The sequence below is a fragment of the Lycium ferocissimum genome, chromosome 11, assembly GCF_029784015.1.
Source record: "Lycium ferocissimum isolate CSIRO_LF1 chromosome 11, AGI_CSIRO_Lferr_CH_V1, whole genome shotgun sequence".
Taxonomy (NCBI): domain Eukaryota; kingdom Viridiplantae; phylum Streptophyta; class Magnoliopsida; order Solanales; family Solanaceae; genus Lycium; species Lycium ferocissimum.
The window spans coordinates 16,811,334-16,883,422 of NC_081352.1; the positions used below are offsets into that span (position 1 = coordinate 16,811,334).

A 72,089-nucleotide genomic window follows, 5' to 3' on the forward strand; every position below is an offset into this window, starting at 1 on the left:
CAAGCAACAGAAAAGTATAAATACGCAAGTCTCACGATAATATATATAGTAAAATAGTGCGGAATAATTATAATACCTTCAGGGTCTAGTCTAAGGCATATAAGAACATCTAAAAGGAAATAATACAACTACGAATAATAATACATAAAAATGTCTATGTCTCTGAATAGGAATAGGACATAAATAATAGAAAAGTCTTCAAGGCAGCGAACGACCATGCTCACCCAGAAGACTCAGTGCTAATGCTGAAGACGACAATCAGCCACGGGAGATGGAAGCACAACCAACCTAATACTCTGCATTCATAAAGGAATGCAGCAAGTGCAGGTCAATACAAAACAACAGTACTGGTAGGCATCATTGGCCGACTAAGCATAACTAACACAATTCGGATAATAAAGTAGATAGGCAGATAAACCAACAAGTATAAATCAAACATAATCGAATCCAAGTACACGTCATCACCTAAGTAGAGCATCTAATCCCAAATGTGTCAAGTCTCAATGTATCAAGTCTGAATCCAACATCACAAGTACAACACTAAAACATCTCAACGAAGCCATGATGCAATGTAATGCAATAAATGTATGGATGCAATGCAATGCCATGTAAATGCTGTGTACACATGTACTCCGGACGGAAATATCGACATCTCGGTAGCACAATCTAGTGTGATTTGCGAAGTCTAAGTGCCACCCGTCCCGGATCTTTGCCCAACAGACAAACACAACCTCGGATCTTTGCCTACGAGGGGTTCTCAGCGGAACCACTCTGGGGGAGCCACGGAGTCCATGTACTTACTCAATCCACGATTCCGGAACTAACATCGGATATCGAACTTTCACGTCACTCTCATTTAAAAATCGAGCCAAGCTCATCACAGTGTTTCATCAAGTACCAATAGTGTCTCAACAGTATAACATGAAGAATGAGAGTGCGTGCAATGCATGTATCAATATCAATAATCATGCTCAATATCACAAGTACCGACAAAGGGGTACACCAACAATATGTATAAGTCACAAGTACTAACAGTGGGTGCGCCAACAATATCACAATCAAGATGAACAACAAGTTCCAATAACTACTAACATCACGTGGCATCAAGCCAACTCAATAAACAATCAATCATACACAACGGGGTGGCTAGCCCTAATCACGCAACAGGACCCAACCTAAGACAATATCCAACCCGACTTCATACCCGAAGGTTTACATGCTTTCTCCAACGATATAATCTAAATATATGCTTCGCTATACGAAGTCTCACTAAGGGTAATCCATAACCTACCTGGATGGCCGAACAGCAAGTACCAACAAATCACTTTTTCGCCTTCCCCTTCCCCTTCCCCTTCCGCTGAGCCTCAAGATCAATAAGGTCTAGGCATAATCGAAATCTAGATTAGAAATCATGAAGAACGATACCAATATTTCCATCATTCAATTTAGGTCAAATTTAACCCCTAAATTTGGGAAAACGGGCCCACAAGGTCAAAACGAGAAAATTCGGAAACAACATATCAAATTAAGCACTAGGTGATCACAACCCAACCACTCATTGCTAATTTAACTCATGGATTAGCTTAGTTTCGAAATTGAAACAAAACTCCCAAATTTGGGTATAAACCCTAACTCTTTGATTCAAGAATTCAATACTAGAGATGGAATATAAATGATTAACAACCTTAGATTCATCAAATTCTACCATAAACACCATCAATTTCATCATTAGTAAGCCTAGATAGAACAAACATCAAAACCCACTTTCATTTTCCATTACTAAGGAAAAGGGGGGAATCTATGATGACTAGGATTAATGGAATAGTAAAAGGATTAGGGGAACTTACCACCAAGAATCTCCACTAAAAGTCTTCAAGAACAGATCCCAAGAGTCTATTTTTGTAATGGTATTGAATGAGGGACTAAAGGCTTTTAACACTTCATTAATAATACTCACTGCCCGTCACCCGCTTTGGCAACGCTGGGACCGTCCCAACTGAGCCGCTCCCGGCGGTCCCTTGGCCAAGCCCAAATGGCTTGGACCACTCCGGCGGACAGGAGTGACCGCTCCCGGCGGTACCCGTCGTCGCGGTCTTTGGTGCGGCCAAAGCAAGCACCAGACACCAGAAACTCCACCCAATTTCACCATTCAATCCGATTTTTTGACTAATTCCTGAGACCATCTGCTCATATACCATAGACATAGACATACATAAAAATATGCTACGAACGCGCTCGTGGCCTCAGAATTCCTAACGGAGGTCTCGTTGACCGAGTCAACCCCCGATACCTTAATTCCAATTTCCCAACCCAAGTCCTAAAATGCATCCGAGTGCATTGAGAACCGAACCAGATATACACACAAGTTCTAAATGACCATCCGGACCTCTCGGAATCGACGGATTTCCGAAAAAGGTCCGTTTACCCAAAAGTCAACTTTGAGTCAACTCTTTTTCACTTTAAGCCTATATTTCACAAAAGTTGCCCGAATCCGGTCTAGACACCTCGAAAAGCGTGTCAACGATCCCCTCGAGTCAAAAGTGGGCTAATCAAAGTTCGGGAAAGGGAGAAAATGTCGGAAAGACTATAACGACCAAACGGGTCGTTACACTTAAATTACAAAAAGTGATTTATTCATCATTAATTATTAAATTTATAGGCAACCAACCTCTTAGGTAATTGTCCGATGGGAAGAGCAGACTCTTTATTAATCTTTCCTCCTTTAGTTTTAACATTACTAGCAGTGATCTTCTGAGATTGCATTGGTGAAAAATCTGCTTCTTTAGACACCTGATTGATATTATCATAGATGTATTCCTCCTCATTGTTTTTACTAGCTGGTTCCACACTATGCACTTTAACATGTGGTATATATATGCCCTGGTTGGTTTGTTGGATTGATTGTGATTGAATTCTTCCTGCATTGTGCTGTTGTTGTCCATCATATAATATGGTTGTTCTCCTTTTGTTCAGCCTTTATACCTGGTTCTTTGGCTATATCAGGATTCTGTTCCGTGTTAGTATGATCATCTACTGAGCTATCTCCTTCCTATTTGATAACCTATACAGCTAAAGCTTTGTATAAATTCCCATCAGATATATTCTGAGTATCCTTGCTAATTTCCACCACTTCATCCGTTTTTGGTGATTGATCTTGTGCCTGAAATTGCCTCTCCTTTTGATTTTTGTTCTCTCCATCCTCAACTATTAGAACCTTTCCAAAAGATGCTTCAATCCACTCTTTAGCTAATTCCTTCCTTAATTTTCTAACAGTGAATTCTTTTCTTCAATAGCAGAAACCTGTGCGTTCAAATATAAATTCTCTTCCTTGTTCTCTTCATTTAATATAACAAAGGAATTATGAGTCTTCACTTGATTCCCTTTCATTCCAATCTTGTACTGTCTTAACATATTGGGTAGCTTGATTACCATTTGTATGATCTTGATTATTCCTTTTTATGTTGTTCCACTTTTGTAACATTAGTTGTTGATGATTCTTCTCTATTTCTCTGTCTCTCTTGTCGTTTTTGTATTTATTCCTTCTATGCATCCATTTCTGCCTTTGTTTGTACATTACGTACAACTTTTCCACTGCTCAAAACTCTCCTGGAATTTGCAGATGTCCCAACTTTGTCTTTTAGAATTGTTCTTGCCTGCTATTTTTATTGTCCGTATTGATCTAACTCAGGATACAACACCCACATTCATAGTCTGAGTGTCCTGAAGGAAGCATTCCTTACAACATTTTGGTAGATAGTCATATTGTATTTTGATCCACTTTGATTTCAGCTCACCTGTAACATTATGTTCTTCACTAATCTTTATTCTTTGTGGTAAATCAGCCAATAAATTAGCTTCCACTTTAACTTTTGCACAACTAGATCTAGTTTGATTCCTGATTGCCATGTCCGGGATTAGAGGTCGACCTACTGCTGAAGCAATAGAGAATACCGCCTCATTAAAAAAAAATGGAAATAAGATCCGAGAAACTATCTAAGCAACTGTTATCGAAATTTCCTTCTCAAGGGTAAACCATGGATTCCCAAATCGATGGTCGCATTTGCTAATAACGATCTTAAAGCTGATTTGGAAAGCATATGAACATAATCCTCGAGCAAAGTTAGACGAATCAAGACATGGGCGTTCTCAATCAATTTAATATTGCATTCACCTTTAATTTCACAATTAAAACTTTTTACTTAATTATAATAATAAAAAATAAAAATATAAAAAGGAGATAGATAGTGTAGTAAATAGGTATCCCACCTAGGTGAATAATAATATTCGTGAGCATTTGCACTCCAAGTATCGGAAATTCGGACCCAATTCAATTAATTTGGGCTCCAACTCCAACTTCAAATTTGGTCTTCTCTTGGCAAATTCCATCTCTTTCTTTCTCTCCGGTGAAATCAAAGTTGTAAGTTATCTCTTCTCTCTCTCTTTGTTCCTCGTGTGGCAAAAACCCTAATCCCTTTTTCATTTTCCAAATCGTTGTATTTACTTTCTGATTTGGAGTAAATCATTTGCAGCGATTTTAATATTTAGCAATCTGAACTCTAAGGTTTTTCATATACTTGACTTTAACAGCCCTGTCGTTTGAGTTAAAGTTAGAAAACTCGATTTATGTCTGATTATATTGTTTTATCGAAGCATATCTAATTTTATGAGTAAAAAGATCACTTTGTGGGATTACACTGGGTATGTTGTTGGCTGTAAAAAGAAGAAAGAAAGAAAGACAAAGTAAAATAGTTCTGATTTGAGGTATTTGGAGCTCTACTTTGGCAATGCTGCATGTTTTTTGAATCTTTATTACTTCTCTCCATTAGTTGTTCGCCTTTGGCTTGACATACCATTCCTTTTTATATGCAAAGAATTGCATTTACTCTAACAAGGTTTAGCAATCTGAACCCTTAAGCTAATTGACTTTTACAGCTCCATATCCTACTCATTTTCTTGTGTTTAGTTCGCCAGTTGGAAAATGTCATTTTAAGAGCATTTGTATATACAAAGAGAAACATTGTGAGGTGGGGCAGGGAGGCTGGGTAGGTGGAAAGGTCGGCAGGGTGGATAGTGCGAGTAAATAATTGCATTTACTCAATCAAGCGATTTTATTATTTGACAATCTGAACTCTAAGCTTTTGATAAGCCCCATATCAGACTAGTGTAGTAGTTTAATCATAAATACTAGTTTAGGAGACTTACAAGTTTCTCCATAGTGGAAGCGGATCTGCAGCAACCATGACTCGTGGCACCGGTTGTCGTGAATCCTCACAAAGCGGATGAACTCCCTTTGTCCACAACCTAGATACCCGTTAGGGGATGCAGAGCGTTTTTCTCTATTGTGAACCCTACCCGTCAATTAATGTGGAAAATCATCTTGTTTCCTACAGGCTACACGCATAATAGTGTATTTTTAGATTAGGTTTAGGAGGAGGACAAGTTAATCAGGGGAAAATTTATAGGCTGAAATTGTGGCACGTGAACTCATGGTCTCTTTGTAAAACTAGGTATTATATGTATACATTTTCTAAAATTGGTATGATATTATCTGCTGGCACCGATGCTACAAGAAGGCTAAATGGTGCACTTGGTTGAATGTTGAGTTATTTACCTAGAGGACTAGGAATCAATTCCCACTTAATACTTTTTGTCCTTTTTTTTTAGTGGAGCACCCATGTTCTAGAAATCCTAGATTCGCCTCTGAAGATAAGTGGCTAACGGGCTAATTAGCACCCCTTATGGATGGACCCGACCCAATAGCTATTTCCAACAATTAGTATACCCACTCAAGTGTTGGAGTTAATAGTATGTTAGAAAACTCTATTTATGCCTGACTATATTGGTTTCCGAGGCATATCTAATTTCTGGTTATTATGAAATCTTAGCTATTAAAAGGAAAGAAAAAGAGAAAAAGAAAGAAAAAGCAAAATGGTTTTGTTAGTGTTGGATTTAGGTTGTTGGAGCTCTAATTCGCCAATGCTGCATGTTTCCGTGCTTTTTTGTCTTTATTTCTTCGTTCCATTAGTCAGTTGTTTTGCCCTTGGCTTTACAAACCATTCCCTTTTGTATGCAAAGAAATGGCAATTTGTGCTCTTTTAAGTTATAAGTTGCGCGGACTCTTCACTTTCGCTGCCGCACCCGTGTCGAACGACATGGGTGTGGGATCCGTACCAGATATGGTCAATCGATTTTGGATACTTTGACCAAAATCGATAGAGAAATTCGAGACATATACAATAATTTCTGAAATCAAAATATAAGTTAGGGTAAAATCATAATTTACGCATATGTCTTTTTTATTGTTAAAGGATATTTATATTAAAAATTCCGCAACCAGAAGGTGCTTTAAAGATATTTACAGGTCAACATCACTATTGAATGTGCAATGAACTCAAGAAGTTTATCATGGCATCTAATATCATTTGCATTAGCCATGTTACACAAAAAAAAAACAGTAAGGAGATGCATTTGTAGTAAATAATAATTACAGATTTAAACTTGCTCTAAAAGATTCGTGCATTCTTTTCCTTCCAAATAGTCCACCATAATTTAGGCATATTTTTATAATCTATTTTAGATATTTGAATTATTTTTACCCGAATCCCCGCACCCGTATCCATATCTAGATTGCACCCCCGAATCTTAAAATATAGGTCATGAAGGATCAACCCCTAGATCCGCACCTGTATCATACACCTGCACCCGTGTCCGAGCAACTTAGCTTTTAAGTCTGATTTGCTGCCATAGTTGTTTCCAATTAAGTTGTATGATGTATTTGGAAACCAAAAGTCGCCAGGGAACTCACCTGGCACTCAAGTAACTATATTCAATTCATTTAGTCGCTGTTGTATGAAACCATTTTTTTTAATGAATAAGTTTTATAAATGGCACCAAGAGATGCAAAATAAAAGAACAAAAGGATGCTGAATTACAAAAGATAAGTGTTAGCTTCAAAACATTCTAGCTGTAGTTCCAGGGAGTTGTATCGAATCATTGAAGAGCTGGAGAAGAATTTTGTTGAGAAATATTAGAGTGCCTTATGTTTATGTAGAAGCAGATGCATTTTTACTGCAGCGGGTGCTAGCGGATGTAATCAATATATATTGCAGAAATATGCACTGCATACATAATAATAATTCGTGGATTCATACAAAATCCACGCAAATTATCACAAAGGAGTAGTGGTTGGAGTGATATGCTGCACCTGTTAATTCAAATTCTAGGATTGACCTGAGTTTATGTACGAGCTTCGGACACTTTTCTCCTCCATCCTCCTTAAATACCGAAGTTGATAAAAGGAGTATATCCCAGAAAAACTGGCCTTCTACGATTAGTGTGACTTCTTCATTCAACTGGATGAAATGAAGATACTAATGCCTCAAATTACATAAACTTCATTTGAGTTTCATTTTCCTATTCTTTGTCACAATAGAAAGGGGGTGAGATATTCCTACGAGTTATATATCTGACTTTTGTCATGTGACACTATGTTAGAGTGTTTGTATTTGATCCTTTTTACCTAAATAATGAGCTAAGATTTCAGCTGAGTATTTTTTATGTTACCTTGGCATTGGACTCACTTCTCTTCTGTTCTACAAACCTTGTATTACACTCAGTAGCGTAATTTCCAAATTGTATGTGATTCATTTTCTTGCATTTTATATGAGCCTTTAAAGATGCATATAATTATGACCTATCTACTTAGTTACGAAGCAGATCCTGTCCTACGATTCATGTATACACACTAGAATTCTTTTATGATACCTATTATTTGTGTGATTTGGCAATTTTATCAGGCCGCTTGAAAACATTGAGTCACTTAAAGACACAACAACAATTGCGCCTCAGCGCCTAACAAGTTTGGGTCGACTATATGAATCTTCACTGTCCATATTCCTCATTTAAGCTCAATTTAAGTCATCGTCATACCAAAATATAAGTAGTATCAATAATAATAATAACAATATTAATATTAAAAGCTCTCTATGTTTGTATTGGCATAGAATGTAAAATAAGGTCAAAATACTCCTAAAAATATTGTAGGTTTAAAATCAACTTATTAATAAGACTAAAACCTATTCTCAACTAGTAGATATCACCTATATAGATCTTTTTCTTCCATTGTGTCCTATTGTTAGTCTTTCGAGACAACTTCTTTCCATGTGATTTTAGGTCTACCTCGTCCCCCTTTAACACCTTCACTTACCATGGTTTCATGCCTATGAACCGGTGCATCTGTAGGTCGATGCAGGACATGAGTACATGACCATACCATCTCAAGTGGCCTCTCTCATTTATCCTCACGTGTGCTACTTGCACCATTTCCTTAGTCTAATCATATTCACCGGAACATGCAAGTAGCACTTATTGAAGTGAGAGAAGGAAGCTTGTGTCACTTTGGATCTTGATCATATAAAGCTATTCCCCCCTTCCACTTATTTTAATCTACAACTTGGATAAGGGCTTAAAGAAGGCAGATGATGGCTTACAACAGAAGACCCGTTGATTTACTAGGGTGAAATATTGTTTAGGTGCTACATCAGCCTTGGCACGAAGAAGAGTTTTAAAAGTTCTTGATGATAGTTGTGATCTTGATCTTTGGTTATCAAAACGATAGTTATGATCCTGATCTTAAAGATCTTTATGAATGTATTGGAAAGGCTTTTTTATTATATTTTCTGTTAGCGCTTGTTTCATTGTTGTGCTACCTTCGCTCGGCTATAGTAATTTTATTTTGTTAAAACAAGATTTCCAGCTTAGTTAAAAAAAAGTTGGTTAGGTCATGAACGTGTAATATTTTTCTGAGAAAGGATATAATATCTCAGAGGAAGAACTTGTAAACAAGTTATTTTTTATTGATGCAGTTATAATTCAGTTATATCTTATGCTTTACCAAAAAACAAAAAAATCAGTTCTATCTTATGCAATAGTATAGATGACCACAAAGTGGGCACTCAGTACATAATAATATCCTGATTTGACGACTATGCGTTGTAGATTTTTAATCAATTTTAGTGAGGAATGCCAATTTTATTATTGTTCTTTTCAATTTATTTGAAGAGATTTTTTGAGCAAAAGACTAGTAAACCATGGCGTTTATCTACTGTTTTGCAGCCTATAGTAATTTCACTTTCATGGGAACTGAGGATTCAAATGACCTTCCTGCATCTTATAATCTTGAAAGAGGAACTGAAAATAATGAAGATGGTGCAAATGGAGAGATTTCCAAAACCAATAATGACGTTGTCAGTGAAAGTAAGGAACCTTTACAGCAAAGTGACAGTGACATGGATTTGGAGAGTGACCCTGGCTCACAAGTTGGTGCTGAGTTGACTGGAACACTGTCACAAGTTGGCGTTGAGTTGACTGAAACAGTTGAGATAATAGAAGAAGTAACTCCCTTCAAGTCTGTAGCACATGCCGAGGATGGACTTCTAAGTTTGCAAGACGGAACCAATAGTAGCAATCATAAAGAGGATCAAGATAATGTCAGCACTCAGGAGATTGTTGGTGTCAAACGTATGTTCTTTATTTGGTATTCTCTGCTCTAATTGCCTAATGTGTACTATATTTAATTTTTTGTAATTGCCCAATGTGTACCTATTATTGTTGTTGTCTTGGCACCTTCTCTTGAGCGGTCTATCGGAAACAGCCTCCCTACCTCTCAAGGTAGGGGTAAGGTCTGCGTACACTCTACCCTCCCCAGACCCCACCTTGTGGGACTATACTGGGTATGTTGTTGTCGTTGTTGTTGTTGCCTTATAAGGGCTGCTGACTTGTAAGCAATGGATCTTTATTCCTATAGTTCACATTTTATTTTAGTGTCAAGTTTGCATCTTCTGATTAGTATGTTTTCACTTAGTCCCTATTGGTTGAAATAAATTTCTCTAAAAATTGACCTTTATTAGCAGGCTTATCTGGAGTTAAGAGACCTCGAGCAACTCTTGATGTTGAGCAACCGTCAGTGCATGTCGTTTATAATTCTTTAACAAGGTTTGATGAAAGTTCTTATGTTCTATTACATTCTTCCATAGCCACATTAATATTAAGTTTATTTGGAGTGACAACTGTAAGTACATGAGGAGGGGTAAGGATCATTTCTCTTATTTGGTTCGAACTCAACGAGGATTGGAAGGGATCATGTGACCCTAGATGTCAACCTGTTTAAAATGGAATAAGAGGAAGTAGTCCTCATATAATTATCTTCCTGTTATGAGGGGTGCTTAAATACTTCACGTAGGGAAGTAAATCTCAATCACCTTTGTCTGCACTTTTCTGTTCTTTTGTTGAACCAAGATGTAGAAGTCATGATCCATTTCTATCATTAAACATATATTGGTAGAAAAAATGTCATTGTTGTACTTCTTGGCCCTGACGGGCTCACCTGCGTTTCCAGAGAGAGCAAAAAGATGCTTGAGGGGCTGCTACAACAATGGTCAGAGTGGCATGCCAAACATTGCTCTTCAGCACATGTAAGCCTTTCATGTTTTTATTACTATTATGATTATTTTCTTGATAACGGTGGTGTCCGGGCCAGCTAGTGCGTACCTCGACTATTCCACCAGGTACGTGCTGTTTTCCACTATTACATCTTGTGCCCACCCCGACTGTTCCCTTTCTCTGCTGAGATTTGAATCCTTGGAGAAGAACCTGGTCTTAAAGGTTTGCGCCCACTTCATTGACTACTAGGCCATACCCCTTGGGTGCTCATGTAAGCCTTTCATGTTTGATCGCTAATTGTAGAGCTGAAAGGGAATGATAGTTTGAAAATGAAAAATTGTTCGAAGATAAACTAGGCATTTCACTTGCATTAAGAATTTGTCTTTTGACCTGATTGCAACTCATGTGCCATTTCTTTTGCTGTCAGTGGAAATCGTTTTAGAAGCTTTTTGAACTCAAATGCTGAGAGTAAGGGTTCAATATAGATAAGAGCTTTATCTATCTGTTTTCAAGTGTAAGCCATAACGATAACGATACATTAACCTTGTTGGATTAAGCGGATATCTGGCTGGATGTCTTTGATTCTTTTCCATTGAATAATAAGTGATTACCCAAAACAAAAAAAAAGAATAATAAGTGATTACTTGGGGATAGCCAAAGTTAAGAGAACGAATCCACTGTCCAGATATTGCACGGGGGTGGAAGTTAGTTGGCATGTTTAACGCGTAAGTTAAAAATGGTCGGACATACTTACTTCTCTGGCATCGCCTTATGTTATTATTTTAACTATTTGCAAGGAGAGGAACCAGAGGTGTTTTGAAGATAAGAGCATCTTAGAAGTTGAAAATGAATTGTCTAGTGCTTTTCTATTTTTGGTGTATTCATGAATTTCGTCTAGAGGCAGGGGACATAACTAGTGTTTTAAACAGTTTATGAGGGGTCTAGGTAGTAGGTTTTGCTCTTTTGACTACTTGTAATTATCACTGAAGTACACCTTTGGTGTAGTTCTTTGTTTATAATAGTTATGTTTAACTGTTCAAAAAAAACTAATCCTAATACTGTTACTATATTATGTTACTGGACATCTGTCGATGTGTTTTGTGTTATGATTAATGAGGTTTTTTCTAGTAATCTTCAGTGTCTCTGTAGGTTTCATCTTGATTGCGCTGAGCCTTGTTTCTTTGATATCAGGATTCAAGAGAAGTGTTAGAATCTGGCGAGGAGACGTACTTCCCTGCTCTTCATGTTGGTTTGGAGAAACCTTCTGCAGTGGTATATTTCTATTTCTGCCCCATGTACAAATTTAAATTTTCTGTTGAGCTATTGTTACCGTTGCATTTGAGGATCTTTTTTCGAAGACATTTGCCTCCACTATTTTTTGCTTAACGCGTAAAAGTTGACATTTATTCTCGTCAGCCACCATGGATTCCTAAAGGAATAAACAAATCAGACTGATTTGATTTTGGAAATTGCATTTGCATCTTCATTTTTCGTGAGTGGATTGATGAAGATAATTTGGGAAAGAACAAGTTTATAAACCTTTCCCCCACACCGCACCCAAAAAAAAAAAAAAAAAAAAAAGAAAGAAAGAAAGAAACAAAATATTGGAAACCTTTCAAATCTAGAATTGTCTTGATGAAGATCAATTAATCTCCGAGTTAAATTGGGATCATTCAGTATATTGGTTGACATCTGCATTTAGAATTTTAAAAACATTGCAGTATTATCTGAAATACGCAAGTCTATAATCATAATTGTCTGTGATATAACAAATTATAACTTTTGTAGATTACCATGTAAAAATAACCTTTTATTTTGTATCACGTAGTTCACTTTTTTTTCTTACAAATAACTCCACTGTTGTCAAAGGCTTGCTTGGGCACGCTTTAAGCGCTGAAGCTTAAGGGAAAAACGGGCTGAGCATTTCACATTGCTTAAGCGGGTATTATCAACACTGGGTTTGTCTTAAGTAGGCGTTTGGACATGCGATTTAAATCATGAGATGAAATTAGCGTTTGGACATGCGATTTCATCTCATGAGATGAAATCCCAAATCATCCAATTTGGGATTTGAAATCATGATTTCAAAAAATATAAATGTAAAATTTGACCCATACGTTTATATTTTGTAAAAAAAGACTCATAATTTGGTAAAATATGAGTCTTTTTACCAATCATGTTTACCAACTATTTGTATTAAATATTAATCTGCAAGTTGGTAAAATATATTTACCAATCATGTTTACAATGTGGGAGGATTATATTAAAGAGTAGTTACATTACTATTCATGTTAAATTTTCCTTTTTATTGAACTAAAGTTTGATCAATTGATGTTGTATTTTTTAAAAAGGCCTTGGAGTAACGTATTAATTTTATTATGAACTATGATTTACTCATTTGGTAAGAATTGGGAAAATTTTGATGGTTTTCACAACTTGTGGGGTTTTTATGTTTATAAAAAAACTGCAGTTTTAAATTACCAGTTTCAAAAAAAAAAAAAAAAAACTGCAATTTAAGAAATCCAAATTGCATGTCCAAACATGATTTCATCTCACGATTTCATTTCATAATTTCATCTCATGAGATGAAATCTTGTCCAAACGGCTCCTAAGATTCTATACGTTTTAGCTGTACAGATCATACTATACGTTTCAGGTGTACAGATCATGTACGGGGTTTATCTCCATCCATTAGTGAGATTTATCTTCATAAAAATGTGGGGCATGTTCAAACATTTAATCCTAAAATTAATGCGCTTGATGGGCTGCTTTCAAATTATGGTGTAAATTTATGGATGTTTGTAAGTGAAATAAATTTTGTTTGCAAAAGCTTTTTGTTGATTATGCAATACTATTTAGAATTGAAGTATATTTTAAGGAATTGTTCTTGCTAATGTTCTTTTCAATATCATTAGATAATGTGCCTTTTATTTCACGTCTATTTTACATTTTCTTTTGTCAGAATGAGTCAAGGCACAGTAAAGATTATGTGGTTAGTCAGTTATATTTCACTCTCCTGTCCAGAAAGTCTGAATATTTAACTTGCCGTCGAAGTCTTTCATATTTTTAGATTCTTATCCGGAATATGTGCGCATCTTGCACACACCAATCCTCTCATGGTGGCAGGTGAGAATTCTGTTGTTGAATCCAGTGGTATATCTACCCATACAGCTCAAATCAAGAAGAGTAGTATTGTAATTTGACTATCTTGGCTGCCTAGCATTAACTTTTTGTTAAGAGGCTAATAGTACTATTTTCTGTTAAGACATATTGGGTGGACAAACAAGCAAGGAACGACAAAAGCGAGTTTATTCCATTGGATGGAAACTCTATCCCTCTTTATGATCGTGGATACTCATTTGCTTTGACTGCAACAGATAGTTCAAGCAACGTGGAAAAGTAAGTTACAGTTTCAGTCTTCTTAGGGAGTAAGTTCATTCCTAGAACATGTGTCCTTTAATCTTTCAATTGTTAGTTTGGAGTACTGTCTGGGTGAGTGACACTGCAGGGCAGGTGCGCGTGTTATTTCAAAAATCATGGGTATTTTAGGCACACATACCCACTACCCAGTGTAATCCCACTAGCGGGGTCTGGGGAGGGTGGTGTATACACAGCCTTACCCCTCCCTTGTGAAGGTAGAATATGTCGAGTGTTAACTGGTAAAATTCAAATATTTTCCTACGCTGATGTGATAACCTATTGTTGATGTGGTTATGCTTAAAGAATCCTTATGCAGTTGGTCTGTACCCATACAACCTTATGATTGCCCTTCATCTTTTTCTTAGCCTTCCATCTCTTAATTGCCTCTTCCTCTTTTTCTTTTCCTTCCATCTCTTAATTGCCTCTTCCTCTTTTCTTTTCCTTCCATCTCTCTTTCTTCCTGTCATAATAGTCTTGGATTGTACCTTTCATGAGTTAGACGTACCTTCCTCATCCTGTCATCTTGTCAAACTCCTACATGATGACATCTACTGGGTGCTGTTTGATTACTCTTCCATTTCAGATGAGTGGCATGTGTTTCAGGATCCTGCATAAGATTCATAAAAGTCAATATCTATAGTGGCCTGTGTCAACGTTGGAATGCTTCCCAGTTTAGTGTCATGTTATTCTTTTCATGTTGAGATAATTATATGATATTATGTAATGTCAGTCTTCCCACTTTAAAACGGTCATCTGACTAGCGGTTGCATTGAATCACTTCATTTAGATTGTGTTCATGGTAGTAGTTTTCCTCAAAAATAGTGAGATTATGCCTTCAAATATCCTTTTTCGTAATTTCGATCGCACAGTTGTGTCCTTTAATGATCTGTGCTCTCTGCTTATACTCGTAGTTGTCAAGGAAAAGCAGTACGAATGAAGGAATCATGTGGGGTACTATGAGCAGATTCTTGAAGCTGATATTTGATGTTTACTTGGTGACAAGAATTTTTTTGTTTGATTTTCTAGGCATAATATCTTATGATGTCTTTTGTATTGCAGAGGAATGGAAATGGTTGATAGTTCCCGATGTTTCAATTGTGGTTCCTATGGCCACGCATTGAAAGACTGCCCTAAGCCTCGTGATAATGCAGCTGTTAATAATGCCCGTAAACAACATAAGTCCAGAAGGAATCAAAGTGCCAGTTCCCGCAATCCAACTCGATATTATCAAGATTCTCCGAGGGGAAAGTATGACGGTTTAAGACCAGGTGCCCTGGATCCTGAAACACGAAAGCTTTTGGGCCTTGGGGTGAGATTTATGTTCTGACTTTGCTTTCTCCTGTGATCAATGATTTTACCTGTTCTTAACTGCTTAAAGTTTTCGATCCAGTGCAATTCATTTTAGTTATGGAAGTGGTAAGACACTGGTAGCATGATATCTTAATTTTCATCAACAATATTTTCCTTTTCCATTTTTCAGGAGCTTGATCCGCCTCCCTGGATTAATAGAATGAGGGAAATGGGATATCCACCAGGATATTTGGGTAAATAAATCATATCCCCCTCATTAATTAAGTCCATATCAGTTTATATTTTGTTGGTATTACAAATTATATCTATAGTTTTTTGTCAAGGTAGTACCTGACCTGGTTAAACATTTGCCTTTTTAACCTATCTAGTAGGTAGGCCCAAACTAGTCCATACCTACATCCCTCTTCCGTGCTTGCATTCATCTTTTTCCACTAGATTTTTGGACATAATAATTTCTTTGGTTTTGCTACCGGAGTATTGCGTGCTGTTCTCAATTTTCTTAACAGCTATTGGTTGTATCTACTCATGGTTCTGCAATTTACTTGACCCTCTTAGAAGAAGACGAGGATCAACCCTCTGGAATCACAATATTTGCTGATGAGGAAAAGAAGGAAGAAACAGAGGAAGGGGAAATACTTGATAAAAGCTTCCCAAATCCACCTAAAAGCTTTCCGAATCCGCCTAGGAAGATGAGTGTTGATTTTCCAGGTGTAAATGCCCCAATACCTGAACATGCTGATGAAAGACGTTGGGAAGCTGTGCCTTCGAGTTCGAGTTATTCGAGAAGTCATTCACACAACCGTTATAACCATGCAAAAGACAATGTCAACAGAGGGCATTATCATGAACGGCGTTGGTCTTCTAGGGATTATGAAGATGATGGACCTCCTGGTGTTGATCCTGGAACTAGCCCCTCGTTGTCAGGCTATTCTTATAGATACGGGGCTTATGACTCCCATTATTCATCTCATAGCCCAAGGGACGGTGCTTCAATGCCAAGAAGCCCTAGTTTCGGAAGATCCTTATCAGATAGAGATAGGAGAAGTCCACTTGTCAATGATGGTAACACCCACCACAGTTTCCACCACAGTTACTATGGTTCCCCTAGATAAACTCTAGACAATCTGATTGAGTGGAGGATCCAAAACTCTGATTCAGCATTCTCTTTGCCATCATTCCATAAAGTTTAATGGCATGTTTTGAAAGGGTACCTATTATCTCCGTATTCCTCAGCAAGTTATTGAAATGTTGTACATAAGCTAGATCTGGTATGAGATTTAGTGGATATGTGAAGTGTTGGTTCTTTTAGGAGTTACGAAACTGGAACTCCCGATGTGTTGATGTGTACTGTAAAATAGCAGGAGCTTGATTTTCTTTTAAGTCAGACAAATCCTGCATCTCCTGTTGATCCAGTTGTACGCCTTTTGGTATGCAACGTGCTTGGTCAAGTACTATGTAGCTGTAATTGACTTTTTTTAGGCTTACAATTTTCTGCTGCAGAAATAGCTGATGATAATTACTCCATGGCAATATAGAAGTGTACATACAACTGCAATCTTGTGTATATCACGGGCAGCAACTACAGTGGTGGTGGTAGCACTGTAGCTTCCAAGAGTTTTTTTTAGTTTTAGATGATGTGTCATTAATTTATCGTGCGCCAGATTTGTTGCGTTATCCATGTCACTGCAAGCGAAACACGCGAAGTTATAGACGTCTGAAATACCTGTTTTGACCAAGTTAAACTTTATTTTAGAACACATGGAGTGAGAAAGCTATCATTAGAACACCCTGCCCAGTCTAAGAGTTATCAGGAAAATGCTCCATTCATGAGAAATTTTCATCTTTTTTTATCAGATTCAGTTCTTTTTGGTATAAGCACGAATCATCAAATAAAATATAGCGGTACACTACCCAATACCTAGAGCTAACACTAACAATTACAACATATCCAGTGTAATCCCACAAAGTAGGGTTTGGGAGGGTATAGTGTACGCAGACTTTACCTCTACCTTGAGAAGGCAGAGATGATGTTTCCAAGAGACCTTTGGCTCAAAGAAAGAAGAAAAAGAAGCAGTAGCAACAAGCAACAACACTAGCAAGATAATAAGGTAACTAAGGCTAAGATACAATAAATAGTAATAAACATATAAGAATAAGAGAATACAAGAATAATGCTAAAAATCTGGGAATGGAAAAAAAAAAAATGCGCCCGGTCACCCACTACCCTTCTATCCTAATTCTCAACCCTCCACACCCTCCTATGAAGGATCATGTCCCTAGCGAGCTGAAGTTGAGTCATGTCCTGCCTAATCACCTCACCCCAATACTTCTTTGGCCTACCTCTATCCCTTCTTAAGCTCGCAACAGCTAATCTCACACCTCTTTATCGGGGCATCTGCACCTCTCCTCTTCACATGACCGAATCATCTCAGCCTCACGGCTTCTTATCCTCCACGGGGCTACTCCTACCTTTTCGCAGATATCTACGTTCCTAATCTTATCTCTCCTGGTGTGCTTACACGGTTATCTCAGCATCCTCATCTCTGTTACTATCATCTTCTAAACATGGGAGTTCTTGAATGGCCAGTACTCCACCCCATATAGCATAGTCGGTCTAACTACTGCTTAGTAGAACTTACCTTTTAAGTCATGGCGGCACATTCTTATCACACAGAACACCGGACGCGAGCCTTCATTTCATCCGCCCTGCTCTAATACGACGAGTGACTTCCTCGTCAATCTCCGTATTACCTTGGATAACTGACCCTAGGTACTTGAAACTTCCTCTCTTGGGGATACCTGTAAGTCAAGTATCACGTCCACGTCCGCTTCAAGAGTCACATCACTAAACTTACACTCCCAGTATTCAATTTTAGTCTGGCTCAACTTGAAACCTTTCGACTCCTGGGCCTCTCTTCAAACCTCCAACCTCGTATTAACTTTGTCTCGCATCTCGTCAATCAATACTATGTTATCCACCAATAACAGGCACCACAACACCTCCCCTTGAATGTGTCGCATCAGCACGTACATACCAAAGCAAATAAGAACGGTCTAAGAGCGGATCCCTAGTGCAACTTCATCATTACTGGAAAGTGTTCCGAGTCACCTCCCACAATCCTGACTCGGATCTTGGCACCATTATGCATGTTCTTAATCACCCTAATATAAGCTATAGAAACACCTCTATCCTCCAAACATCTCCATATAACCTCTCTTGGGATTTTGTCGTATGTTTTTTCCAGGTCAATAAACACCATATGCAAGTCCCTCTTCTTCTCCCTATACTGTACTGCTCCACCAGCCAATCAAGACATTTTGGAATAAACTAAAACTTTTTTAATGCTTTTTTGAGCAAGAGTAGCCCCTAATGATATTGTCATCTTATAACCGAGATCAAATACAATAACTTTGAAAAAAGAAGAAGGCGAGCTGCAAGAGTATAACTTTGAAAAAGAAGAAGTCGAGCTGCAAGGGAAATTCCCACCGCTATAGTAGCATGTATAAGAGCCAAAATAGGAGCCTCCATGGAATCAAGTAACCATACATGACCATTTAACTGCACCGGTAAATAAGTGAACACCACCTAATGTAACAAATAAGGATTGACCTCATTATTATAAATTAAGTTAATTTTAAGTGCCAAATAAAATAGAACACCAAACGATTAAGTTATTGTAACATTGGTTTCAATGACATTTCAGTAAAGGGAAATCTAGTGTTACAAATCGTGCCTACCAACATTATGGACACTAAGATTGTTAAACAATATGCAAGCACCTGACACCCTAATCACAAACATTAAAAAAGTTACTACCTGAACTAACTTCTGTTTCACTTCATCTCATTTCAAGTAAGATCACACACCACTACACAAACTCTAAAAGCATCGAACTGCTCTAAAAGTAGCAAAATAAATGGAATACTCGTCAACATGCCTAGAAAAACTACCCTCAGACATGCAACCGATGCGCACCGGGCTTTCACTATGTGCTGATGAAATTCCAAATCTTCTTCCCTATTGAGACTTCACCAGGATGTGGGACCTCTTCCTCCTCCTCGCCCTCGTCCTCTTCATCATCCTCATCCCGTTCTCCATCTTCTCGCACAGTGGGGTCCTCGTCGTAGACACTGTAAGCTGAGGGTCCTTCTGGTGTTCCGTTCACTTCTTCACTTAACCCCGTATCATCTACTAATTCATTAGCTATATCAGCACTGCATCCCTGATTGTCTGCCGCATCCTTCGACTGCCAGAGAAATAATAGCAAAGTTTAGAGATCATTTCATTTAGAGACGACTTATGCAGAAATTAGTAATGTTGCAATTGCAATGCAAAGATTAGTCATAAAAAGATTTATAATGCAGGGTTTATATCTTGTTGGATGTATGGTTTGATATAACTTCTAACACGTGTTTACTTTTTACATAAAATAAAAATCTGTTTCTATTATCACTTACCATTTTAGTGTTTCTTATCCATATATTACTAATACAATGTTATTCCAGATTACCGCATACAGTACTACATATATTTTTGCATAATTTATGTAGGTATTATTTATGAGGTAAAACAAAAGTAGCAAGCAAACGTTGTATAAAATAATGCTAGATTTTATGTGGAAATCAAATCTCCTCACCACACCATCCAAACGACCCCTTAACGGAAAAAGTTGTTGCCAGAAAAATGTATTTGAATATTTCTTTTGAGTAAAAGATTTAATCCAGTTTAAAATTTTCATGCACCAGTGCTGTTGTAGATTAATATCCAAGGGGAAGGTGGTGTTAGAGAACAAAAGAAAGTATAACATACGTACATAGCATACGTGCAGATGCAATGCAGTAATTAACAACAGAAATATCAAAGTACATCATACTAGGTGTGAGAATAATGCACATTTGCAGGAGCGAAGAAAGTATACTCACAGGGCTATTGGCTACAGTGGGAAGAGCAGCGTCAGAATGTCTGAGTTCTCCACCACTGACCGCTGCGGGAGTTGCTGGCATGGCTTTGAAGTCCCCATTTTCTTCCTGAGATTTTGAGACCAGCTCTGGCAAGGATCCATTAGCGGTTGCTACAGCAGCACTGATGGTAAACATGTAAAGTCAAAACACCATTAGCTGTCAAAATAACACCTGCTCCCAGAGACGATAAATCTACCATGAAAAAAAAAAAAAAGACGACTAGAAAGTTGGTCATCTCCATCCAAAGTTAAAGAGTTTCATGATACCTAAACTTTTTATCCGAAACAGTTGATCGACAGACCACCCCAATTGCCTCCCAAGCATGAGAATTTTAGTGATAAATCTGGTTCCTTGTCCCTTTGGGTAGACAATTAAAACAAAACTTTGTAACAAGATTGCAACAAGGAGGAAAGTACCTCTAACATCCAGGTGATTAAAGGACTAACCACTGCCAAGTACCCTTACAAAATTTTGAAATCTGTTTGGTAATGGTCTGCGTGTTTTACTTAATTTAATCAAATTGAGCTTATTATAGAAATAAAATAGGTCATAAAAGGAGAGCATTCGAATTGAACAACTCTTCCTTCCAGTAAAACAAACATCTTTAGACATGATTAGCCATATTTTTTGGATAGGGTAGTACATGATTAGCTACATTCTTGATTCAAAACCCAGAACTTGTACTGAAGAGAAGATAATGTTCAGGGAAAGAGAATTCTTAGGGTAATATAGCGTCACACTAACATAATTCCAACGGTCATCACATGGAGGTCGTCCATCTTGAAGGACAAGGTCGAGGACGGAACTGTGATATGAGTAACTCCAAATTCGCACAACTCCGTTTGGAAAAATTCATCCGAATTTGAACATTCAACTACCATTCACAATCCTTACATTCTAAATGTCCACAAGTGACCTTATCCAAGAGACTTGATGACGTCAGAAGTCACCGAAGTGAATCAGTTTGACATCCATTAGCCATGGAAGTACCACCCACAGGGACAAGCTTAAACCTTTTAGTTTTCCCCATTCATTCTCTGCTTTTAACTATTGATTGCGGCAGTGAAGGAGGGGAGCGCTGGGGAAGGGAAGGTGAGGTTCATTTATCCCTACCAAGTTGATCAAGAGGCTAAACAAACTGAGAAGAGAGTTCTTGTGGCACAGTAACAAAGAAGGAAAAGGCTATAATCTGGTTAAATGGAAGGTAGTCCAAAAAAGCAAGAAACAGGGGGGGATGGGCATTAGAAACTTGAGGCTACACGACAATTGTCTTACGATGAAGTGGTTAAGGAGGTTTATTGAGGAAGAACATTCACTATGGAGAGAGGTTGTTCAAAGTAATATGAACAACACAATCATTGGTGTACAGATGAAGTCAACAACACTTATGGTGTGGAAGTTTGGAAAACTATCAGAGCTTTGTGGAACATGCTGAAAGAAGATACATGTCTTAGAGTGGGCAATGGCTCTAAGATACTGTTCTGGAATGATGTTTGGATAAATGGAACTTCACTTAAGGATGCTTTCCCTGATCTGTTCTTCATTTGTTCAAATCCGAATGCTACAATTGGTGACTGCTGGACACCTCAAGGTTGGAACCTGCTTTTCAGGAGACATCTGAATGATTGGGAGGTGGAAAGAGTGGCAGAACTTTTGAAAGATATTGGTTTGTTCACTGGTACAACCAATATACCTGATGCTATTAGATGGAGACACAACTCTGATGAAGCCTTTTATGTTAAGAGGTTGTACAGGAAAAGAAACATGGTTGCTAGTGAAGGGAGCCCAGGTTTATGGAAGAATGTTTGGGAAAGTATAGCACCCACAAAGGTGAGATGCTTCACTTGGTTGGTTGCAAGAAGGGCATGCCTAACAAGAGGTGCTTCAGAGAAAAGGCCGAACTGTTGTGCCCAGATGTTTTCTATGCTGTAATCTCTTTCTTCATTGTAGATTTACAGCACAATTATGGTCAATGTTCTTAGGTCTCGCAGAAGTCAAATGGACAATGCCTGAACATACTGCTGATTTACTGACCTGCTGGATCAGAAGAGGGAGAAGCAAGAGCCAGAAAAAATGGTGGAGGGTAATCCCCACATGCATTTGGTGGACAGTATGGAAAGAAAGAAATGGGAGATGTTTTGAAGATACATCAAATTCTATTCAGAAAGTGAAGGAGAATTGTATTGTATCTTTCTATTTTTGGTGTAAAGAACAATGTATAGAGAATGTAGATGACCTTGTAGATTTACTGGGAGTACTGTAAGCTTATCTTTAAAATCTTTTTCTTTACTGTCTGTTTTTGGAGGTCGCCAGCATACCCTTAATGCTGAGGAATACAACAGTACCAGTTTCTCAAAAAAAAAAAAAAAAAAAAAAGCCCTTCTAAATGTCTGCACAAATTTAATTTTGCATTACAGGTTTACGCAATTCAGAAACCAAAGAGCAGGGATGTACCTTCTGGGACGGCGGAGATTGTATCTTTTTTCACCAGGAGTCTGCAAAGAAGGGGCAGCCTTTTGTCTCCTCTTCCTCCTACTGGTGGCTGTCACACTATCCGACTGTCCATCACTATGACTTCCATCAAATTCACTTGCGGTTGCATGTGATGCATGCATGCGAGTACGCTTTCTGGTCTTACTTCGCGCTCCACCCAAGAGACTAGATTCTTCTTTCTGGCTCTCCTCATTCACATTCATTGAGGTCTCCAAACCTCCATTGATGTGCGCACTCTCAGACTCCTTAAGATTTTTTGCACCTGCAGCTTTTGAATTAGCCGGACCTGTCTTGCTATTTTTACCACGCCCTTTCCTGACGGGTCTGCGCTGGCCAGATTTCATGTTGGAATGCTGAGAGTCTTCAGGAATATCTTGGCTAGCTTCCACCTCTCTAACGCTGTTATCCGTTTGAAGTTTTTGGTCATTACACGTGTCACTGATACAGACAGCCAGATCTAGTTGATCTTTGTTCGACATATCATCAGGTGATTCGCCAACAAATTTCTCTTCCAGAGAAGATCCACCGATGAGATTTTGAGATGCAGGATCCTCATTTTTCTTACCTGGTGAGAATTTCAGAAGCTTTGTTGTACATTTTCGAAGCCAAGACATGGTTCCGGCAGGAGACAACTCGTTGTTAGCTCTTCCAGGTGTAATGTCCCGCAGACCGTCAGTAAAATATTCACTTCGCAGGGGAGGGGCATTGAAATCCTCCACATCATTTAGAGCTTGAAGGTCGGAAAGCTCAAATATACGAATTCCCTCTCCACATGAGCTGCAACTCTCCTGCTTCTTGACAAAAGCAATGAACCTCTCCCTTTCCTTTACAAAAGCTTCCCTTTGATCCTTCAACTTCTTGCTTAAACCATCGAGCACATCGATATCTTTTTTCATCTCTAGCTGTTGTTCTGCAAGATGCATCTTATTTGCAGAAATTTCCTGTTTATCCTTCTCCAGCTTAACTCTTTCTGACTTCATCTCTTCCATTTCCTTACGGGCAACTTCCCTTAAGTAGTTAGCATTACCGAGTTCCCTCTGCCTCTCTTCCTCAAAGAGTTTCTGCTGCTCATGCAGCGTAAACTCCATTTCCTCCCGCTTCCGCTGAATTTCACTCTCAAGTTCTCGTCTTTTTCTTTCAAAATCATGAAGCATTTGGATTTTCTCACTTTGAGTTTTCTCAGCTAATACTGACCTCTCATGATCCATTGTAGCTGCAAATGTCTCTTGTGCCACTTTAAGGGCTTCCAACTCTCTCTGAACATAATTTTCGGTTTCCAGCTTCTCCTTGTTTAACCTTTCCTCCTCAGTGTGCCGCAGTTTTTCAAATTTCTTTTTTAATTCATTGAATTCCTGCAACTCCTTCTTGATCTCAGATCTTTTGTCATCCAGCTCTTCCCATTCTTTCTCGAACCTCTCTTTTTCCTGTTTTAAATCCTCAGCTTCCTTCAGAAGAGTGTCTCGTAAATCTCTGCACTTGTCTCTCTCCTGCTTCAGTTCTGATTGAAGGCGAGCATGTTCCATTTTCTCAGCTTCGGTTATTTTAAGCTGCTCAATTTCCTCATTAATCTTGAGCTGTTGTTTTTCAAGTTGAGCTCTTTCATTTTCAAGTTCAACCCTTAAAGCCAGTAAACTATCCTTCTCAGTAAATATCTGCTTCTTCTCAGTTTCCAATTCTTTCGCATCAGTTTTCAGAGACTTCTCCCTTTCCTTCAATGCTTTCAGCTTCAATTCAATATCCTTCTCCTTCTCTTTCATTTTGTCATTTTTCTTTTCAAGTGCCTGTTCTCGTTTTTTGAGCTTTTCATCAATGTGATTAACTTCAGCTTCCTTCTTCTCTAGTTCAATCACCTTGCTTTTCAGTTCCTCATCTAGTGACGAATGCCTCTGCTTCATTTCCAATTCAAACTCCTCTTCCTTAGATTGCAGGATAGCTCTGTGTTCATCCATTAGCTTTTGAATCTCCTCCTGTTCATTTTTTATCACAAGGACAATTACACAGTAAGTAAATACTCAAATACTTGACAACTCTTTTTCAAGTTTCTTTCTTCCTCTGACACAAAAGACTTTAAGGGTGTGTTTGGTATGAAGGAAAATGTTTCCCTGAAAAATCAAGTGGTTCTACGTAAGGGGGTTTAAGAGAGTGTGTGTGTGTTGTGTGTGTGTGTGTGTGTGTGTGTGTGGGGGGGGGGGGGGGGGGGGAAGGAGGAAGAATAGGGGCTACGAGGGTGGGGTAGGGTGAGATGTGTTGGAGGGTGGGGAAGGGACGCTTCATACGACTATTAGAACCTGTTTGGCCAAGCGGCTAAAAACCGCTTATCTTGAGAAGTGCTTTTCAAAAAAGGTACCTTTGATGAGAAGCAGTTTGTGTTTGGCTAAGTCATTTGAAAGGTGCAATTGAGTGCTTTTGATAAGCAGATTGTATTTGGCTAATCTTTTTTAAAAAGTGCTTTTGAGTGTCAAAATACGAAAAAGGACAAGTACCAATGAACGATTACTATTAGGATATTATAGAGAGAAATTATTTTGAATATCTTTATGAAAGACATTAATTGATCATGTAAAGCAGAGAAGTTTTAAAAGAGTACTCCATTGGAAGGGGTGCACAATAAGAATTTTTTAAATAAAAGCAAGAGGAGATAAATGTGTCATAATTCTGTGGAAAAAATTACTGTAGAGAAATTGAATAAAAAAAGAATGGGCTGTCTCCGTAATATCAATCATGTATACAGAATAACAAACCAGTAATAAAATGGAGGTACTCACTCTTTCTTTTGCATTTAGTTTTTCCTGTAGTTCATCTAGTTCTTTCTCTTTTATCTCCAGGGTCTTCCTCACGTCCTCAAGTTCCTGTATCAAATGGAAAATTAATAAACATAAAGATCAAAATACACATTAGCTAGTCCTTTGGAGAACTCAAAAGACACTTGCCTTCTCATTAGAAGCAAGGCTAGCTAGTCGGCTGCTCATATCAACTTCTTTCTTCCTCAAAACTGAATTAGCTATGTCAATTTTCCTCTGCTCGTCTTCAAGGTCACTCTGCTTCTGCCTCAAAATGCTGTCATTCTCATTTGCTCGCTGCTCTCGTTGGTTAAGCAGTGTTCGGGCATCAGCCAGCCTCTCCTCTCCTTCCTTCAGTTTTCTTTCCCATTCTCGCAACTCTTCCCTTTGTTTAGATAGAGCACTCTCATGAGCTTCGCGCCTGACATAACACGGGAAAAAAACTATTACTGTCAGTGACTGCGAACCTAAAAAGAATGTTGGCATAGAGAAATGAGAAAAATAATAACATTCAAGGAACATACTCGGTATTGAAAGAGGACCGTTCTCTTCTAAGTGCATTTTCTTGAGCCTCAACATCACGTAGTTTCCTCTCAACATCTGAACTTTTTCTACTCACCTCAGCAATCTTGGCATCAGCTGCACGCAATTTCAATTCTACTTGTAGTGAATTCTCTTCAACACTAGTAGCCAATGCCTTTGCCTCGTCTAATTTCGAATCAGCTACATATTTATTAGTAGCATACTGAGAGCGCATCTCGCGCAGTTCCTTCTCTAACTGCATCAACCAACAATCTTGAAGTTATTCAAAGGCAAGCTGGTAGAATAGATGCTTTTTCTATAGAGGACAAAGCCTTCGCTCTAAGAAGCACATACAAAACCTCATTAGATACTTTGTTAAAAAGTGAAAATTTACCGGACACATCCATAGAGGGGATCAAGGATGTTCAATATTCATTTAGGAGACTCAAGCAAGTTCACCATATTAAAAATATGGAGATCAACAAAATTACCTCCAAGTGCCTTCTCTAACTCGAAGTCAAGGTAAATTTTCGTATAACAAGTTTGCGCTACATGTAAATACTCCAGCTAAACATACGTAGCTCTACCACAAATGCAGAATTTGTCTACTCGTTAGTTACATGGTTTACCATACTGTATGGTCATAACTTGACACATATCATTACTACTAATTCTTGGCAACAAATACTGGTGATGTTCTAAAGCACATAGGATGGAATGTATAGGAGATATGGTCATAATTGACACATATCACACTGTGTTTCTTTGATTTGTTTTGTGTGATAGTAATAAACTAATAATCATGTTAGCCTAATAAAGTAGAAGAAATGTACCTCATGCACACATTGGTTCTCAACACCCAATGCTTTTCTCAAATTCTCCTCCCGTTTCTCCACTTCAGATAGAGCAATTAAGTGAGCTGTTTGTTCTCTTCTATAGGCCTCATTTGCTTCACTTAATGCTTGCTTAATTTCTTCAAGCTTAGCAGACCACTCCTTTTTCTCAATCAAGAGAAGACCCATATTGTATTGATAGTCAACAAGCTACAGAAAAAACACAGCAGTTATACAAGATCCTAGTTAACTTAGTTCAAACTCAAGAGAAGTAACACCAACGGCACAGCATATAAATACCGAGAAACACTAACATATAGATTGATGATCTCATAAACATGATGACATGTCAAAACATTACAATCAGGTCCACTTGCAAGAAAGGAGTTAGAAATTGTCATCAATTTAAGCAACATTCTTGAATGTTAAAATTTAAAAAGGACTTTTTTATATTGAAGAAATCCCTTGTGGGCTTCTCTAGCCCAACTCGAGTTGCCACACATGTTTGAAACTCAGGGGAATACACGCACACCTTAAATACCAGATTTTGTTCACGGTGCTTAGGACATGGCGCAGTTTCAGCTTACCGACGACATGATCTTAGATAGTAGGTTGTGGAGGACTCAAATTAGGATAGAAGGCTAGGAGGTAGTCTCGCTTATTCTTTTGTCCTAGTAGTTGTAGTTTTGCTCATTCGTTTATTGCCATTTGATTTCTGCTTATATTTGTTGGGTCTTGTACTTCGATTATCTTATTTATCTATGGTAGCTACTGCTCCTTTCTTTCATCGTTGTTTTATCATGACTTTCTCGCTTTTTGTTATTTCTCGTTTTCATATGTTTTGATATGCTTATCCTTATCGACCTTTTTGTCTTGTTTTCTCTTGAGCCGAGGTCTTTAAGTGAAAACATCTCCCTACCTTTCAAGGTGAGGGTAAGCGTCTACGTGCACTCTACCTCCCGGACCCCACATTGTGGGATTCTACTGGGTATGTTGTTGTTCACGGCAGAGTTCAAACCCATTACGTGCGCCCAAATATCATGTGTTTTTGTCCTTACAGGTGAACCAAAGACCCCAAGCATAAAAAGGATAAAGGATTGGCTCTAAAAAGGGAAAAGTTGAGTCCACAACTCCGCTCTGTCACCAATAAACAGTATTAGCATAAATCATTCTATTTTGATTGGGCTCAACTTGGGAGCATGGAGAAGTAGTAACTATGACATTCAAGAGTTCACCAAAATTTAGCAAGCTGTTTTGGTAACTCAGGAACTAGTAGAAAACTACAAATGTACCATATATCAAAACAATAATATTCTATAAAAAAGAAACTAAAAACATAAGTGGGGTTAGTAAAGTTAACCTCATCTTCAAGCTTTGAAACTTTCTCAAATAGCACTACTTTGTCTATAGTATCACAATCTTGAATTGAAAGACCCTTTTGTGCAAAACCCATGAAGGCCAAATCTTTTCTTCCTACATGGTCTAAACCCAAGAAAACTAAAACCACCATAGAGCAAAAAACAATCACACTCTATTAAAAAAAGAAACTAAAACAAGTGGGACTAGTAAAGTTAACCTCATTTGCAAGCTATGACACTTTCTCAAGTAGCACTACTTTGTCCACAGTATCACACTAACAAACCCTTTTGTGCAGAACCCACAAAAGACAAATATTTTCTCCCAACATGGTCTAAACAAATAACAACCGCTTCTTCCTACGTAGTCTAAAGACTCTAAACCCAAGAAAAGTAAAACGTACCAAACAGCAAAACAATCAATATTCCATAACAAAATAAACTAAAAACACAAGTGGGGTTAGCAAAGTGAATCTCATTTTCGAGATTTGATACTTCTCAAGAAGCCATACTTTGTCCATAGTATCACAATCTTGAATTGACAACAAACCCTTTTGTGCAGAACCCATAAAAGCCAAATCTTAGAAAACAAAAACTACCAAAGAGCAAAAACTTCATATTCTATAAAACAACAACAACAACATACCCAATGTAATCCAATCATATTCTATTAAAAAAAGAAACTAAAAAACACAAGTGGGGTTAGTATCATGTTCAACCTTCGACCCTTTCGTGTAAAACCCATAAAAGGCCAAATCTTTCCTTCTTACATGGTTTAAACAAATACTAACAACCCCTTTCTTCCTACATAGTCTAAACCCAAGAAAACTAAAACCGCCATAGAGCCAAACGATCATATTATTCTATTTAAAAAAAGAACAAAAAAAAAAAAAAAAACTAAAAACACCATAGAGCAAAACAATAATATAATATTCTATAAAAAAAGAAACTAAAAACACGAGTGTGGTTAGTAAAGTTAACCTCATTTTCAAGCTTTGACACCTTGTCAAGTAGCATTTACTTTTTCCACCGTATCACAACCTTGAATTGATGACAAACCCTTTTGTGTAGAACCCATAAAGCCCAAATCTTTTCTTCCTACATGGTCTAAACCCAAGAAAACTAAAAAGTAGCAAACCGCAAAACAATCACTATTCTACAAGAGAAACTTAAAAACACAAGTGGGTTAGTAAAAGTTAACCTCATCCTCAAGCTTTGAAACTCTCTCAAGTAGCACTACTTTGTCACAATCTTGAATTGACAAACCCTTTCGTGCAAAACCCATAAACGCCAAATCTTTTCTTCCTACATGGTCTAAACCCAACATACCCAGTGTAGTCCCACAAGTGAGGGTTGGAGAGGCTGTTTCCGATAGACCCTCGGCCAACACAATAGCAAGATAAAAAGCAAATGAAACACAGATAATAATACACATTGAAGAAAACAACGAGACTAAAGAGCAAGAAAACTAGGCGATTACTAACTAATACTGCTAATAAGGCGAACACAGCACATAGTCTAAACCCAAGAAAAACAAAAAACTACCAAAGAGCAAAAACAATCACATTCTATAAAAACAACAACATACCCAGTGCAATCCATAAAATGAAACTAAAAATACAAGTGGGGTTAGTGAAATTAACCTCATCTTCAAGCTTTGAAACTTTCTGACGTAGCACTACTTTATCCATATTATCACAATCTTGGACTGACAAAGCCATATCTTTTCCCTTGGAAAGTGTCTTGTTTGCCGGATCGGTTCTTGGTGTCATCGTCCACCCGGAAAACACTTTTCTCGGTGGTGTAGACATTACAAAAATGCCCCTAATTTCAAGAATTACAGATCAAAGATTTCAACTTTCATGAAATAAAAGGAGGACACTTTAGTGGGTTTCACGTATTGGTAATAAAGAAAGTTGGGAAAAATTTGTATAGTATTGATTAAGGAAGGAATTTGAAAACCCTCACCGTAGTTCTTGAACCACCCACCCTACCTACGCTCTTTTTATGCAACCCACTTACTCAGGTTTTGTTTTCTTTAATTTGGGATAATTTCACTTTTAGTCCTTTTATTATTGATAGTTTTTATTTTGGTACTTGTAAGATTTGATTAAACAAATTAACTGAAATGTGGGTTTTTGGCCCCTTATTCTACATTTTTATTTTTCGATTTTATTATTATTACGTTTTGTTTTCTTTATTTCACTTATCATATTATTTATTATTGTTACTGTTCTTTTCTCCATTATTCTTTCCTTGTGTTTTTTTTTATATGCTTTACAAGAGCCGAGGGTCTATCAGAAACATTCTTTCTACCTTCACAAGGTAAGGGTCACACACTGTATACACTCCACCCTCTCTTGATTTCACTCATGAAATTTCACTGGATATATTGTTAATGTTGTTATTGTGTGTTTTTGGTCCCTCTATATAATAAACATGTGATTTTTTAGACTATTTCTGGAACTATATTACTCTCAAATATGATATAACATTATAAATTTAATACAATAAATTAACAGTTGAACGGTTTAACACTTAATAATTCATTAAAATCTTGGAGATTTGCACTTAAAGGATCAAAACTGCACATATTAATTAATTGAAGATTGAATGTGTTTAATTATAAACCACAAGGACCAAAATCAATTTTTTTCAATATTTAAGGGACTAAAAGTGCTAATTTCCCTTTTAATTTTGATTATTTACTGTTTGAAGTCCAGCAGCCATTCTTATTTATGAGGTTACATTTTTGACCTTGTTGTTTGGGTAATTATATCCGTTAGGTTAGGGTGTTTTGGGAATTTGGGGAGCCGCCTTAAGATGAAAAGTGACTTTTGTTTTAGCCAATTGTCGAAAATGCCCTTAAAAGGTAGTTAAAGGAGATGGGTGAAAGTGCAAATAGTGAAGGATCTAGGGGCGTTTTTGGTGGTTAATATGCCTGCATTGTAATGCCACGGTGTCAACAGGTTGGTTCTAGGGAGCTATGGGAAGAGGGGAGTGGTGGGGTTCTTCTAAGCCATGTATTTTGCCTGTCTGCATACACTTCACATTATCCAGTTCTGACTCACAATTTTTTTGTCACATATGGGCTTTAATTTTGTAATTTTATCAATGGAACTTTTACCTAGAGATACATAATATGGGTAAGTTCATCTGATTTAACGGAATAACTTAGTTTTTCAAAATGTAATACCTCCTCTGTACCAATTTAAGTATCGTAGTTTGACTGGTACCAAGTTTAAAAAATGGCAAAATACCTAGATAGCCCCTTAAACTTGACACGTTTTGTAAGTTAGACACTTTAACTTTGCAAGTGACCAGATAGACACTTAAACTTACTAAAATTGTATCTTTTAAGCACTTGTATACATAAAGCCAAATGCGTGAAATACACTTGCTTATGACGTGTTAAGTAAACGAATAATTGTATGACACGTGTAAATTTTAAAAAAATTAACAAATATAACTAAAAAGTATTTATATTCAAAACTAAAATTATATTTATATTCAAAACTAAAATTATGTAGAAGAAATATAAAAAATGGAAAAGGAAATAACCCCCCCCCCCCCCGCCGCCGGGTCCCCAAACCACCCACACACACTTTTCGTCTTTTCCATCTTCTTCCCAATAAAACCTGGCCATCCTCAATTTGGTCATATGAATTAAAAATAAATTGCTTAAGATAAGACTTCACCCTCAGACCCTCTTCCAATCTTCCCAATTTTAACCAGAGGCGCGACGCAAAATTTGAGCATAACGGGGAACCTTTTCCTTTAAACATGCTAACTATTAGTGTCAAAGTTCGGTGTACAACTCTTTAAAAACTTAATGATTAAAATAACTTAATCAGCAAAACGTTAATATTATTGAATATCATTAACTTGATATTAATATAAAAATTTATGCCACCCATCGTACTTAAACTTGACTTGTTTTTATATTCGAACAATAAAAAAAAGTTTTTAAAGAAAGAGAAAGCAGGTAAATTTCTTTGAGAAATGGGTGCTAAGGGAAGGCGTTTGTTTTATGCATATTTCAAACTTCAAAATTCCTAGTTTTTCTCAAACAAAAAATAAGTCACTGGTCATTTTGTAAACATAAATTCAGTGCAGGTAATAAAAAATTATTATTATAAATAGATGTAATTTTATAATAATTTTGCAAAAAATTATCTATTTATAGTTCAAATTTTGATTTTAAGAATATCTTACTAATTACAATTAAAACTGAAAAACTTATATACATGATGGATATAGACAAACAAAAACACACATAGAGAGACACATAAGTAAAATTATACGTGAAACACCTAGAAAACTAATATTAATATATAAAGGTATTACATGGATGGAAATAAAAAATTCGAAAGAAATAATCATTGCATAGAATAAAAGGAGAAAATATCTTAATCAAAATCGAAGGGAGTGCTTGATTTTAAGATAAAATTGAGGAGGTACAAATAATTTTGGCTCAATTTTTTGAACCCCTTAGCGAAGACTAGAAACTAATGCAGTAGGGATTCGAACCAAAACAAACACAAAGGTTGAACCAGCGCGCCCAGTTGGACATTTTGTCTTGTAGGGGCACTAAATATATTTAAAGGTTCTCTATGTATATGCAGATATATAGAGAAGAGTTTTTCCAATGTAGCTATTTCTTTAATACAATATTTGATGTTTAAAAATATTCATTTATTAAGTATAATGCTTGATTTTTGCAATATCACATTGAAAATATCAAAATTATTGTTTGTAAAATTATTTTATATTGGGTTTTCTTCTATAAAATTATAATTTTAGTGACATAATAATCTAATTATGAAAAAAAAAAGTCCGTGTAATTATGGAGAATCGGAAGCTAATGAGGAAAGAAAATAATCTGAAAATATAAGTACAGAAGGAGTAAGCTGAAATTACAAGACCCACATGGAGTAATTTTTTTATTACAAAAAATAGCTGCACACGTGTTAAAAAAAAAAAAAAACACACACACACACACATAATTTAAGTTATTCAAGCGCAGCATCAGTGCGTGCAAAACATGCACTTGCCATGTCATGGTGAGGTGTCTATGAGAGACACTTTTGCCAAGATTAAGTGTCAATCTATCACTTGCTAAGTTAAAATGTCTTACAAAATGTGTCAAGTTTAAGGGGCTATCTAGGTATTTAGCCTTAAAAAATAAAAGGTGATTTTTGAATCTTGTGGTCTCAAATTAAAGATGTATGTAATCCTTTAAATCTTATGATCTTAAACATGCCATGTAAAATATTGAAATTTGAAAACTTACTAAATATAGAAAGAGACACTCTATCTGGGATATATCAGAAAGAAAAGTAAGACACTTAAATTGAGACAGAGGGAACAGTAGTTTTTCTTATAAAATATATATACACTGCAAAAATAAACAATCAGGTAAAAACATATAATGTATGTCGTTTGTATGTATCTCGTATATTGTGTGCATGTCACTGTATATCCTCTGATACATTAGACATACTAATAACATACACCCGACAAACAAAATACATATAACTATTGTTCTTCCTCTTCGAATTTCAATGCAAATCCCAACCAAACCCAACTCTAATCTTCACCAAACTACCTTAATCAACACATAAACTCCACAAGATATTCTCAATTGTTTACAACATGCAACATTCCATCCAAGCAAATATCAATTTCGCACCCGATCTTCTAATTCAAAGCTTCAAATTTTTTGTTGTCAATGGAACTTTTCATGGAGTATACAGCTTTGAGTGTGGTTCATGAGAAAGAGAGAGGGCAGAAGAGAAAGTGGGAAAGATTAGAGCCTAAAATGAAGAATATTGACGTCTAATCCCTTACTTTTTCTATTATTTTGCTATAATTGAATAAAGTGTTGTTATATTTTGTAATTAAATTTAATACCCTAAATAGTTGTAATTAGGACTTAAAAATAGCTTATCCATGTAAAGTTCTCATTATTTATCAATTTTACTACCTGTTTTAGTAAACAATTCGTTAACATAAATTTCATTTTGGTATTTCTACTTAATAGAAGAGTGGGTTAAAAGCAAGGATCGACATGCTTGCTTCCTTATATTTTTAAGGCAATTATGACAATTCACATGTCTCTTTATAAATCTGTCAGTAAACTTACGTGTCAATTAAAAGCAGTAGGTACAAATTCTTTTATATTCTTACTTTGGGACACGTGTTTCTGTGAGTTCATTATCACTTTTACTTCTCATCTTCTACATTCTTCAATCACACTCTCACGCACTTCCATCCTCCGTCTTCTCTACTATGATTCTTAGGTACTTTTTTCCCTGTTGCTCTGCAAGATTCACTCCTCTCTTCTTCTGAATTTACATCAGTGTCTATTTGGGCATTTGATGGATTTAGTTCTGTGGTTTCATAAAGTTTTGATTTTTACCAAGATATGAGTCAAAAAGGGATTGCAAGAACGTGGTTTTTGATATCATTCTCTGGATGTGTAGTGGGTTTTGATCTTTACAAAGAGGCCACATACATATACGGACCCTTGAACTTGGTCAAAATTTTCATTTTGGCACTTTAACTCACGGTTGTTCCATTTAGACCCTCCAACATCATCTCAATCGTGTCTTTTAAACATAAAAAATTGAATAAGGAACCAAATGAAGAGCGTGAGATTCACTCGCGTGACATGGCAAAACCAACCAATAAAAAAAGTCCATGTGAACTTGAGTCTAATTTATCAGGAAAAAGAAAAAAGAAAAAAGAAGAAAATATGGCGTGTCTTCCCGTATCCTCCTCCCTTTAGTCTTCTTCCAAGTTTTCAGCCATGAATCTATTTTGCCATTCTTGGCCAAAACCAGTAGTGCTCCTCCCCATCACCAAAAATCTTCTTCCATAAATTTGAAATTCAAAATAGTGACCATCGCCTTTAGGTCCATGAGTCCGTCATCTTCCACTCCTTTGTAAAAGAAATCAGCAAAATCTTGAAATATCAAAAGATCTGAAAATCGATATTTTCAACAACAAACAGTGGAGAATATTAACCAGAAAAAATACTAAGGAATTGTTTTAATCACTCAAAATTGCATTTTTATTCGCTTTCGATGTTTTTCCCTTAATTTTCTGAACACCCAATGTTATACCTCGCATTTTGTACATTAGGATATTCCGAGTTAATGGCGGGAAGTTAAGGACAAGGTTACAATTTTTTTTTAGAATGTATAAGTTGCGTATTCATCCTTTTATTGGAATGGAGCATTAAGGGTAAATTTGGGAAAAGGAGAAATTGGAGGCTAAAAGTTGGAAAAGAATTTTCATGAAATGGCCAAAAGGCCTAGGTGGCCGTGGGTCCCACCCATGGTTGGCCAATTAATTCTAGCCATTAAAGGGGATATGTGTTCATCTTACGCAAAAAATATATAAATATGTGGGCAAAAGATGACCAAGTCAAGGGATTAGTCATCCTTTTCATTTAAAGAAAATTCTAGAAAATTAGAGAAAAAGGGAGAAAGAAAAAGAAGGGGAAAAACGGCCAAGAGTGCACATGACTAGTCATGTGCCCATAGCTATATATATATGTGTGTGATGGTCAAGTAAAGACCACACTTCATCATTTTTTTTGCTCTAGAAATTTCAAGAGAGAGGAGAGAAAAACATGGGGTTCGACGAGGAGGGGTCAAGCCCAAAACTTTCCCCTCCAATTGGATCATGGAAAATTATTCTCCTTCTAGTTTTCTACTAATTGGAGGGTCCTCGTCGACGTGGAGTAGTTGTTGGGACAAGAAGACCATCCGTTCTTACAAATGGAACCTTGGCCGAGAAGGAGGATCAAGGAAAAGGTAAGGTTCTATCCTTTCTTGCATGTGTTATGGGCGTTTGAGTGTGTTGTGATGTGTTGAAATGGATGAAATTCATAAAGTTGTGTGTGTGTGGATGTTGGGGAAGGTATGGGTTGTTTGTGTAGAAAAGATGAACTAATGCTATTTAGTGTTCTAGCGATGTTGTGGTGGATATTATGATGAAAGAATGAATGTTTGATGACTCGTGTCAAGTTGTAGTGTTGCGAAATATTTTGGAAAATTAATATGATTTTGATATAGTTTCTTGTATTGATGGAAATAATGTTGAAGACGTATGGAATTGTTGATATAGTTTATGAATTTGGAAGAAGAAAATGTGTTATGAATGTTCCTAATTGGGTTGGAAGGTTTGGCCGTGGCATTGTGTATAGGTGTGGGCTGATTTGAATGATTTTGTGGAATTGTCCGAGATGTTTTCGAATCTTGTTTGAATGGTTGCGGACTAGTGATCGAATATGTGAGCATTGGTATTGAATTGGTCGTATATAGTTTATTTGAATATAAATGAAATGTTGTCGAATTGTGTAGAAAGGAATTATTAATGGTTGAATGCGTTTTGAATCACTTATGGACATTGCTCGGATGGTTGTTGGTTTGGTTATTGTTGATTTGGCCGAGTGGAAATCTCGGGGTTGTTGGATTTGTAGGGGAGATGCTGCCGAAATTTTTGTAGATAAAGTGATGGCTTGGAATTGGGTTCTTCAATGTCTATGGCTAAAGTCGGATGTCTAATGACATTATCGTGGATCGTGAGAAGCCGAGGCGTAAGTTTGGATTAGCTTAGGGGGCGGCCAAGGTATGTAAAGCTCACCTTTCTTTCTTTGGCATGTCTTAGTTAACTAAGCTATGATATGATCCCCGAGGTAATTCTACTCCTACGATCCGAGCATGCCTATGATTCTTACTTGCTTCTTGATATCCGTATTCATAATGTAGTCAAATTATGATTCTTACGCCCTTTGTATGATCAAATGTGAATGTGCATAAAAGATTATGTTCGAAAAAGGGTCGGTAACTACAAACGTCCGTAACTTCCATAGGAAGGCTCGGATCGCTTCGATATGTACGTAGGAGGTTCGGTAGCGTATGATGATCTTAACTTCCACGGGCAGGCCCGGACCGGTTGAGTACTTGTCCGTGGGCCCGCAAGACGTTCCTTTGTATAGTTACAGCAACTTGTTAAAAGAACTTAACATGGTTAACAACCTAACTTCCGAATATGATTACTCACTTATCTGTTAAGTCTGAAATGAGAAATCGTATGTATATGATTCCGATACGTAACTATGATGGCTAAAATTCTATTTGACAAGTCCCGAGTAACATTCGAAAGAAACTGGATTTGACTATGACTATTGGCTTGGTTTTTAAATGATAGTCTGTTTTGATTGTTTTATGGAATTTGTGTAAATGTACGAAATGAGAATTCGTAGGCGTATGATATCCGGATACGTAACTATGATTGATAAGAGTTTTATTTGATATGTTTCCGAGTAATATCCGGAAGAGATTTGAATTGACTAATGCCGTCATTGGCTTGTAAATGATAATTTGTTTGATTATTCGTTAAGTCCGTATAAATGTTCGAGTTGCATATAGATCCCACGATTCGCTCGTGCATATTATTGTTACTTCCTTCGCCGAGTCCCGGCCGGTTACTATTATCGTGCGCATAATTCGAAGTATGATGAGCTTAAGTATGATGAGCGTCGATATATGATATGATACGAAGTATGATGAGTTACCGAAATATGATGTGATTGATTTATGATGTGTGACCCGAGATACGGAGATCGAAAACTTCCGAAGTATGATGAGTTGTGGCGCCCTAAGCGGGAGGGCGACCACGTTCCGTCCGCCGGTCCTATTACGGACCGCATGGTATATGATATGATAATCTGATGATCTGATGACATGATGATTTGATAATGTGATGATCTGATAATATAATGAATCTGTTCTGATGATATGATAATATGACGATTCTGTTTAATCTGATGATATGATAATATGACGATTCTGTTTAATCTGATGATATGATAATATGATGATTCTGTTTAAGGTGATGATATGTTATATATATACGTATTCAGAAATATGATCTGTTGGTTTCAGAGCCGGTGGTGGGGCAAACCCAGTGGTGAGGCAAATTCCACACTGGTCTAGGCGAATCCCACATTGGTATAGGCGAATCCACATTGGTTTAGGCAAATCCCACATTGGTTTAGGCGAATCCCACATCGGTTAATGTCAGCTACTATGATATGATCTATTTTCCATATATGAGACGAATGTTTTTAAAAGAAAGCTAAGCGTTTCGGATTCCGATCGCATATTGGTCTTCGCACCTCGTATGTATGATTTGTCTTTCGTATACAAGCACCTTGACATTACGGTTATTATGTTCACCGTCCGTGCTCCTTATTACGGTTATGATCTCGTTTTCGTATTCCATGCTTTACATACTCGCACATATTTAAATGCATCGACCCCTTTCTTCGGGGGGCTGCGTTTCATGCCGCGCAGGTACACCCAAACGAGTAGAAGACATTAGTGGAAGACATTTCAGCTGGATTGGCGAGCTCCACTTCCTCCGGAGTGCTGCCGAGTCAGAGTTTGTTCGTGCTATGATATCTGAGTCATGTTAGAGACTTTTTAGACAGAGTCGTATGTATAAGATGTCAGCTGTGAGCGGCTCTATAGGCCGTTGTATTGTTATACATGATATTACAAATTTTGTACGGTTGCAAGTTTTGTTTGATTTGAAAAAGATATAAAGTATGTTCGTTTTTCGAAAATTTTCATTATGCATTTATGATCTGGTTAAGGGCCCAATATGACTACGAGTATTATGATAGTCAGAGGGTTGGCTCGGCCCTAAGTAAGGGTCGGGTGCCCATCACACCCTATCGGATTAAGGGTGTGACACCCAATTCCAAAGTCTTGCTTGTGATGGTATATACAACACATTTAGTCTAAACCCATCTTACACAAGTTCAAATTTGTAAGGTTGAATAAGTATTAGAACCAGATTTTTTTTTTTTTTTTTTTTTTTTTTTGAATACCCATTGCGAAATTCTATCAATTTCGTAAGCTTTCTTACATTAGTTTGCCGGAATACTAATCCTGCCGGCTTTAATTTTGTGGTTCTTCGTTCCTTTTTATGAGGGTGGAGTGGGTGGTCGTGCCAGAAGGAGGAAGCAAGAGAAAGGTAGTGGCGGAAGGGTGGTGGTGACAATGAAGATCGCAATGTGAGTTTTAAGAAGAAAAAGAACAAATAATATTATAATCTGAGAGCAACTCGCTCGTAAGGAAAGACATTTTTGCCACGTGAGCATTTTGTGTTTAACAGATATGGTTGAGATAATGTAGAAGGGCCTAAATAGAACAAGGATGAGTTAAAGTGTCAAAATGGAAAATTGGATCAAGTTTAAGGGTCTGTATATGCATTTGGCCTTACAAATATTACAAAGATCTAGATGTGTAATGGGTTTTGATAAGACTCTTTATCTATAAGGTAGAAGTAGCTTAATTTTATAACAATTACGACTTTGAATTTTCCAAAAAAAAAATCCCAATTGAGATTTTGAAAGAAATGGGGTTTTGCTTAAAGATTAAGTTAATAAGAATCGTCTAGCCAATTCATGATATATCGATTTTCATGCTTTTATATCCTAGCATCTATTTCAATCTCGAAATTCTTAGTAATAAATATGGGTTCTCATGCTTTATTCCATTAATGAGGAGTTCAAAGAATGATAACTTATGCTATTACTTGAATTAATATGGAGTTCAAGGAATAATAATTGTGTTAAAGAAAACATAAAGATACTGGTGATGAGGGAAGCTACACAATGTTGGATTGGAAAAAATGAATAATGAAGAAGAGGGTGTTTTGGAGATTTTGGCAAACAAACATCCTTAAAGTATGCCTTCAACTTAAATTACATCCTCAATAACGGAGTTTCATCCTTAATGTTTTCTCTTTTGATTTCAATTTCAGAATATCATTTGCAATAACTTAGATGATAGAATCTTTCTGGGGTAAGTCTAAAGATTGAATCTTTATGATTTATTTTACTCAAAAGTTCATTAAAAAAATTTCGTCCTGTTTGAGTTTGAATGTTAAAGTTGTTGTATGTTTGTCTCAATTCGGTTCCCCCTACAATTGCAATTTTCTCTGCTTTCTGTTTACTCTTGCTGAGTGTTGGCCAACTGATCATTTACTTTTTAAGTGGCATTAACATCTGTCTTTATAGTTCGCATTTGTTGTAATCTTGAGGCTGGATTTTGCTGTGTTTTTGTTTGCACTCATATATGGGGTTTCTAATTTTTTTTTATGTGCACAACTAAAAATAAATATCCATATGCATGTAGGTGTATGGAGCAGACACAACACGACGATACTCCTAGATCTTACATATCCATAAGCTACCACATTAGCTGCATGGTAATACACATATATTTCACTTCTGTCGATACAACTTTTGTAACATTTGCTTCCAATAACATAAATACATATCTATGCAAAACACAATTAGAGAAGCCATCTGTTTCGTAGGGCCAAAACAATTTAACAATTGCTGATTGAGTACACAGCAAAGAGCACATCCCCAGAAGGCACTCTTCTTTTTGTTCCCTTTGAAAAAGAATCAATACTCATATCCGATATCCAAACGCAGCCGCAGGTACAAAGAACAAAGAGTGACATTTAACCTTCCAGTCCTTTGCAACTATTTTTCAATCAACAAATACTAAATTAATTTCTAAATTTTACTGGGGTAAATATTCTACATCGATGGTGAACTCTCACTGATAATGAGGACCAACATTTCTGCTCAATGGCGCGCTCAAATTGTAAGATGTCATTTTTAAGAACTACTTCACCAAGGCCAATCTATTGTATACACTGCGACCGATCCACCCAACTTATCCCCAATTATTACTAATGAACATAGCATCGAAAAATACTCTTCCTTTGAAAAAGTACTGAAAGTTGTTTGGATTTTTTGCTTCATTTATAAGAAATACACTTTTGCCATCCTTCACTATTTTACATTAAAATGATCATTCAAAGTTTTAAGTTAAATTGTTCAACCCAACCACTAGAACTTAAACTTCCTATTCTCTGTTACTATATATCTATGATACTATTGTATTTTTAAATATAGGTAAATTTGAAATTAAGTCAAAGACTAGAATCCAATTTTATTCTTAATTCTATTGCTCTGAGGTAATGGAACATACATATCAGTGTTTACTTTTTCTGATTTCAACAACTTTCCTCGCATCTTAATTATCTTCTAGGTAGCTCATTTATGTTGACACCATGCTTTTCCTATTAAACTTCAAAATGTCTTTTTACTATTTTACAACAGAATCCAATTCGACGTTATGGTCACCGATCACACTGGTTCCACAATAGCCTCCATTTCAGATCAATCAGAAGAGAAGATGTTGAACCTTACAAAGACAAGAGATTTATGACGTCTGCCGCGCAAAGGTATTTTACATGATCGAATTTATAAACTTAAGCCAATCATCATAACTAACTAACTTTCTTAATGCAGAGAAAAGCGCAACTTCTTGACAATGCGCATAGACAATTAAGAGCAAAGACTTTCAGAATCCAAATGAAAAGATTATTTTTCAAAAATTTGGACAAGCTAGCTGTTCTGAATTATGAGGAAAAAGAATCTGCCAACCAGCCATTACCAACTACACCAATGATGGGCATCGCTGAAGCAAGCAAGCACAAGGTTATGGAGATCATCTCAGAACCAAGGAACCAACAAAACCTGCCCGCCAAAGACAGACCTTCCAGCAGTAAACAGAAAATCAAAATTAGGGCCCCTATCAAAAGGGACTGAAAGGTGCTCGAAATGTAAGTCTCACAACTTCAATCATAACTGCATTTTCTACTACCTCTGTAACTCTACTTGAGCAAACTTAGAATGAGATGGTACGTCAATACCAAAAAAAAAAAACTCACATAAGCTCCCTTACTTGAATATGAGTAAAAATTAATTATTATATAATGCATAAAAAATAGAAACATGATGTACTATGAAAATATAAAGAGTTATCAAGAATCGGACTGGAACGGTCTCTCCACAGTCAATAGAGCTTTGTTCTTTGAAAGGACCATTTCATGAGTTTTATTAGCCTAAAAATAATTTACCAAACAAATATTTATTGTGTCCACTTACTGAGAGTTGCATTTAAGCTTGTAAATATGAAAAATGTCCTTTAAAATTTCCATTTCCATTTTTCAGTGAGCCAGCTTCTATTGTGTAAAAATCTAACACACTTTTCTTTAATTATCTTTTTATATTTGAACTGAAGCACTTTATGTTTGGCAATTTTAATACATATGAATTTCTCGCCTCTACATAGTATTTTAACTCAATGGACGTAAGTCATCGGTTCAATCCGACAAAGGGCTTTGAAATCTATTTATGAGTGGTGGTAAATAAGAGTGCAACAACGGCTTTGTTCGTAAGGTTCATGATCTCTCACTAGATCATAATTCATAAGTGCAAATTATTGTAGGACAAAGTAGTGTTTAATAGTCCCTGCACCAACATCATTCCTTCTTGGTCTGCAAAGATGGGATTATGCCTGGTAGATTTGAATGAATGCATTTGCTTTAATCCTCTATTTATAGCATTGCTAAGTAGTCATTAAGTTAAGAAAATTATCCAGTTTCTCTTCCTTTGTGCATACTTCAAATTTATTGTTGTCATTCTAACACAGAGCTGAGTAACTCAACATGAAAAAGTGTTTTTGCCCAATTTTATAGTTGTGATGCTTGGTCTTTGTTTCATTGCCCTCATAGCTTTTAATCTCACCTCCTTTATTTTATTCTTAGAAATATCAATGTTAATTTAACTTGCAGGAATGTATGTTTAGCTACTATGTTTTGCATACGTACTAATCATTTGATGAATGTGTACATATATTGCATGATAATTTATTTTGTGATCACTTGATAAGGTTAGCATAATCATTTGGTGAGCATGTACATTGCTAAACAATGCTGACATCATTTTGTTATCTGGGTTTATCATTTTTTGTTATATCATCTCCTTGCAAGATTCTTATCCTCACCTTTGGCCTTTGACTTTGGCAGCAAGTTTTTGAAGCACAGTAAAGTACAAACAACTATCTTTTTGTCACAGCACTGTCTTTTTGAAAAGTTGGATTAAAGAAAGACGAACATATGCAACGCCCCATGCTTTGTAAAGGTACATGACACAACCAACTCAATTGCACTACTACTACACTCTCTACATCCATCACTTAAACACTTCTTCTGATTTGAACAACAAATTTCTACAGGTATTTTGTCAGCCATGGCGTCGCACAACTAAAACATGACTGCTACTAACAAAATAGCCGACTGCATTACTTTTTAACTTTTTGCCAGTACTAGCTTCTGTAAATATATAATATAAATGATATGATATATATATGCATAGACTGTGCAATCATTAATGTAATAGACAAACAACATTTGTGTATATGTATTAACAGTTTACGATATACGTGCTCGTCTATATATATACTATCACTATCCAATGCATATCTTTGCAATTGTACACAACTACATACAGATTGATACAATATAATCCAAAGTGTTGGACCCGTGCTATAATGGCATCTAGTTTATGTATATGTAGAGGCATTCTTATCGATCGTACTTAACTCATTGTTAAGGGAATAAAATCCTTCAATTGGTTCCAAAATTTTCTTGTTACCTCTAAGGATTGAGAAATAGGTCTTTTAAGGTACATAGTTTTTCTCACCTAAAATTAATATCATTGGTTATGTATAAAAAGTAAATTTTAAATTTAAAGTCGTGTAACTTATGAAAGATTTTAAATTTGTCAAGCATTTTTAATTTACCAAAGAAAATGCAACACCTTTAGTTATTATGGACGAAAAATGCGTAGTTTTATATTTTTAATAAGAAATAAACGCAGGACTCCAAAAAATTATATGAAAAAAATTATAAATTACTTCCTAGAAGAAAAACAGTAGTCATCCTCTACTTGACCACCTATCATCATCACCCATTTACTTCTTCACAAATAAAAAGATACATCATAAAAGTTCACCTCGATCATAAATAGAAGGCCGAACCCATCGACAAACACCTACGGTCGTCCACTTCTTTCACTTGAGCACCTAAAGTGGCCCTTGTTCCATTTAGACACTTCACAGTGGGCTAGCCCTATTCCACTTAGACACTTTTTTTGCACCGTTATCGGAGCAAAACCAACACTAGTCGTCTCCATGTGGGATTAAGTGGCCAATTAAATTGTGACAAATTTCATTTAAATTGTGTCAACTCAATTAAATTGTGCCAACTCATTTTAATTGTAAATTCACTAATTTGTAAATTCGTGGAGTTTTGATCATTAAAAATTGGGGCTTTTGGACCGATTGGATGTGCGAATGAGGTGGCGCCCTTTGGTGTTGGTTTCTCCGATAACGGTGCAAAAGTGTCTAAGTGGAATAAGAATGACCCACCCTGTGTTTAAATGGAATAAGGGTCGGTTTAAGGTCTTTCGAAGTGAAAGAAGTGGGCGAACACGTGTACGTCGATGGGTTTGGCCTAAATAGAAATATGTCTATGCATGGACCTACACGGAATACTTTATTTTCATGTGTCAAATCTCACATGTGTTTGTTCTGAATGCTTGAGAAAAAAACTAAATTAGTGAATAATCCTTAACACTTGGCCAGGCTGAATAAGATATGTATACTTGTTTGTCGGTTCATTCCCCATAGATAAGATACTCAACTTAGTACCCACTCAATTGGTACGAATCAAAGTTTACTTTTAAAAAGATTATATCTCAAACGGTAATTCTTACGAGCATAAGCCATGAGTTAGGAATTCTAATTGACTTTTGATTTTTTTTTTTATTATTTTGACGTAAAAATAACTGTTTAAAACTCTTTTTACCTAATTCAAATTCACTACAAAACTACTTAAAAGTTATTTTGATTTAAAAACACCTAAAATACGCCAATCCAAACAGGCTCCCAGTCAAAGCACTCACTTTTATTCATGTCCCGTAGTAAAAGCTATATGTACTCAGAAGCTTCACTAACGAAGAAGGCTACAATATGGAATTGACCAGATCAACAAACGAGATTAAGATATCGTTGGAGTCAATAATGAAAAGATCAGAATTAAAACAAAAATAATTAGCTTGGTAGGCACTCAATTAGCATTTTTTAGTTCTTGCGTTAATAGGAAACATCTCGACTTAGTTTACGTATCTAGTCTTTTACTTACTGAGTTGTTACGAATTAGATTATTTATACATGTTAAATAAATTTTTTTTACATACAAATACATGACTTGAGTTAAAGTTACTGAGTTCTACTGAACCCGTAACTCAATGATGGCACTGCCCCTACTTAAAACTTGTGATCTTAAATAAGATAAGGGTATATTTGAAAACTTAATGACAGGAGGGGTATTTTTGACCCAAATTTGTAACGGTAGATATTATAGTCCTTTTCTCAAAGCAGAGGGGTATTTTTGACCCTTTCCCTAAAAAAACACCGACTCCTATGAAATTAAACGTAAAAGATGAAAGCTACTCTTTAGAAGAAAAAAGGGGAGTCAGTCCTCTACTTGACCCATCCTTAATCATCAAGTTACCGTTTTTTTTTTGACATAAATATAAAAAATATGTGAATTTTTTAAATCTCATCCATTAAGTTTGGAGGACTAAATTATGAACAATCCAAAAAGGAGCCAAATAAGCGCTCCCTAAAGAAAAGAAAAGAAAAAAGAAAGGATTTAGGCCCTACATGGAACACTTTCTTATCATATGTCCAGTCTAACATATGCTTGTGCTTAATGCTTGAGATGAACTAAACGTGTAATAACACATACTCTCCCCTTTTCATTTCATGTGTATTTAGTGAACACAAAATGTAAAAATATATAAACAAAATAAAAACTTGTAGTTTTAAACTAAATATGTGTTATTCAACTTGGGTGATACTCTCAAATCTCAATTGGTACGGTTCAATTTTACTCTTTTTTTTTTTTTTTTTTTAAAAAAAAAGTAAACCTCAAATGGTAATTCTATTATTCCCCTGTCAGAGAGCAACTCAATAGTGAAAAGATCACAACAAAAATAAAAATACTCAACTTGGTAGAAATTAGCATTTTTAGTCATTGCATTAATAGGGAAGAAGTCAACCTATTTTTTAGTCCTTGGACCACATTTTTTTGTTTCACGTATTTATTATCTCAATTCTTGGTATGGATAGCCACAGCTGTGTTGGCATAAAAGTAAGTGTCAGGAACAAAGAGCTTCAACATATTAGTTCACATCTTCTAGATTTCCTGGCTTTCTGTGTGGGTGTAATCTGTGATTGGGCTCCTCTAAAGTGTCATAATGAAAAAAGAATCAACTTTTACTGCCTTCACTTGTGGGTTGGGCGTAGCTTTGCCCTTTTCTGGTTGGCATCCAGGAGCTTTTCTCAAATGTCCCAATGCTCAAGCACTGCCTAAGGGATCGTTTGGCGGGACATATTAGAGAAAATAATACGTGTATTATATTAGCTATGACATTATTTAATTCCTTGTTCAGTAATGTTTTCAACCTATGTATAACTAATAATTATTACATGTACTCCTTCCGTTCCAATTTATGTAACATAACTGGACACGGAGTTTAAAAAAGAAAGAGTTTTGAAATTTGTGATTTAAAAGAAACCTTAGATACTCGTGTGGCTGTAAATCATTTCATAAAATTAAATTATTTTTTAAATATAGAAATGTGACATTCTTTTTAAGACAGTCTAGAAAGAAAAGTGTGTCACATAAATTGAGCCAGAGGGAGTATTAGTTATGAGTAACTTACATAAATAACCATTGTTTGTAGGCGCCTAACATCATGTAGCTATAGTTTAGTTATAAACATTTCGTAACTACTAATTACCAGCTATAGTGTGTATTTCGTTGTATTCAAATACGTAACTCAATTGTATTCAATTCACCATATTCAAACAAACAAAATTCAAAAAATATAGGGATACGATCGTATTCAAGTAACAAAAATTCAAAAATACAAGCCACTACTTGCTGGAAGAGCAAAAGAACATACTTACTCTATTATATGCATGTATTTAATTGGATAAAGAAATGAGATTGATAAAAAAAAATGTATTAAACCTACCGGAAATAGGAGGAACACATGTGATGGAGAGGATTAATGAAAAGTAAGAGGAAGACGGGGAAATAATTAACAGGATTAAGAAATTGGGGCTCGATAGAGGATGAGGTTTAGATACAAGTACACCTAGTGAGTAATTAAAATACATACTATAGCTACGATAGGTAATTAATTTAAAGTGTAACTACGATAGGTAAATACCTCTTAGATGTTACCTACGCTATGTAAATTTTTCATTAGTTATATACCCTATTCAATTCTATTTTTATAGATAGCAAACAATGACATTAGCAATACAAGAACTATTGATATTCTAGTACCCCTGTTCGCTACTATTCCTATTCTAATAACACCCTATTCATATAATACAACAAACCAAACAGTCGATAAAATATAATTCCAGCATTACTAATCTCAACATTACTAACACACTCTATTCAACACTATTCATATCCAACCTACCAAACGACCCCTTAGTGACATAAATGAAGTTTTCACCACATTCATAACAATCTCAAGAACTTCCTGCTTCAAACTAGACCGAGGAGAAATCAACAGAAAACAAGTTCATTATAGGTACTTTTATCTAACACAATTATATTGGAATAACCAAGACACAAGCTTCAAGAAACAAGTACACTTCTGCCTTACAAGACATGACTTGAAAAGTTTCTCAGTGAACTGCTAAATGATCAGATAAAACTGGGACACACCGGTCCTCTGGAAAGCCCAAGACGCACTTCCATGCCATGATGCATGTCAACTGGACGGAAACTTTCAGAATCCTTCGGATCTGCAAGAAGCATCAAGAAACAGATGTTGAATTCTCCAAAATCAATGAAGTGCACCACGAAGAAAACTTCTAACAACAAACACATTTAGCAAAAAGTTACAGAAAAAATGGAGCGAGGGAAAAGGAGCTCCAACCGGACAATATACATGTATTTCAGAAGTTAAAAGATCAACCCAAACTCAAAGTAAACAATAGTTAGAGCGTTTAATTACAGAAAATGGTATTTTCCAGCATTGATGACCAAGCACAATTGTTACATGTTAGCTCATGTGTAAGTTAACAATTTGAGTAGCCCACAAGTTACGACAAAATAAGAAGACCCAAATAAGTTTCAACTGATCTAATGTCACGTTCTCACTCTTGAGCAGTTCATACGAGTCTGATCAAGCTGAAGGAATTGTATGACTTCCACTGTGTAAAAAATTATTGAGGTCAAAATCATGTTACAATGAAAGCTTCCCAGGAAGGAACTCTCTGGCCTTTTAGTAGTTCAAAGTTTGTCAGAAGGATCATGTTACAATGAAAGCTTCCCAGGAAGGAACTCTCTGGCCTTTTAGTAGTTCAAAGTTTGTCAAAAGGATGTCTGAGAATGTTGGCAAAAGAGACTATCATTCGTCAAGTAATGCAGTTACTTCAAACCCATTGCCCAAACCAACTGAGAACAGTCTTAACTTCCGGAAAAACAAATATTTTAGGTCAAATTGAATGAAAATTAGGCCGTAACGAGAATCTATTAGTCACCGGAGTTGGGTCAATAACACAGTTTGCTTCAGTATCTAATTAACTACTGCCAACCAAATGAAAAGTCAAATCAATCTAAGGCGCTTCCCAAGAAAAAACATAGTTAAGACTTAGCATAGTCAGATAACTGTAAACAATAGTAGGCAGCATATCATTAAGTTTGTTTACCATTTAGATAATCCTCGAAACCAAAGCCCTCCAAAGTTCCTGTAATGGCCTCTAAGCCGACCATTGAAGAGGGTATTGCTCCAGGTGGTCTCTGGAATCTGCAAATTTTATAAGGGAAAGAATTTCAAGAAAAGAGATACCAATAGGCAATAGCTTCTTGGGTCAAACAGCTTCCTTGTTGTATGTACAGAAACTAACTCTGCATCTTACAAATACAATAAATTTCAAACACTTCCATAAACATTTTCTTTATTTCCAAACAGTGTCCTAAACATATTGGCCGGTAAGAAGGTTAACATAATTGAACCTGGCAAAGATTTTTCTGTTACTAATCTAAAAGGAATATTTTAATTCATTTTGACAAGTACTAACCTAAAAGAAATCTCATACTTAGAAATGCTTGATGGTGTTTGTCCTAGACTCTTCTCTCTGTAGACGAAAGAGCTACAAAACAAAAAAGTACATTGACACTCGAATTTGCTATCTTTTTTAATTGAGGTCACCACTTTCATTCTAATAGATTTCTTGTTGAGAAATTCTAAACCAATAATTAAAGATGTCACTTTCAGTCTTTGCAAAGGAAAGAATCCTCCAACAATAAAAACCTCCAACCTCAATACAGCTTTGTGGATGAAGGATGTGCAATATAAAAAGGGCAGCCCAGTGCACTAAGCTCCCGCTATGCACGGGGTCCGGGGAAGGGCGGTACGCAAAATGGAAATAATTGCAGCGCTACCAGTAATGGCTACTCTTTTTTTATATGGATAATGGCTACATGGACGGATTGTCAGGTAACCTCAAAGATGTAGCAAAAATAGTATACTGTAACAAAAGTTTCTTCTTGGAGCCATGAGTGTACAATGCCTCTTGAAATGCAAAATAATTCAAGCATACCCATCTGCATGCTAGTTGGAAACTGAACGAAGGATTTTCGAACTTCTACGATATGACACAGTATAAAGACATATGGTGGTAGGTAGTTTTGTTAATTCAGAATGACAGCTACAATTTATCAGGTGGTTTTAATGATCGGGAATTGAATGAAATAACTCAATCATTAAACTTTTTGCAGCCTTTCTCTCCTGATGTTAACAGATGGATTCTCAAGTTTGGTTAACAGCAAAAGTGGATCTACTCAGTAAAAAGCTACTACTCTGCTGCAAAACCAATCAAAGAATTGGGCGACTAACTGCCTCGGAAGATGCCATGGAGAATAAAGGCCGTGCCAAAAGCAGCTTGCTTTGAATGGGAAGCAGCAACAGAGGCTTGTCTGACTCAAGTAGCATTTGTGAGAAGAAGTTACTTACTTTACAGTAGGCATATTTTGTGTGAGGATTCATTGTAAACCAGCAATCATCTCCCTCCTTAATTGCAAATTCACTTGGCAGATTTGGCCTTTTCCTTGAATATTTTTGGAGTTTTTGGGCAACTCCTCAAGATGGAAGACTCGCCGGCAGGGACAAAGGATTGAGAAGAGAAGGAAGCGAACCTGGAAGACTATCTGATTATGCATCATGTGGACCCTATGGTTGGAAAGGAATAATAGATGTTATGAAGTCCTATTATGAAGTATAGATGTCTACACTCTCTATATTCGTGGTGTGGAGAACTCAGCCTTTCTTTTGGATTTCTTGGAGGTTATGATGCTGTACTATGAAGATGAACCTGATGCTCCCTTTTGTACTTTTGTGTTACCTCCTAGGTACTATAAAGATGTCTACACTCTATGCATTCGTGGTGTGGACAACCCAGCCTTTCTTTTGGATTTCTTGGAGGTTATGATGCTGTACTATAGAGATGTACCTGATGCTCCCTTTTGTACTTTTGTATTACCTCCTAGGTACTATTTATTAATAAAAAACCTTACTTTATCAGGAACAAAAACCATCTACAAGCCAGGGGTCGGTGACGCCAAGAGAGTCATAATTTACCAAGAACAAGGCCTTCATCAAGCTCATGTTATACAAGCCCAAATGCTATGGTATCTCAAAAGATGTGCACTTCTGCGAGGAAAGCAAAACATTTCTCTGCAATGGGGGCTATGGATCTTTTGTCTTTTCCATTTTGCGAAAGGAAAGAAAAGTTGAAGAATTCATAAATTGTCAGAAAATGGTCATAAACGAGCAGATCTTTTCTATTAGGGTTTGAAAATTACTTTTCCAAAAGATATTAGAGGGATGTTCTTAAGACTCGGGTTAAACTTGAAGAGTGTTTTAGGTGATAGATAATGCCTTGAACTAGATATAAGAATGAGAAACAAGGAGTTGGAATTTGAGAGACACCAAGGCATTCGCTCAAACTCGTGCATAAGTAGTAGAGAATCATGTTTTGATTTATCCTATGCCCAAATTTTCTCCCTTAAACTGGAGTAAGTCAACTCAAAGAATGAACACCAAAGTTACATCTGCGGTGTACTTCTTCCAGCAAATCTTTAAAGAGAAACCCACCCAGCTCACCGAACATATACCCTTAACTCCACGAGCATTGAGTCAAATTTGGGCGGAATCAAAGAAGAACAAAGAAAAATGAATAACAAATTGATGAACATGAATACCATATAGAAATTTCCAATAGGAAGATAACAGAAAATGTTTTCTTGGAAAGAAATTGCCTTTGTGAATTGGTTATCTTTAATCATAAAGCATTTTTTTCCTTCAAGAACAACACTTTCAATCAAAAGGGGAAGTGACTTACCTTAGCTTATGAACCATATCATTTTTTCCCTTACCAACTCTAACACCTTATCACTTAATTCCTTCAATATTTAGACATTGTGGTAAAAACTCAAAATTATTACCAAAATCTATCTTTATACCTATCCTACAACTTATGACATCACCACATAATACATAATTTTATGCTCAACCAAACAATGAAAAGTAATCCTTTTCATGGAGTACCCAACAAAATACTTTCCTCCGTACCCGTTGCGCCCCCAATATAAAATATCCACAATGAAAAACCCTAGCAGGCAACATAACGGTGCTTCTGCAATCATAATTCTTTATTCACCAGAAGATGCAAAGTATAAAACAAAAATATAGTTTCGTCGCACTAGGCTTGCCTAGTGAGTGTTATCTCTCTTGTGTAGTTTGCGGGCTATTGCATAGGAGTGGGGTTTACTCTGTGCGCACCAGAAGGGTAGCAGCTGCGGGTTCCCTTAGAAAATATATATATATAGTTTTCTTATCCATAAGAACTTTAAGTAACTATGAATAAACACCAACCTAGACAGAATTTGACGATCGAGCTCCAACTTCATAGGTAAAGCCGAGCCATAAGTATTCGCCAGGATCTTCCTTTTCATTTCCTCTTGCTTAATCTTCGTCTACCATAGTGAGAAGGAAAGCCATAATCAGTCAATTAGCATGCCTATAAGCTCGGCTTAACACCACAATTATGAAAAATATACTTCAAAACACAGGTATAACATTAACAGTGTACTGAGGGACACTAAAAGGATCCTTTGGCCATAAAAATTATTCACTTTTTCCAGAATAGTTTCACTTTATCTGAACATCAGTGTTTGGCCATGAAAATTTCAGTTCCGACTTAAAAATGTACTATTTCAAAGTGGAAAACAGCCTATAACCTATTTTCCAACTCATTTTTCACTTTTAAAGTTACATTTAAGTACATAACGTTATTCCAAATATTCTTTGCAAAAAGTATAACCAAATACAACTCTATGTTCAACTCCAGTTCCACAAATTCCAAATAAAGTGAAAAATATTCGGAATCTACGGCCAAACGCCTACTTAATAGATACAAAGGAAGTGGCAGAGTGCCATTGCTACTACGATCCACTGAGAAGAATATTCATATTTGTTGCAACAATTCGTTCAAAAATAATGTAAATAAATATTTCCTCCCAACACTTTTTTCATTTTAGTCCTTCTAAAAAAGAATGACATTTTTATACATTTAGTAATAATTTAACTTTAAATTTCTCATTTTATTCTTAATGACCTGATTAAAGCCACACAAATACCTACGATTTTTTTCCTTAAACTTTGTGTGCAGTCAAACATGTTCACATAAATTGAGTAGCGACTATCAGTAATCATCCGTAGTAGGTGAGATGAGCATGAAATTAAATATGAAAAAATAAATTCTAAAAAAGGTGTAGGTGTGGGGTAAGGAAAGGAGAGTAGAATTACAGAGTGATAGGATTGTTCGAGAGGATGAGAGCCAATTATGTCACTTTTAACCCCATGTAGACCGAATCGAAGTGCATCACTTCTCACTCCACCTATTTCGTGTGGTATTGTCTTCGACTCTTCCATTACTTTTTTCTTCTTCTTTTTCTGTGAATGAAAGAGGGGAAAAAATAGAAATCTTTAACAAGAAAAGATAGTGAACAACATAAATGTGAAATGGGCCTCTGGATTATTTTGGGCCCTTTCCTTGTATATATGGGCCTCTCTTTTTAGAATGATCATTTGCACAATTGTCCTTCAAAGGCACTGGTCTTTAATTTTTGTGCTTCTCCTTTCTTCTTCAATTCATCCGATGATTTGATAAATTCTACGTCCCCCCTCAAGTTGGAGGGGAATGAAATGATTCCCAACTTGCGAAGAACTCTAAAGTGGGATGGCCCAGATAATGATTTGGTAAATAAATCAGCCAATTGACCTCGTAAGGGAACGAATGACAGAGAAATCAAGCCTGCCAAATATTGTTGTCGAACAAAGTGACAATCAAGCTCCACATGCTTGGTTCGCTCATGGAAGACTGGGTTGCGGGCAATGTGAATTGCTGCTTGACTATCAGAGTGAATCGGAAACAGGAAGGGATGGTGAAACTAAGAGATCTTTTAGCAATCGCGTGAGCCAAGTTCTGTTACCAATCTTGTCATAGAATGATATCCTGCTTCTGCAGATGATAAGGATATTGATGCTTGCTTCTTTGATTTCCAGGAAATCGGGGAACTACCTAAACTTATGAAGAAACCACTGATTGATCTCCGAGTATCCTTGCATGAACCCCAATCAGCATCGCAAAATGCAACCAAAGAGAATGAGGGATTAGAGGACATGAACAGAGCTTGTCCAGGATGCTTTCTCATGTATTGTAAGACTCTTAAAGCTGCATTGAAATGACCAGCACAAGGTTGCTGCATATATTGACTTAAAGTCAAGACAACTAAGGAAAGATCCCGCCTTGTGTGTGAGAGATAGTTTAACTTCCCTATCAAATGTCTATATAGAGTGGCATCAGTTAATAGAGGACCAGAATCTACAGTAAGTTTAGTAGTAGGATCTAAAGGAGAAGAAACAGTAGTGAGATGAGAAATATCAAATTCGTTTAAAAGACCTAATGTGTATTTCCTTTGAATGAGTATGGCACCCTTTGGTTCTCTAAGTATTTCTATCCCTAAAAAGTAATGCAAATGACCAAGATTTTTTTATTTTGGATTCAAAATTTAGAAAATCCTTAAGACTAGTGATTTCTGAGATGTGATTTCCTGTAATGAGGATATCATCCACATAGACAACAATGATAGAAATAAGATTTCCTGTGACTTTGAAGAATAAAGAATAGTTATTTAAAGAGGCAATATATCCCTTGAAACTGAGTGCCCCTGCTAATCTAGCATACAATTGCCTAAAAGCTTGTTTTAGACCATATAGGGATTTTCTTAGCCTGCAAACTAAGTTAGGATTAGGAGAATTGAAACCTAGAGGAAATTTCATATAGACTTCCTCATGTAGTTCACCATGCAAGAATGCATTGTTAACATCAAAAAGCGTGAAATATCCCAATTCTTCTTGACTGCAATGGCAATCAAACACCTTATTGTAGTCATTTTTATAACTGAGGAAAAAGTCTCTGTATAGTCAACCCCCTCATTTTGAATGTCACCTCTGATAACCAACCTTGCTTTTAGTCTCTTAATTGTTCCATCAGAAAGTTGCTTCACCTTGTATACCCATTTACAAGGTAAGGCTTTCCTGTCAGGTGGTAGAAGCACCATATCCCAAGTATGATTAGATTGCAAAGCTTCTATTTTATTCAGCATAGCTTGTCTCCAACCAGGGTGTTGAGAAGCCTGATAATAACTGTTTGGTTCAGTAATAGAAGAAACTGAAAGTAACATGTGTTGATTTGATGAGGAAAGAGTGTTGATGGGAAGAGTAGTGATTTGAGTGGGGGTAGCAAGACAAAATTCAGTCACATTACTGAGAAAGATATTATTACAGTAGTATTGTTTAACCTGTTGGATTGTCTAGCAGGAAGTGAATTTGGATGGTCATCAGGAATAGGTGGTTCAAGGGTTGATGAGGAAGTAGAAGTATCAGGATTGAGTGGTAAAGAGGTATCAGGATTAGAAGCATCTAGGATACTAGGTATAGAGAGGGAAACTTCAGGTATGATAGGTGAAGAGTGTATAGAAGTAGAAGGAGTTGAAGTAGAAGGAGTGTGAGAATCTGTGGGATTAGGTGTAGGATGAATGAGAGTGTAAGGTGTAGAAGCCGGTTGATCTAATGTAGGTGAAGGAGAGGATATAGGAATGGAGAAGTGATGATCATCATCATTATCATCAAGATCAGGGATTGAAAAAGAAGTAGAGGGATTGGTTGTAGAAGCAAATGGATAAATAGTTTCATAAAATATTGCATCTCTAGAAACAAATATCTTCTTGGTACCTAATTCAATGAGTTTGAAACCTTTTTGCCCATTTGGATATCCAATAAAAACACAAGCCCTTGCTCTTGGATCAAACTTAGTCCTGTTGTGTCTCAAAGTGGAAGCATAAGCCAAACAACCAAAACACTTTAAAGAAGTGTAATTAGGTGCATGTTCAAAGATAACCTCATAAGGTGATTTGTGCTTGAGCACCTTAGAAGGTAGCCTATTGATCAAATAAGTAGCAGTCAAGATGTATTCACCCCAGTAAACCAAAGGTAGTTTAGATTGAAATAACAAAGCCCTTGCAATTTTTAGCAAATGTCTATGTTTCCTCTCAACTATTCCATTTTGTTGAGGGGTCCCTACACATGATGTTTGATGAATAATTCCTTGAGATTGTAAATAAGCAGAGGAAGCAACACTTTTACCCAATTGCATGGCATTATCACATCTGATTATCTTGACTCTAGTATTGAATTGCCTTTCTATCATATGTAAGAAACTTTCTAAAGCTGAAAATGCATTTCCCTTGGTACTTAATAAATAGGTCCATGTGCACCTAGTGTAATCATCAACTATAGTAAGAAAATACCTATAGTTGTTATAAGTTGAAACTTTATACGGGCCCCAAGTATCCACATGGATTAAATCAAACTTAGATTTAGAGGAAATTTGACTAGTGGGAAATGGGAGTCTGGATTGTCTAGCTAAGGGGCAAATATCACAATAACAATTAGAAGAAGAAAGAGATTGAATAAAACTGATATTTCTCATTGACGAAAAGGGCAAATGCCCTAGCCTAATGTGCCATAATTTTGTAGAAGCACTGACACTATTACAATAGAATTTAGAAGCGGGAACTGAATTTAAAATTTTACTAGAGACATTGCCATTAAGGCTTCCTAAAGACAGAAAAGAAATACATTCAGGCTGAAGAAGATAAAGCCCCTCCCTTGTCTCACCAAAAGCTTGTGGCCTCTTCATTAAAGGGCCCTGCAAGAGACACCCAAGGGAAGTGAATAAAACTTTAACAGAGAATTGACAGCAGAATCTGTGAATTGACAAAAGATTATATCTAAAACTGGGCACACAAAGAACATTTTTCAGAATAAGACTAGGAATATAGAAACCTGTCCTATATGAGTGACTGTAATGGTATAAGAATAAGGAAGATTGATGTTTAATGGTTTGTCAAGAGCTACTAAAGTCAGCGTAATGCAGTGGAATCGAAACACATATGCTTAGAGGCACCTGAATCTATGATCCAGGTGCTTGAGTTAAAAACTGATAGGCAAGTTGCAGAATATTTTGATATAGTACCAACTACTGCATTGTAGTTGATTTCTGAACCTGAATGGTTCCTGAATTTCCTTCTCCTTGCTTAACTTGTTTGATCATCTGCACAACTTGAGCAATTTGATTCTTGTTTAGGTGCTGACTTATGAAATTCAGATCCTCATTGTTGTAAGCCCTTGTTTCTTCTGTTTCTTCTGCTGTGTTAACTGCATTTCCCCTGATATTCACTTGGTTGTTTTGGTTGTTGTCTTTCTGATTTGTGAACTGAAAATCCTGTGAAAACCCTATCAACCTATAGCAATCATCTATGACATGTCCAACCTTCTTGCAGTAAGCACAAGACATAAGATTTGACACAAGAATTGGAAATTTTCTGCTTGTTTATTTCATTGTAAGACCTCCTATATATACAAACAATAGTGAAATTGTAATCAAAGAATAAATGAAAATCCTATACACTTGTCTAATTTCTATTTGCTAAGCTATAACAAACTTTTGTCTTATCTATCAGGGAATCTTTCTATCACTTTCCAAATATACTTGTTTATCAAGATTTGTTGATCGTGTGGCTCTTGTGATTTTGTCAACGTTGAATGGTTGAGATGAATTTTGAGGTGGAAATTGATTTTGGGCTGAATGTTGAGTGTCTGAAAGTTGATGACAACTTTGGGCCTGATCTGAATATTTCTTTGAGCCCAATACTTTTAATGGCCCAATAACACATTTTGACTTTGTCTTCTCCTTATTCATTTTAGCCTTATTTTCGTTCCTTTCTTCTACATCTCCCTCCTTCTTCTTCAATTCATCCGATGATTTGATAAATTCTACAGGGTGGTCTTTTGAAATGTTGATGTTTAATTTTGGGATTTTTACAGGGATTTTTTAAGAAGAAAAAATTACAAGATATGACCAAATAAGACTTTAATTATTATTTTTATAGACAATTTCAATTAATTATTCAACATTATAATAGTTTTTAAAATATAGCAAATTAAGGAAATACGTGTATCCTTGATTTTGGAATCCAAATATTTTTCTCCCCTCAAATTACGTATATGTTTCGCTTGGAACGTCAAGAATAGATTTTTTGTGGCAAACTTAAGCAACTCAAGCAAAGAATTATTAAAATTGAAAAAATTAAACAGACCCTACGTAAATGCTTTAGAGCATGGGTTATCATATTGTTGAGCAAGGCTTGACGATAGCAATGCTATTTCCAATGATTTGAACACTGAGCAAACATTGCATTGGCATTACTACTAGTTTCATTTCCAATGATTGAACCAACTTGATAGTATGACGTATTAATAGTTTCATGTTCAACAAGCACTACTTCTTCCAAATTACGCTGATTAAGTAGCATTATTCATTCAGATCATTAATTATCATAATAAGTTATTAGCAGCTAAATATGATAAAAGAGGTTCACGTTTAACACGAAATATAATCATGTATATGTCATTTGTGCGAAAAGTAACATGTATCACTTTATTGCTTGATACAAATTAACATGCATGGAACAAGGTAAAAACATGTATACAACATCTACTAGTTAGTCAACTTTAATGGGGCTTCAAGCTAATCTACACCGATTTCTATTTGTGATTTCTAATTAGATGAATATAATCTGGATTCTCGAATCTCGAGTCCCTGTTTGATAAAGTTTGAATCCTTAAGCAAACTCGAATCGTTTTCTTTAAGGCACAAGTAAAATGGGAAGACCAATATTGAAAGTTAGAACTTTTTTTTTTGGTGATTTACACCCTGTTCTATTTTTTTTATTCATAATTCGCACCCTAATTTGTTTATTTACCTGCAAAATAATGAAACTACTCTTCTTTTAAATTTTCCACAAGGACAAAATTGGAATACAAAGAAAAAAAAGGAAATGACACAAAATTAAACAAGAGCTCAATAAGAAAAGAGATAATTTCAGAGACCTCCCCTCCGGTTCGCTTCGTTACAATAACCTCTCTTGTGGTTTAGAATATTACACTTACCTCCCTTATAATTATTATTTTTTGAAATAATTCTTTTAACTTATTTAAAATTTATAATAAAAGGTATTATAAATTCCAATGATTAATAATTAAAAATATTTAAAAGACATATGAAAGAAAAATTCCTTTGACATTCCAAATAGTAGTTGTGTCATATAAAGTGGGGCAAAGGGAGTACTAACTAGGGCTACTAACTATTACTCTTACTATTTCATTTTTTAAGATACAATTTTTTTATTAAAACGTTTGAAAAAATGTTACATTTATATATTTGAAAATAATTTAATTTTAAATTTTTCATTTTATCTGTATGAAAAACTTTTATAGACACTAAAATATTATCAGTGGCGAATCTAGCTTTCGATGTATGGGTTCATGGAAACTCAATGTGTGTGTGTGTTTTATCTCGACTAAATAGCTATAAATATTTAAGACTATAAGATTCAAAAGTCACGTAGCCACACACAAATGGTACGCCATATTCTTAATATCACAAGTTGTAAAATGATTTCTTCCTTTTTTTTTTTTTTTTTTTCTTTCTTTCTTTCTTAAGCTCTGTATTGAATCAAATCACGTCACATAAAGTAAAACGAAGAAAGTATAAACTATGTCAAGGTTTCTAACTATTTTCCCTACATTATCAAACCAAAAAACTCAAGCACAGAATTGATATTAAACTCCTGAAGTGGCAACTACCACGGCTTGGGAGTCTTAAACTCAATACTGATGGTTGTAGTAAAGGTAATCCAGGAAGTGCAGGTGGAGGAGGAATCTTGAGAAATGACAGTCTGACAGAGGGCAATGCATTCTGGCATACACATGTTATTTTGGAACCTGTTCTAACAATGTTGCAGAAGCAAAAGCTGTTCTCATTGGGCTTCAATGGTGTGTAAGCAATGGATACAACAATGTTAGTGTGGAATCTGATTCTCTTTTGATCACTGGCATGATTAATGGGAAGTTAATACCACTTGACAAATTAGATCAATAATCGACAAGATTCAAGCATTGAAGGACACTGGAAATTTCAAATTTCAGCACTGCTACACAGAGATCAATTCAAGCATTGAAGGACACTGGAAATTTCAAATTTCAGCATTGCTACAGAGAGATCAATACCATGGCTGATATTTTGGCTAATATGGGAGAAAGCAGCAAGCAAAACACTTTCTTCACAATGGATTTAATTCTTCCTCAGAGAATTAAAAACATTATGAAGAATGACACTGATGGTACAACTTGTTTTAGATTCAAAGCTCAAAACAAAAACTTTACTTTTGATCATGATTGAGCTTAATCTTAAGGCTCGTTTGGTTGGGAAACAACTTATACCGGGATAACTTATCCCGGGATTAGTTATCTCAAGGTGGGATAAAATAAGGCTACAATCCCGAGATAACTAATCCGGGATAACGGGATTAGTTATCCCGAATTTTTATTCCAAACAAACATGGGATAAGGAAGTACTAAAATTTTATCCCGGGACTATTTTTGCTTATCCTTCACACCAAACGACCCCTTAGTCTACAGCTTTATTACTTTGTTTATTGTTCTTTCAACCTCCATTCTGTAAAAGAGGTACCCTCTTACATGGAGTATGTTTGTGAACTTCAAAATGGTTATATGGCTTATGTCATTACACCTATTGTACTGGAGGCTGAGGTTTATGTCCTCCTCCATGTTTTGCACATCCCAGATATGCACAGGGGAGGGTCAATGCCTAACCCTACACCATTATATATGGTGAACTTTCCAAAAAACAAAAAAAAAAAAGCGCCCAAGAAGAGAAATTTACAGTTTTAGTAATAGTAATAGACTAATAGTGGTTATATACCCATAGATGAAGTCGACTAAGAATGGTTAATTGGTTATTATATACCTATATATTGTGAAGTCTTCGTACTGCTGCTAGCTATATAATATAACGGCTTACAAATCTATTTCAGCAGTGAGATTAATAAGATTTCCCAAGTACAATTAAAAAAATTACCTATATAAAGTACCTAACAGTAAGGTAGCAGCAGAAAAATATATTTGATGCGAAAATGTGGACAAGAAAGAACCTAAAGTTTACTCATGATGACTAACCTAGGCTGTTAAAGTCAATTGTTACAGCTCTTATGCATATTTAAATACTCAAATCAAACTTTACTAGACAAAATAGTTCTGTAAAATCTAGTCGTTGCCTAAACCAACGTGTCACATAAAGTAGGGCTGGGAGAGTACTAATTATTATTCTTTTTATTTCATTTTATAAATATAATTTACTTATTAGTACGTTTAAAAAGAATGATATAATTTTATATTTAAAAATGACTCAAGTTTAAATTTTTCATTTTGTTCTTAATAAGAAATTTTGCATTTTTATTTTTATAGACACACATATATTATGATATGTTTAAGTAAGCTTCAAAAGTCACGTCGTCACACGAAAATGGCATGATAGGCTTAACCACAAGTTATAGAATATTTTATTTCTTTCTTAAATTTTGTATTGGGTCAAATTACGTCACATAAAGTAAAACGAAAAAAGTATAAACTATGTCAAGGTTTCTAACTATTTTCCCTACATTAAAAAGCCCAAGAAGAGAAATTTACAGTTCTAGTAAAAGTAATGGATTAATAGTGGTTATATATCTATATATTGTGAAGTCGACTAATAATGGTTATTATATACCTATATATTGTGAAGTCTTCGTACTGCTACTAGCTATATACCGGCTTACAAATCTCTTTCAGCAGCGAGATTAATAAGATTTCCCAAGTACAATTGAAAAAATTACCTATATAAAGTACCTGACCTTAAGCTAGTAGCATAAAATATATTTGATGCGAATATGTGTACAATAAAGGACCTAACGTTTACTATACTCATGATGACTAACCTAGGCTGTTAAAGTCCATTCTTACAGCTCTTATGCATATTTAAATACTCAAATCAAACTTATAGTAAACAAATATATAGTTCTGCAAAATTTGATCGTTGCCTAAACCAATTGATAAAATCTTACCTGTCCCATCTTGTCTGAATCTGAACCATGCTTTGACCTTCGACGACCGCATGCACCATCAAAAGACATGTTGTTGAAATTCCTAGCTGCACGCATATTTATTGCTTAGCTAGTCATATATATCCTCCCATGTAGAAATCTAATATAATATGAGTTTAACTTATATAAAATGATAATATGTAAAATGATATTGTGAATTTAGTGTTATAACTCGACCCCTCGTTTTGCGTATTTGTGTTTCAATTCATGATTTTGGATTTTGTATAGGTTGGTGTTATGTTGTGAAATTTATTGGTTTAATTCGGGTTGAGACGGAGGAGGCTCAGGGTAAAATTGGACAAATTTGAAACTTAACAATAGTTCTGTGGCCCAATTTTACAAAGCATAGTTCAAAAATAATGTCTCGGATCCTCAGGCGACGCATTAATAAATCACATATTCCATGTTCTTTTATAAATAAATGTTTGCAATTACATGTTATTACAAATTTTCAAATAATATAGTTTTACAAAGATTCACTGGTCTAGCAAATCAACAATAGTAGTAATTAGCTAATATAAGAGATAAGAGTCAAAAACACATCTCAACTATCACTTTTTTTTTTCATACCTGAACTATCCGAAGTGAGAATTTCCTACCTAAACTATCACCAGATAGTTAGCAAAACACACTTGAACACTGACTAGACTAAATGTTTGACCTCAAACACCAAAATGCGCATGAACCATAATTTTTTCAAAAAATTTCGTCCATTTGACATATGTAACAACTATATATGAGCTGACTCATTTTTTTTTTTAATTTTCCAATTAATTCTTTAAAACCCGAAGCTCTCCCCCTTCTTCTTCATCATCATTTCTCCACCATATTTCTTCATTTCTTCTTCTCTTGTGCAAATTTTCTCATTTATTTCTTCTTCATTATCAGTTTTGTTCTTCATTTTCTTCTTCTGTAAGAGCGCGCTAATCAGATTTTCTCCTTCATTTTGTTTCCCTTCATCTTCTTCATTGGTCACATTTTCATGTCTAAATAAGGAAGAATGTCTTTTGCAAATGTGGGCAGATTATCCACGTGGAATTAACTTTTAACCTAACAATTAGTTCTGCCACGGTGGAATTATATATTTTTTAAAACAAAAACAGAGAGTGTAGTACACGTACCATCATATATAAGTCAAGGTGTGTTTTGCTAAATATCTGGTGATAGTTTAGGTAGGACATTCTCACTTCGGATAGTTCAGGTATGAAACACACAAAAAAAGTGATAGTTGAAGTATGTTTTTGACTCTTATCTCTTAATATAATCCTTCCACATGGTATGGACAACTTTTCACGTAGATCATGGGTCTTTTTTTTGTAAAAATTTAATATGATGGGTCTTTCTTATAAATATAAACTTATTGGTCAAGTTTTACATTTGAAAAAGAGATTTAGATCACAACTTGAAATTTGAAATCTTATTTTTTTGGAGAATTTGAGATATAAAATCATGATTTGAATTGAAATTGAAATTTTATGCAGATTTCATAAACACATTGCGGTCCCAATTAATCCCATGGGCAAACGCCTACTAATAGTGTTGTATATTGTGAAAATCTTCGGACTGCTGCTAGCTACATATCGGCTAACAAATCTCTTTCAGCAGCGAGACTAACAAAATTTCCCAAGTACAATTAAAAAATTACCTATATGAAGTACCTAATCTTAAGGTAGCAGCAGAAAAATATCTTTGATGCGAAAATGTTGTCTCATGCATATTTAAATACTCAATCAATCTTTGCTAAACAAAAATAGAGTTGTGCAAAATCTAGTTGTTGCCTAAACAAATTGATCAAATCTCTCCTGTCCCTATGGTCTGAATCTGAACCATGCTTGGACCTTCAACGCTGAACGCTGGCTACTGAAGATGATGTGGTGTACAATGGTCGTTTGCTACGCGGGATAAGGTGGTATCTTAGGATTAATGTTGAGGTTAATTTTAGGGAAAATTTCAAAAACCTCCTCTCACGTTTTTCTTCGTTTCACTGACCTCCCCTTATGTTTGCAATATTAGAGCTACCTCCCCTATTTTAACTTTTATGTTGCAACTATTTTATTCTATTTATTACTAATGAAAAAATAATAAATCTGGACTGATTTGTCCTCACTAAGATCATGCTCTTTTGATTAGTACCTCCTTTAAAAAGTTATATATTAAATGAAGACCATCTATTTTTTTAATTTATCAAATTTATTCTGTTAGGTTTTACCCTAACAGAAATTTTGTATAATGATCAAATAGGTCCAACAACAAGAAAAAGAAGACCATCTTCTCTTTATTATTAAACAATTTATCTAAGAAGACCATTCATACTTCCAAGTGCATTCGTGTTACGATGATTGTCAAATCGTTTGAGTAACCGAGATAGAGACCAGTCTAATTTGCTCTGTGCACCTTGCACTGTCGGCAGAGACAACTGTAAAGCCGAGCCATTTGCTGCACACAAGTACAACTGTGAGTTGGTCCATGCTTTAGGTCAAAGTGAATAAGTGGTCTCTATCCATCCCACATGCTTCCACTATATATACAACATGATGACAACATATTGAGTAGACTTGAAAACCTAATCAAAATCGAGCAAATCCTTGCTGGCACAAGTTCTCAAGTTCTCTCAAGAACAAGTTGTTGCTCCCAACACACACACAGGTATACGTGGTCGCCAAGTAATATAGTGAATTTTGAAGTCGGTTATTGTATCCACAGAGACTTATGATCAACGGTTCTACAAAAATATACTATCGCCACTAATTATGCAAGTAAACAAAAGGATGTTTGTTTAGGTTACTAAATGAAGCAAAAAGTAAATAACTACTACTAATATGAACAGTTTGTAACAAACGTGGTTATAAGTTGAGTTTATCACAGAGTGAAGACATTCCAGGGTTACGGTACTATCGTATTCATGTTACGCATGCACTATCGTTGACTCTTATTCTTTATCGAGTTACTGATTGACAGGGTTAATTTTATGACTACGAATCTCTCAAGTTCTCTAGTCACCTATTCATATTACTTTCACGCCTATATCTCTATGGTCATGAACATTCATACAAACGCCTTCATAATTCCTGTATATCAACCAAGTAGGGCGAACTAGGTATATCTCTATCCTAGACGCGAATCTGCTCCCCGATGCCCAGGGTTAGGATCCTACTCTGCTCAGTCTTCGTTCTAACTTAGTATTCCTCTCTCGAGTTCAATCTAAGAATCAAATATATATCCTACTGGTCGCGAAGCAGTAAAATAGTCGTGCACAAGATTAAGCAAATAACTCATATGATAAATAGAATAAACGTCAACTCAAGTTCATACGATAACAATCATACTTTGGCCATAACCCCAGAACAAGGGAGCTTAGCCGCTCATAGTCGGATTACAACAATTAAATTTCATGTTCGAATGAAGAAAAGATGAATTTAAGAAGATAAAAGTTCAAACTCTACGAGGATAAGTCTTACTCCTTTCTCTCTGTGAAATAATGCGTGATCCCTCTCAAAAAATGACCAAGGGTACTATTCATAGTGTTGAGAAATAATCCTATAAAGCCCACCAAAATCGGGTCTAAAAATTTGCATGAGTGCGCTTTTCTCTATGTAGGTTACTGAGCGACCCCTAAAACTTGCCAGGGCCTCGCTTTGAGCCACGCTCGGCGAAGCCCCTGCTCCATTTCATACTTAGAAAATTTTCCAGAACTTTTACACTTTTGAAGTCCCCGCTCACTGAGAGAGGTCCAAAACTCGACTATGCCTTGCTTTGAGCCACGTTCAGCGAGGTCACACTTTAGTTTCACAGTTGGTCAATTTCTTCGATCTTTTGTAAATCCAATGCTCTTCCTCGCTGAGCGAGGTCCAGGGCGCGCTTGTGGCTCGCTTTGGGTTGAGCTCGGCGAGGCGTCTCTTCATTTTGACACTTAGACGAGTTTTGCATGCAGTTTCCATTTTCGTCTGAATTACCACGTATTTTATCCAAAATTTCCTGATTACAACAAACACATCCAATTTAGCTCCTAATGCAAGAGTAATGATTAGTTAGGTGTATTTAGCTTCATTCATCCTCTAAACAAGGTAAACTATAGGTCATAAACGGCGGATAAGCGTATAAATACACCTAACATCACAAGTCACTTGCAAAACTGAAGAACCCGATCCAGACACAGATTTAGTCTAAAGTTCTTTACGTTGTTGTAAGTCTTTGTTTGTTTGTGCTCAAACTGTAAACCTACTCTTCTTGTTTAGAAGTGGTTTGTAGGTGTTTTAAATTCTCAAACTGTTCTTGTTGGAAGTGTGTTTCCACAAGCTTTTGAGTGGTACACTAGGCTAGATTTAGTCTAGGTGTATTAGTTTCCTTGGCTAGAGTTAGTCAAGTGGAGGCGCTTACAATCGGTGTATTGTAAGGGCGGAGGGAATATGAGAATTAGTTCCAAGGTTGCAACTATTATAAGGGTGAGGGATTATGGGAGTTAATTCCTAGCTTACAATAGATTGTAATCGAAAGTTGCTTGTGTAGTGGAGTTGAATTCCTAATGGGTAGGTTGTGATTTTTAATCCCTTGAGCAAGGAGTTTTTCACGGTAACATCATGTGTCCTTTATATACTGCATTGCTTAAGGGAACTGGTACACAACCAGGTCCCTCTATACTGTGTTTGGTGGACGTATAGCCTGCATCAATTGGTATCAAAGCAGGTGCTTTCTAAAAGGTTAACACCTAGAAAGAATATATAAAATGGCAGCCTTACCAAATATGGAAGAAGGACAGTCTTTCACGGGGCCACCCAGATTTAATGGAAAATATTATGGGTGGTGGAATACAAGAATGCACGACTTCATCATGGCCGAAGATCAAAGCTTTGGGATATCATATGTGATGGTCCCTATGTTCCAGTTCACATAAGTGAAGATGGTAAAAAGACCACTGTCAAAACAAGAAAAGAAAACAATGAAGCTGACAAGAAGAAAGTGGAGAAGAACTACAAAGCTAAAAAGATTTTTGTGTGCAGAATAGGACCGGATGTGTACAATTGAGTCTCATCTTGTTCATCAGCAAAAGAGATCCGGGAAGCTTTCCAAACTTCTCATGAAGGAGCAACTCAGGTAAAAAACTCCAAGATCGACATGCTCACCATTGAGTATGAGATGTTCAAGATGAAAGAGAGTGAATCCATTCATGAGATGTACACCAGGCTCACCTCCATAATCAATGAGCTCTACTCTCTCGAAAAAGTCATCACTACTACCAAGCTGGTAAGGAAGATGCTTGGTGTATTACATGATTCCTAGGATAGCAAGGTAAATGCTATCTCTGAAGCCAAAGATCTAGATACGTTGACTGTTGATGAGCTTATTGGAAACCTCAACACGTATAAGATGAAGATGACCATTAAAAAGGCAAGAAAGAATAAGGTGAAGAAGGAGAAGAGCCTGGTTCTCAAAGCTGCGAAGGGAGAGTCCAGTGATGATGACTCTGAAATGGCTTATCTCACACAGAGGTTTCACAAGATGATAAAGAAAAAAAGAATGTTCCCCAAAATAGAAAACTCCAGCAGAAATGAATACTTTTGTCACAAGTGTGGGAAACCTGGTAATTTCATGAACGATTTTCCTCAAAACAGGCAGGACAATTGTGACAAAACTGCCAAGAGAAACGAGGTCCCTGACAGGAGTTTTAGAAGGAAAGAGGCCATCGATGAGATTGTGAAGTAAGCAATTGCAGCCTGGGGAGACTCCTCACGTGAGTTTGAGGATGAAAATGACAAAGGGGACTTGTCCATGATGACATTTGATGATGGAGCAACTGAGCAAAAGTCAGACCTTGGACTCACGGCTGAATCTAACATAGGTGATGTTGATGATGATAACAAAGAGGTAAATTTCTTCGATGTAAAGAAAAACCTGAGAGATTGCTTTAAGAAAAAACTCATATCACTGTCAAGTGTGTTAATTGCTGCTTATCATGCTCTGGTTGCTGAGAGAAAGAAGTTGAATCTTGCTCTTGATGAAATAAAACTGGATAAGGAGGATCTGTGCATGATAATAAAAGAAATGGAGAAACAGGTGTTTGAGACAAACCAACAAAATATCTTATTGGAATGTCAAGTGAGAAAAAGAGATGGAAACCTCCTCCAAAAGAAGAGGAGCAACAGGTGAGACTTCCTTAGAGCTTGAAGCTGAACTAAAGAAAGTAAAGTCAAGTCTTGCTGCTGAAATTGAGAAGAACGAACTACTAAGAAAAGATCGGGAAAGGGCTAAGTTCGACCTTGACAAAACTCTCAAGTGGACCTGGTCTTCTGATGCAATCTTCTCCAAAAATGAAAAAAAATGGAAATGGAAGAAGAGGACTTGGGTTTGAGAAGGAGAAGATGCCCTATGATCTCCACAGCAAACATGTTCCCACAATCAAAGAGCAGCCATTTCCTCCTTGCGGGCAAATAAGTCATCACCAAGAGTCCTACAAGATAAAGGCTGATGTTGTTCAAAAGAATAAGAGTGTTGTCAAGAAGGGAACCAGAGTGAAAGGAGCAGGTCCTCAAAAGAAAGGACATTTGAAGAAGAGAAGGAATGTGCTGCCCGTATGTGCTGAAAGGAGTCTGATTCACCCCTTCTATAACTACAAAGGACCTAAGCTGGCTTGGGTTCCCAAATCCAATCAATAGCAACGCTTAATTGGGTAGGAGAAAGAAGAAACAGTCAGCATAAACTGATGAACTGTGACAGCTCCAAGGTGTAAATATGATTAAGAATTCTCCCCTCAAAGCCCTTATAACAGGATGTGTGTGGTGTGATGATAAAGGAAGGATCTCTGATGAAAAATGCTACAGAAAGGCATCACTCAAAATGGATACAAGAAGTGAAAAGATACACTGCTGACAAGTACTTTTGGACATATCTAACTCACTTTTGTACCGTTATAGGTATACATGCATAGAAGGATTAGGAGATTTCAAGTATAAGCAATTCTAAACAGTTTACAGTGATGGCCCGATACTTTAAAAATTCTAATCAGAGACCAGGTCTCTATATCTCAGGTCAGTAATTCTTTCAGTACTCATAAATGTATTTGAACTGCGAAAATTGCCAGATATGTCATGTGTCTTTTCCTCTTCCAAGAAATTTCAAAAGAGTGTCCGTGCCAAATCGTCACTTCCTTCTTGAACAAATCAGTTGTTCCCTCTTACACCTATCCTAAAGTGCCACCTCTGCCTCTTTAAAAGACATTTCTCCTCATCTTTCTCTCTCTTCACTTCCTAAATCTTTGAACTTTAGGACTTCATTTGTACATCTCTATCGAACAATACTCCCCTAAGCTCTTCACATTTCTGTCCTGTCACCAAGTGCTTATCAAACATTACCAATCCTCGTCAAGCCTGAGCAAATGGAGTCCAAATCATCACCCTCAAGGCACTCAACTTCCTCCGATCATGGCATAAATAAAGCAACTTCAGCGTTCCCTATACCCATTCCTTCAAAACCCAGCAAGTGTAGAACGACGAGGAAATTTGCAACCCTATCGGCTATCTTTGGTCAAAAGGAAACATAGATCATATAGATGGCAAGAATGAAAAATCAGTGAAAACAAAAAGTGGAAACTATGATGCAGGAAAGCAATGGGCTGAGAAAAGGAAATTGAGGTCACTTAGTAGTGATTTAACTGGATCCGATGACTCAAGCTCTCGCTGTACCATAGAAATGCTGAGTGTTGAAAACTTTGAAGATGAAGAAGAGACATTTTTGATAAGAAAAAAATTCAAAGAAAGAAATGGTGAGTGAAAATAAGCATTTGTTTGACCCAAAGTAGGAAGGTGATCTGAGTGAAAATGTGGGTCTTCAAAGCTAAGAAGAGAAAAGAAAAGAGGAGAGGAACCCAATGCCCTATGGTCACTCAAGAAAAGAAAGAGGAGTATAAGTACAATACCATGTTCCTCCAAGAGGAGAAGTTGTAAAGTAAAAGAAAGAAAGAATAAAGAGAACCTACAAAAACAAAGGTTCTCTTTGGAAGAGTCTTTGATGTCAATCTGAAAGAGGAGCCTGGCATGGAAGATTTGATGAAAATGGTGGAGTTCCAGGAGTGGGGCCATCTCTTTACTCAAACAACACCATGAGTATATGAAGCCGAAATGGTTAAATTCTATGAGAATTTGCTCTGTATAAAGGATAATGCTCTGGCCCTAACAGTGAATCTGACAGAGTTTATGCTTACTGAGTCGGTACTTGGGGAAATCTTAAGAGTAAAGACAGTGGAACTGAGAGCTGTAGTAGACAAGAGATCTCCAGATTTCAAAAAGATCATTGTCAAAGTTGCAAAGTCAGCAGCAAAAGCTAGTCTCTGTAAGAATGAGCTTAAGCCCGAGCATCGCTTAGTCTTCGAGTTTGTTAGCACGGTGCTTTTGCCAAGGATGGAGGTACGATCTACCGTCAAGGTGGAAGGCCTGGTTCTAATGGAAGCTTTTACATCTTTTGAACCAATCAACTTGCCGGCCATCATGATTGAGAGAATGAGTAAGGTGTCGCGAATTGTGCAAGGAGGAACCGGTCTCCCGTATGGATTTTTCTTAACGAAAGTCATTGCACACTTTAATGTAAGAACTGGTAGAGCCTCCTTGGGAACTAAGGACCATGTTTTCTCTCTGGACACCTTGAAGGAGTGTGAGTTTATGCCACAAGGACGAGGTACTGGAAGTCCATCCACTCTCTCAATTCTAATTGAAGCTCAAGAAGCGGAAAATACAGCGATCAAACAACTCACGGAGGAAAATTCCCTTCTAAAAGCCCAACTGGCTGAACGACAGAAAGAACCGGGTTCTAGTTGAGAAACAGAAGAAGAAATTGAGAAGCTACGGACGGAAAGGGATCAGTTAAAAATTCAAGTGGATGCACTCAGAGATGAGATGATGAAGGATCGCTAAGCCCATAAAAATTGACCTATACTTGTTCAGCTGCTTCAAGTATCTACACTGTCCAGAAAATCATTCCTATCACCCATCCCTTTTGCATAAAATTGAAGTCACCTTTTCCTGAATTTTGGCAGATTTGCAGTTTAACTATCACTTGTTTATACTGAATTGATTACTATCTGCACTTGTACTAATCTATCTATTGGCATATTACTGTGTTCCTGTGCATTATTGCTAGCTTTCTTTCCTCTATCTTACTCATGCTTATGTTGCCTTGTGGCTCTGAGTTATTATATCTGAACTTGTTATTGGCTATGCTTTAATCTTTTTGATGATGCCAAAAGGGGGAAGCTATAATTGTGTGGTGAAAAAGTGAACTGAACTGAACATGCAGTGATTAAGGGGGAAGACATGTCGAATAAATGATTATGATACTGTAAATGATGGGAAGATGTGCTGAGAAAGGGGGAAGAACTGGAAGATTAATATGTGATGATATTGTGGAAATCTTTGTCTTCCAGTTGAAAATGGTATTATGATTGCTAACATGTGGCAGGTGCCTTGACAATGATGGTCTGCTTTGCAGGGGGAACAAGTGGAAAACTGGTTCTTAGGGGGAACATAGTCTATGAGTTTGTCATCATCAAAATGGGGGAAATTGATAGTTCCAAGTGCATTCGTGTTTTGATGATTGTCAAACTATTTCAGAACCAGATAGAGACCTGGTCTGTAATTTGCTTTCTGTGCACCTTGCACTGTCGGCAGAGGCAGCTGTAAAGCTGAGCCACTTGGTGTACACAAGTACAGTTGTGAGTTGGCCTATGCTTTAGGTCAAAGTGAATGAGTGGTATCTATCCATTCCAGATGCTCCCACTATATATACAACGTGATAGCAACATATTGAGTAGATTTGAAAACCTAATCAAAATCGAGCAAATCCTTGCCGTCACAAGTTCTCAAGTTCTCCCAAGAACAAGTCACTTGCAAAACTGAAGAACCCAATCTAGACACGGATTTAGTTTGAAGTTCTTTACGTTGTTGTAAGTCTTTGTTCGTTTGTGCTTAAACTGTAAACCTACTCTTCTTATTTAGAAGTTAAATTCTCAAAGTGTGCTTATTGGAAGTGTGTTTCCACAAGCTTTTGAGTGGTAAACTAGGCTAGATTTAGTCTAGGTGCATTAGTTTCCTTGGCTAGAGTTAGTCAAGTGGAGGTGCTTACAATCGGTAGTCAAGTGGAGGTGCTTACAATCGGTGTATTGTAAGGGTGAAGGGACTATGAGAGTTAGTTCATAGGTTACAACTATTGTAAAGGTGAGGGATTATGAGAGTTAATTCCTAGTTTGTAATAGG

At 36.3% G+C, this 72,089-nt stretch overlaps 4 protein-coding genes and 1 long non-coding RNA gene across 8 annotated transcripts; 3 read left to right on the forward strand and 2 right to left on the reverse strand.

Moving 5' to 3' along the window:
* Positions 1–4,258: 4,258 nt before the first annotated feature.
* Positions 4,259–16,674, forward strand: LOC132037460 (uncharacterized). Of its 3 annotated transcripts, none has more exons than XM_059427989.1 (9): positions 4,259–4,417; positions 9,115–9,519; positions 9,909–9,993; positions 10,397–10,472; positions 11,632–11,712; positions 13,706–13,839; positions 14,920–15,169; positions 15,341–15,404; positions 15,727–16,674. In XM_059427989.1, the coding sequence occupies exons 2-9, from the start codon at positions 9,135–9,137 to the stop codon at positions 16,281–16,283; spliced, it is 1,632 nt and encodes a 543-aa protein (XP_059283972.1). In that variant the 5' UTR covers positions 4,259–4,417; positions 9,115–9,134; the 3' UTR covers positions 16,284–16,674. The 3 variants fall into 3 exon arrangements, with proteins under 3 accessions (XP_059283972.1, XP_059283974.1, XP_059283973.1); XM_059427991.1 differs by having other exon boundaries at positions 9,912–9,993; XM_059427990.1 differs by having other exon boundaries at positions 4,259–4,414.
* Positions 16,675–18,843: 2,169 nt separating this feature from the next.
* Positions 18,844–30,126, reverse strand: LOC132036334 (nuclear matrix constituent protein 1-like). 2 transcript variants are annotated; one of them, XM_059426656.1, is made up of 8 exons: positions 29,760–30,126; positions 26,762–26,971; positions 25,931–26,184; positions 25,557–25,827; positions 25,392–25,475; positions 22,588–24,593; positions 20,095–20,254; positions 18,844–19,418 (listed from the first exon to the last, which is right to left on the reverse strand). In XM_059426656.1, exons 1-8 carry the CDS (start codon positions 29,925–29,927, stop codon positions 19,158–19,160), a joined length of 3,414 nt encoding a protein of 1,137 aa, XP_059282639.1. In that variant the 5' UTR covers positions 29,928–30,126; the 3' UTR covers positions 18,844–19,157. The 2 variants fall into 2 exon arrangements, with proteins under 2 accessions (XP_059282639.1, XP_059282641.1); XM_059426658.1 differs by lacking the exon at positions 29,760–30,126 and adding an exon at positions 28,122–28,286.
* Positions 30,127–34,312: 4,186 nt separating this feature from the next.
* Positions 34,313–41,534, forward strand: LOC132036860 (uncharacterized). The gene is made up of 4 exons (XR_009409697.1): positions 34,313–34,418; positions 40,338–40,410; positions 40,522–40,817; positions 41,339–41,534. It is a non-coding gene; the product is annotated as an uncharacterized LOC132036860 (long non-coding RNA).
* A 5,999-nt stretch (positions 41,535–47,533) lies between these two features.
* Positions 47,534–53,168, reverse strand: LOC132036171 (cyclin-B1-2-like). The gene is made up of 4 exons (XM_059426437.1): positions 53,033–53,168; positions 52,100–52,200; positions 48,873–48,970; positions 47,534–47,963 (listed from the first exon to the last, which is right to left on the reverse strand). Exons 1-4 carry the CDS (start codon positions 53,156–53,158, stop codon positions 47,863–47,865), a joined length of 426 nt encoding a protein of 141 aa, XP_059282420.1. The 5' UTR covers positions 53,159–53,168; the 3' UTR covers positions 47,534–47,862.
* A 188-nt stretch (positions 53,169–53,356) lies between these two features.
* LOC132036172 (uncharacterized) lies at positions 53,357–55,817 on the forward strand. Its single transcript, XM_059426438.1, has 2 exons — positions 53,357–53,708; positions 53,792–55,817. The coding sequence occupies exons 1-2, from the start codon at positions 53,523–53,525 to the stop codon at positions 53,972–53,974; spliced, it is 369 nt and encodes a 122-aa protein (XP_059282421.1). The 5' UTR covers positions 53,357–53,522; the 3' UTR covers positions 53,975–55,817.
* Positions 55,818–72,089: the final 16,272 nt, after the last annotated feature.

Coding starts and splice junctions, on each gene's coding strand:
- LOC132036171 (XM_059426437.1), bottom strand. CDS start 53,158: ATGGAAGAGTCGAAGACAATACCACACGAAATAGGTGGAGTGAGAAGT. Junction 52,201..53,032: donor TCGAACAATCCTATCACTCT/GTAATTCTACTC, acceptor TCACTATGGTAG/ACGAAGATTAAGCAAGAGGA. Junction 47,964..48,872: donor TTTCGAGGATTATCTAAATG/GTAAACAAACTT, acceptor TGCTTCTTGCAG/ATCCGAAGGATTCTGAAAGT.
- LOC132037460 (XM_059427989.1), top strand. CDS start 9,135: ATGGGAACTGAGGATTCAAATGACCTTCCTGCATCTTATAATCTTGAA. Junction 10,473..11,631: donor AACATTGCTCTTCAGCACAT/GTAAGCCTTTCA, acceptor CTTTGATATCAG/GATTCAAGAGAAGTGTTAGA. Junction 13,840..14,919: donor AGTTCAAGCAACGTGGAAAA/GTAAGTTACAGT, acceptor TTTGTATTGCAG/AGGAATGGAAATGGTTGATA.
- LOC132036172 (XM_059426438.1), top strand. CDS start 53,523: ATGACAGAGAAATCAAGCCTGCCAAATATTGTTGTCGAACAAAGTGAC. Junction 53,709..53,791: donor TTAGCAATCGCGTGAGCCAA/GTTCTGTTACCA, acceptor TTTGATTTCCAG/GAAATCGGGGAACTACCTAA.
- LOC132036334 (XM_059426656.1), bottom strand. CDS start 29,927: ATGTCTACACCACCGAGAAAAGTGTTTTCCGGGTGGACGATGACACCA. Junction 25,828..25,930: donor CGGTCCTCTTTCAATACCGA/GTATGTTCCTTG, acceptor GTGTTATGTCAG/GCGCGAAGCTCATGAGAGTG. Junction 25,476..25,556: donor GCCTTGCTTCTAATGAGAAG/GCAAGTGTCTTT, acceptor CATTTGATACAG/GAACTTGAGGACGTGAGGAA.